The sequence below is a fragment of the Ziziphus jujuba genome, chromosome 8, assembly GCF_031755915.1.
Source record: "Ziziphus jujuba cultivar Dongzao chromosome 8, ASM3175591v1".
Taxonomy (NCBI): Eukaryota; Viridiplantae; Streptophyta; class Magnoliopsida; order Rosales; family Rhamnaceae; genus Ziziphus; species Ziziphus jujuba.
Genome location: NC_083386.1, coordinates 21,045,702 through 21,117,790, shown reverse-complemented (window position 1 = coordinate 21,117,790; position 72,089 = coordinate 21,045,702). Strand labels below are relative to the sequence as shown.

The following is a 72,089-nucleotide window of genomic DNA, read 5'->3' as shown; positions in this document are numbered from 1 at the left end:
CAGGCCCAATCAAGATATTGTCCGCTTTGGGGTTTTCCAGGCCGTAGCCCCCCTCACGGTTTTATTTTCCCTCCCAGGACTACGTCTTGAAGGGAGAGGTATCCACAGCCTTATAAAGACCGCTTCGTGTCCCTCTCCAACCGATGTGGGATGTTACAAAAATAATTAAGAATATGCTTGTAAACTTATCAGCAAGACTTTCCACCATAATTACCCAACCGGTTCACTCCGAAAGCTCATCAAGATCAAAGGGTGGAAGTTATTGGCGATTGAAAATTCACAAACACCATTGGATTGGAGCCTTAAGGTGCAATGAAGAAGAAGAAGAAGAAGATGGAGAAGAAGAAGGATAAAACAACTCGTTTTGACTTTTTAAGTTTTATAATTATTTTAACAATTAGAATAATTCCAAAAATTAGAAGAAAAAATAGAAAAATAAATTTATTGGTCACGTGATGAGTAGCACGTGCTCAATTTTTAATGATAAATGTTAAAATTTAACTTTTTTTAGTAATGGAAGGTATTATATATTAAAAAAAAAATTTACAACTTCTAAGTTAAAACTAATTAATAAATATAAAAAGTACCAAAGTGCACTTTGGTCTAATAAAAATGCTAGTAATTATCTTTTTATCTTCAAGAAAAGTATTTTTCTTTTTTATGGCATAAGCTATTTATGGTTTTACACATAATATGATCCTATTTACAATATGTCCCCTTAATTTGACCAATAGTTATTTTATGTTATTAGATATCTAAGCTTTTTTTTTTTTTTTTTTTTGTGCTTAAAATTAGATATCTAAGCTATTGATAACAGGTCCAGTAAGTATTATTTTTCAAATCGTATAAACTACCTATGGTTCAAAGGCATTACTTTTCAAAGTATGACTTTGACCTTAGTACAACATGCTCAGTAAATCTAACCAATAATTGTTCTGTGTTATTTAATATTTAAACATTAATAAATATGCTAGTGAGTATCATTTTTCAATGCATAGGCTATATATTGTTACAAGAAAAAGAAAATGCATGGGCTATATATCGTTGAAACCCTTCATCTCCAATAATAAAATGCCCTTCCAAAACCGCGGACTTACTTTCATAGCGTTGACATTGTATCATTACACATAGGGTTGAAAAGTAAAAACAAAACTAATAGTTAATGTAGGTATAAAAAACTTTAATAAATGTTTAATTCGGTTTTAAAATATATATTATATGAGTTAGTCTGCTGCCATCTGCTGTTGAAGTTTCCTCCAAGACTTATCGAGTTGGTGCTGGCGGATTTGTAATACGCTGTTGCTCATTCAATTATATACGACCCATTTTGAAATCTAGAGAAGAAAGCCTTACACCGCCGCAGGGATTCGTATGCCACTCCTCGAAACTACAACTTTGGCAGTGGAAGTGTACTTACTGGTACATACTCTGCCGCAATCTCTCCTCCAAGGCCTGTAGCCTGATGCTGAAGCCGATTGATACAATCACAAAGTCATGAGATTACGTGATTGTGTTATAATTATTTCAGGCTGGAAAACTGACCCTTCTAGCATCCTACTACTGATGTTGTTGTATATGTATCAAAGGAATTTAAATGTCGCTCCAAGAACTCCCATGTCACCTCCTTTAAACTCAAAACTTTGCTCCCAATCAATCGCCATCATCACCATATCACTTAGAGAAAAAAATAAATATGACAAAGTTTTATATATATATATATATATATAGAGAGAGAGAGAGAGAGAGAGAGACTGCCTATTCAAATTCCTAATTAGACTCAGATTATAACACAGTTAGTTTCAGTTGGATTATTTTGTAATGCTGTAAATAATATTACTAAAGTTTAATAATTTCACATGATTTTAATTCTTTTTCCTTTTTTTTTTAATGGCAAAAACATAATTCAATTAACAAACATACAAATCTACTCTTCAATTAACTAGTGACTTTTGTTAATATATTAATCAATATTTTTCTTAACAAAATTGTAGCATGAGTCAACCAATTTTATGGATTAAAAAAAGTTGTTAATTTGAAATTAATTAATTTTCTTAATTTTTAAAATTTTCTATTAATCAATTTGAAAATTAAAGTTACAATGTAAAATAAATTATAAATTAAGAATTTAATTTATAACATTTTAAACTAGAAAATTTAACGTGCGACCTTATCAAATTACATGATACTAAAACATAATTACCCCTTAGTAAAACAATCAAATCTTACTTATCACCCTTAGTGATCAAATGGACTCTATCTATGGTTGAATCAGGTTGATATGACAGATTATTAATTAGCTGTAAAACCATTGTAATTTTGTCAATTAAAAATGGGCATACGTGGATAAGCTGGTCTTCATCACAATAGCATTTTTTCATCGAATAAGAATAATTGAAGAAAATATAACATACATGTCAAATTGTTTATAAATCAAGTAACAGTACCAATTAAACCCCCCCAAAAAAAAAAAAACAACGATACTAATTTGTATTCACTATTTTGAATTAATTACAATTATTCACTCAATGACTAACCCTGATCGGATTCTTATTGCAATGCGCATACGTTCCTTATGCCGTCTAGCTAAAAAAATGTATAATCGTCAAAACTAAAAATTCACAAGTAGAGACTAGAGATATATATATATATATATATAATTACTTTGAGCATGAGTGGGATGGTTTATCGGTAGGAAGTAAATTAATTATACAATAGCGCTACAAGTAATAAATTATTTTCCAAAAGTATTTGTTAAACGAGATATATTAATGTTAAATAAAGTTAATTTAGTTGGTACGTTATTTATATTTATATTTGAGATATTATGATTTAGGATATTAAAAGTAGAAAATTATTGAAATGATAAAAAAAAATATGTTATTAACATTTTAAATGGATAAATAAATTTAAAAAATAAAATAATTAAATATTACTAATAAATAATTGGTGACTATTTTAATAAATCTAGCATCATTGAATTAGTTAACTCCTTCTTCTTAACTTTTTAAACATATTTATTGTTATAGTTTTGAAATTTACCAGAAAAATGTTATACTTTGAAATTTACCCCAAAAAAATGCTGTAGTTTAAAAGGGTGGTGATTCATCCTCTTTCACGGTAAATTTAACTTCTTGATTGTGAGACTTTTTTTTTTTTTTTTTTTTGGCGCCTCTTTATTAAAACCTATATGATATTGCATATTTATATAAATATATATATATATATATATTTTTTTTTGTATTTCTTTCCTCTTTTCTGTTGGTGGCCGAGCCCTTTGGAGATCATCTTTTCCAAGTCGCGGTTGCTATAGCCACCAAACTTGAACCACTAGAAATAGAAAATCACGATTTTTTTCCGCCAATTTATTTTAACTCTCCATAATCCCATTTTGTTTAAACTTCAAACCTGCAGACAAATTGTTATAAAGTTTGATTTTTCAGCCAAATGCAATACAGTATATGAATAAAAGATCACATCAGGGGTGGCCTTCAAGAAGCAGGGTATAAATCTGGAGTTGAACTCTTGGGAATTTTTCTGTCCCTGCAAATACCAATTAATGAAATATTGAATAAAAAATTTAGATATGTTTTAATAGAGGGCAAGAAAGGAAAGTACACGGGCCAAAAATTTAGATCAGCATGGAAGGGCCTATGACAAAAAACGTCATCCTAGTTTGAATAGTACTTTTTTTCCTTGTTTATTTTTAGCACAGTCTGAATATTATTACTTATAATCCAAGTAATAATATTACGACACTTGATCAACAAAATTTTCAACACAAAAATCTAATTTATAATAAATGACAAATGGAAAATTATATCAACTGTTAAAATGCAAATAAAAAAAAAAAAAAAGAAAAAACCCACGTAAATCAAATTGTTCAACGGTCAAAAAACATGTTAAAAATATAAATAATGCAGCTTGATCAAGAGTCAGCCAGTCAAGTCCCCAGAATTGATTCTTCGTCTGCCTTTTTACTATCAATTCCCATTTTCCTATCAGTATTAATTAGTCCTCTTTTAATATATATTTTTACCTTCTTTTTCCGTATAGATTACAGTTTTTATTTTTTCAAAAGGTAATTGGGCCTCACAGGTGGTTGGAATTTCAATTTTAATTTACCTTGTTGCCTGTTGGCCATGCCTGCTACAAATCTAATTGCGTTCGGTATATATGAGTCGTCATATGCAACTTGATTTTCCGTGCTTCTTCTATAGACATTATCGTCACTATATCCATACCCAGATTTTTTTCTATTTGCTTCATTTTTATGTTAAACATGATTTAGACCGTTCAAAAATAAAATCAATTACAGACCATTTTATCATATGCATGCTATCAAAGTAAAGTGAATTGTTAATTAACAAAAAAATATGTTTAATTTTTAAAATCCCTATTCTATATATATGCTGTGTGTCAACATATATAAGGTGCCTTTTTTTTTTTTTTTTTGTGGAAGCGAAATGATGCTTTATTTTGTTATAGCTGAAAAAATTGTGTACTCTATAAAACGTATAAATGCATGCACTAAATTGAAGTCAAAATCTTTATTAATTAATTGATTGATGAAATACATATACATATATATATATATAATTTTCCTTTGATGCTATGAATTAATTACTTTTCTTGTTTCAAGTATGAGTCAGTTGAATTACCAAAAAGAAAAACTATGACTCAGTTAGACATAAAAAAAAATTAAATAAATAAATAAAGCATGAGTCAGTTTGATGTTCTAATTACCAACAAAGAGGCAATTAAAGGATTTAAACATCAACCGACGAAAATATATGCGTTAGTGACAAAAGAAAAAGCGCACAGCTTATAATTAAGATGGGATTTAATATGAATTTTAATTTATATTTTGTTTTTGGTTGCCATTCGTATATATTATCTCAAACAAATCGATCGACTTCACATATAGTACAGCCAATTACAATTTTAATTAATCAGCATATAACAACTTTTTTTCAAACCAACATTTCACCATGTTTACCAAAACATCTAAAATTTAATAAATTTTCTTTTGATTTTGTTCAATTCCACCAAAAATATAATCATCATGGGTCCTTGAGAATATTGAAAAATTTGAAATATTTTTCTTATGGGTCACAAAGATCCCATGGCATGAGGCATATATTTATATATATATAGTACCGTCCATAACCAAATCACCATCATTCCCGTCATAGCCCACCATAATTTACTCTTCTAGAGAAAAGCTAATTCTTAATTAGATGTTCTTCATGATGTATTTGTTTTATTTTTTTATTAAGGTCGATAATCAATTAAAGTACTAGAGAGAAAAAACACACGCAGTTATGCGAAAAGGATAGGCAAACAAAATTAACGAGACACGAGACGATCAGGTCCTCTACCTAGCTATCTGCCTTTGACCAGCCAGTCAGCCTCTTGATCGGCTTATATGATAGAGGAATGAAATTAACACCAGGTTAAAGCTTCATTTATTTTAATGAAAGGTTAAAGCTTTGTCTTCCAAATTATTTACGCATAGGCATTGACAGTCTAATTATCTTTTCAGATTTGAAAAAATTCCTTTGAACATGCTACCAAGACTTTACTTGAAAATATATATGAGGTTTTGATAAAATATTATGTATTAGTAGACTAAGATGAACTCCTTTGAATGAATGCGATGACCGACTATATGCATATGTTGCGTGCATTGAAGAAGGATTTTCATGAAATAGTTCTTTGTCGGCTTCTTAATTACATTATATCATGTATAGAAAATAAACAAAGAAGAAAGATATGACAAAATTGAATAGGAACGCAATTTGCCCATATAATTCAACAATCGTAATGCATCCGAAAGGAGCGGTTTTTCCCCGACAAATTAGGGTTGCGGGGAGGGTTTAGGGTAAAATTTTATGCCTTGAATCAAAGCCGAGGTGGGGCTGGAGAATAAAAACTCCTTCCAAACCTGACTCAGTATATATTGTAACACCCCGTCTTGAAGTACACTAGAAATTTTCTCGCGTTGATCACGGTTGACAAAGTGGGTTCCATTTTGACTTTTTGATGCAGATGGAATTCTATGTTGATCAAGGCACCTTTAGGAAGTACGCATCGACCAGAGTTTGTAAACTAGTAGCACATCAAAAACGGAGCTACGGTTTGAACGTTATGAGCAAATTAAGATGTGGTCCGAACTGTCAAAGAGTGCCAAGGTTGACTTTTTATTTTTGTGAAATTTTTCTTTGACTCATGATGGTTGTAAAGTACTCTTTGATATGAGTTCATAGACTGGCGACACGTCTAATTTGAACATTTGGTTATAAAGTTATGGACCTGTAAAATTTTTTAAATACAGTATTATTTTATGTTTGATCACACCCATGTGTAAAATATGTGCACAGTTGTCAGGACCCGTCCAGAATTCCTCCTCCGGAACCCTAGACAGCCCTGATCCCAGGGAAATACCACCGAACCTTCCAACGGAAAATCCGGCAGCACCTCCCCTAAGGGATTTACTTACCACAAATTTACCTGCACTGAAAACACACTTCAAAAATATCCCTTTATTCCTCCCACAAACTACAAATTGGTTCCACAAATTGCAGTACTTAAAAAAAATAAATACAGTAATCCAGTGCAAAATAAATACAACAAGAGTGAAAGAAATATTACAACTGCAATAAAAGAATAACAGGGTACTGCCGAACTAAAACAGCGAGGAAGATCAAGTCCGCTCCGAGTGAACACCGACAACCTGGTACCTAGAGGAACGGAATTTAAGAGTGTGAGATGCTAATCATCTCAGTGAGCGACCCTACTACTATACCATATATTATCACAGTAATAAGTATAAATAATAATTATTTGGAAATAATATTTTCTCTCAAAACCCTTACAATTCTCTCAGTTGGAAAGGTTCCCCTTTTAAAACAATTTCACAAAACCCTTTATCCATATTCCCCGAAACCAAGACATCAATTAAATACCAGAAGCGGTAACAATTATATCTTTAATTCCAATTCAGTTTCCAAACATTTTATTTTTAAAACACAGTTCTGAAAATCATTTGATGCACCCACTATATACCAGTGGCGCCAACAGTACCCAGCGTCCCAAGGTACCGCCAGACAGGAGGTTATAGAAAGAAACCGGCCTACGGTCGCGTGGCGTCCCACTGCGCCGCTGCTAACCTAGTGTCCCGGCCATGGGGGGTGGCCGCCCTCTCCGATGGCATGCACAGGACACCCTCATAATATCAACCGCGCGCTACTCACACCCACCTGCGCGCTAATCACAACCGTGTGCACACTAACCATATCACATATACCATATCACATAATCAGAACACCAGTACGTGCACGGTGCATCTAAAATTCATAAAATCCACAATTTAAATTATAAAACAAATTTCACATTTTTCATAAACATAGCGGGCATAATCCATCCGCTTGAACCGGGAAATTCTCCACAATTTCCTTATAATTAATACCATAAATTCCATGATTTTCAAATCCACCAACTCCCAAATCCATCAATTCAAATATCCACATTTTTTCCAAGCATAAATAATTTCTCGAAATATCATAATCAAATCCCATAATATTTTATGGGCATATTTCATAAAAATTGAAATCACCAACATAACCAAATATTTTCCTTGAAATATTTGAAAATCAAATCGTGCCCAATTTACCATTAAAACCACACCAATTTCAAAATCCTCAAAACCATAAAATAATTCCACACGGCATAAATTTGTAGAATTCGCATTTTCTTAAATCCAATAAATTCATAAATAATTCTACAATAAATCCAATAAATATTTGGCACATAGAAATTAAATTCCAAATATTTAATTCACACATAATATATTCATCAATTAAATTCCCCAAAATTAATTTGAAGGTGGGTCACTCACCTGGAGCACGCAATTAACCCATGATCCACTACGGGATCAATTCTACGACTCACCGGTGCTCCTAGAACAAAATTCACAGACAGTCAAATAAATTAATATTTTATTCGGGTAAATAATACCCGGTACCCGGGGGGTCAAAACACAAACGATAACTAAAATTTACGAATCATATACCGAATCGAAGCTCGAGTGATGCTAATCACAGATCCGGTCTTAATTTTCGATGATCGTACCCGACGGGGTTTGAATTTTATCGGGAAGCTTTTCGGGTTTCGGCTCCGCAATTCTCCCAAACCGTCGCGAATTGGTGGAAACGGAAGTCGGATTTGGGTTCAGGAGGTCGAACACTGCAGACTGGAGCTGGCCGGAAATTTTCGGGTACTCGCCGGAACAGTAATTTCCGGCGGGCCGCCACGTCACCGGCAACCGTCGCCGGAACAGTAATTTCCGACGGTGGCCGTTTGCTGTGAAATTTTGCAGATTTGTAGATCGTGAGGAGAGCAATCCAACGGGACCGACGGTGAGCAAAACGGAGGTCGGACGGCGGAGAAATCACCGTTTGAAGATTTTCGACCCCTCGCCGGAAAACGCTCCGATCCCGGCGCGTCGGTGGTCCGATGGCCGTGATTTTTGGTGGGTAGGCCGGAATTGAGGAGAGGATCAAGGCTGTCAGGCGCGTGTGGCCGGAAAATGGCCGGAACAGTGCCGATTCGCGGTGGCCGGCGGTGGAGGGGAAAAATCGCCGCCAAACTTCGGACGTCCGATCCGGGCGCGTCCGGCGGCCGTTCGCCGTGAAATTTGGAGGTTTTGCCGGAAATGAGGTGGGCAATCTGGCTGGCCGGCGCGTGTACAGTAACTAGGCCGGAAAAACGTGAAAATGGCCGGCGGCCGGCGGGTCCTCTCTCTCTCTTTCTCTCTCCTCTCTCTCTTTCTCTCTCTTCTCTCTCTTTCTCTCTCTTCCCCGAGAGTTTTTCAAAATTAAAACCCTGTGTGACACTGTTCATGCCACGTGGACCACTCAGAAGCTGACACGTGGCATTTCACTGTTCACGACCCAAAAACATTAAAATAATACGGTATCCTGTAAACTTCAAACGTCCATAACTTTTTAACCGGATGTCCGTTTTGAGCGTGCCGCTAGTCTGTGAACTCGTATCGACGAGCACTTCACAACCATGCATGAGTCAAAGCTCAATTCCCCATAAACAAAAAGTCAACTCCGGCACCCCTTGGACAGTTTGGACCGCAACTTATTTCGTCCATAACTTTCAAACCGTAGCTCCGTTTTCGACGTGCTACCAGTCTACGAACTCGTGGCATCGTGCACTTCGCCACGGTGCCCTAGTCATCTCGAAATTCCCACCGAGTCAAAAAGTCAACTTTTGACCCCTTTGGTCAACGGTCAACAGTCAACCTCGGTCAACGTGCACGGATTCCGGTGCGATTTGGGACGGGGTGTTACAGCCTTCCCCCCTTACAAAAATTTCGTCCTCGAAATTTCCGCACTTCACTGGAACAAACAAGGGTTCTGATCACGCACCTGCGCTTCGGGCTCCCATGTCGCTTCCTCGACTAAGTAGTTCCTTGCCAACCAATCCACGCCCAACACTACTTCAAGTCCGGATAGATCCAACAGGATCAGGTCTGCTTCCATCACTTGATCTGTGAAATCGTCGGGCGTAGTCCTGGCTCCCTGCTGCGTCATAGCAAACACCCGGCCTTGACTTGTCTGCTGGGGTCTCCTTCCTCTACCTCGACTCGATCCTGCAGACGGCTGGACTGATCCCGAAGAAACTCCTACTGGCTGACTCCCCTGGGAACTCTGTCCTGGAAATATCCCCGTACGCTGTGTCCGTCGACCTGCTTCTAGCACACTGCTGCTACCATAAGGGCAATCCCTCCTTATGTGACCTGGCTGCCCACACCGAAAGCAGAACCCATCCATCTGACATTGCCCAGAATGATTCCCCCTACAAAGTGGACAAATCCGCGGAGAACTAATGCGTGACTGCTGATACAAGCTTGCATCCACACTGATCGAATGGCGAGCTGGCTGGGGCATGCGATAACTATCTCTCCTCTGGAATCTGCCTCGTGGGCTTAACCCATCACTGTCTGAGCCTGAGCTATGGCCTTTCTTAGCTGCCCCCTGTCGAGGTACTCCGCTATACGAACCTTCGAAAGATCTGCGCCTTGAGGGTCTGTGTATCTCCTCCTGTCTCTCTAGCTCGAGCGCTGCATCCCTGGCGGACTGATAGGTGGGATGTACTGATCCGGAAAGGGTGTAGCCGATGCTCTCTTTCAATCCGTCTATGAACCTCACCTTCTTCGTGTGATCGTCGGGAATTAGGTGCATGTAGAATTCTGATAGTTCTCGGAATCTCCTCTCGTACTCTGTCACTGTCATGTTCCCCTGTCGTAGTTCCTCGAACTCTCTCCTTCTTGCTTCACGGTAGGTAGGAGGACAAAACTCAGTAGAGAAGGCCATCTTGAACTGATCCCACGTATGCCTTGCACGAACAACTGGGCTAACTTCTCGGGTGAAAAACGTTCTCGTACCGGTAGGAAGTGTGCCGACTTGGTGAGACGATCAATGATTACCCAAATGCCGTCGTACCTTCTAGGTGTGGAAGGAAGCTTGAATACGAAGTCCATGTTGAGTTCTTCCCACTTCCACACGGGAATCGGTAAAGGTTGGAGTAATCCCGAAGGCTTCTGTCTTTCTGCTTTCACTTGTTGACAAATCAAACACTTTGATACAAAGTCTGCCACTTCTCTCTTCATACCAATCCACCAATAATACTTAACAAGCGTCCGATACATCTTGGTACTCCCAGGATGCATCGCATACATCGAGCTGTGCGCCTCCTCTAAAATCTCCTTCTTGAGTCCTGGAATATCCGGAACACAAAGTCGTCCTTTATACACGAGGGCTCCATCCCTCCTTATGGAAAATTCCGGATCAAGACCTTCTTGTACCTTGCCCTTAATTGTCCTCAACTTAGGATCTTCCATTTGGGTCTCTACTATACGATCCACCAACACCGGTCGTACCTGGAAGCTAGCCATGAGAACTCCTGAAGGATGCATATGCATTAACACCCCCATCTTCTTCAACTCCACCATGAGAGGTAGTTGGATGACTTGGATGTGAGCAAGGGATCCAGTAGCCTTCCTACTCAAAGCATCTGCCACTACATTCGCCTAATAGTGACTTTAACTTCCCTCTTGTGCAACTTTCCTTCTCATGCCCACTAATTAAGGATAGTCAAATTGGTCCACGAGAACACGATCTGCAAGTCTTGGTCATAGTCGAACGCTAACCATAAGGTGCTTCTAAAGCATGCATCCTTAAACCAACAACCAACTCTCGTAACTCGATCAGCAATTCAAAAGGTAAGATTAGAACTTAAGTCTAATTTCCTCAAATACTGGTATCACCAAGTTAAGGTTGAGATTAATTCACTTGTCTTCGATTACCCTCCTAGTACTTACAATTATAAAACCCTTGCTCCTCATTGATTAACCAATAGTCTTAACCTCGACAAACATCAATCTTTCTTTTAACTAAATTCATCAAGGTCATGAATAAAATTCTCAACATCCAAATACCATTCTTGAAAACCCTAAGTTTCCCCCATTTCAAATAAATTCCATGAATCCACACCTCAAGCAATAAGAAATTTAAATCTTAATTCTAGCATCACCACCAATACTATGAACAAATCACTAGATCCTTAACCCAATAAAGTATTCCACACTTCTTAAATTCTAACTACGTCCCAAAAATCATACTCCTTATCATTGTAAATTATCACCAACAATATCAACCACCTTGAATCGATAAAGCACCACCAATACGAACCTTAAATCTCCAAGGAAATAAGATATCAAGATCTTAGCTTCTAGAATGAAAATAACCATGCTTAAACATCCAACCATGCCTAAGGAATCATCCTCATCTCATTAACCTCATCAACCACCAAGTAGAACTTTAGTCGCTATCCGGAGCTTGCTTGATTCTCTAAACGCTGTCGTACCTTCTCTTTGTGAATGATAGTTTAAGCACGAAATCCATATTTACATCTCCCTACTTTTACTTATCGGTGACCTAAGTACCTTTATTCGGATCTTGCAACTTCCTTTATCGTGCCAAACCACCATGTCATCCAGTGACATTCCATACGTCTTGGTACCCTTGGGGTGTATCGCATACATTGAATCACGTGCTTCCTTTAGGATCTCCTTTTTGAACTCAACGATACCCTGCTTTGGATTCTTAATTGGCGATACTTAACCTTAAGTCGCTTTTGGAAAACAAATAATAAAATATATTTTTCAAATATACCTAACTTGCATAGGCAATTGTTAAAACTCCACATTGAAAATCATATCTTAAAATCCATAGCATAAAATAAAATATGCACGCTTGTAATGGAGGTACGTACGACACCTTCTACATGTTACGTAATCCATGATTCCAACTGTCGCCGACACTCTGCTACCAATACAAACCAGGGTGGTTGCCTATATTGGCCGTCCAATTTCCCGGGCTCGTAGGCAACATGATCATGGGGCTAGCTCTACATGGACCACATTGGTTCGCCGCCTCCATATGGTGCAGTATAATATCAAACAATATAACATACAGATACATGTATGAACACAAACCAAAAATACTTGAATAAAACACCTTGAAAAGCATTTAAATTTTGATAATCGATCGGGAAAATATTTTGACGCCTTGAAATCGATCGACACACATCCTTAGGCAATCATCATTCTTCTCCATGAACGAAACGGATACCATTCACGATGATAAGCTTGACCTTCAAAAAGAAAAGGCATCCTCGACCATCGACTAGGCCATAGGAATTCCCCGTTAGGCTAGATGATCCTAATTGACACCCTCGAGGATTAGAGTTATTCAAACTCGGGCAACGAATTTACTTCGAGACAAACGGAAAGAAAGCTTTCACACGGGTAAAACGAGAGATTAAACACGGATAGGATGCACAACAATGCACAGTCCCTTCGAAATACTAGAACCTAGAGCTCTGATACCAACTGTCAGGACCCGTCCAGAATTCCTCCTCCGGAACCCTAGACAGCCCTGATCCCAGGGAAATACCACCGAACCTTCCAACGGAAAATCCGGCAGCACCTCCCCTAAGGGATTTACTTACCACAAATTTACCTGCACTGAAAACACACTTCAAAAATATCCCTTTATTCCTCCCACAAACTACAAATTGGTTCCACAAATTGCAGTACTTAAAAAAAATAAATACAGTAATCCAGTGCAAAATAAATACAACAAGAGTGAAAGAAATATTACAACTGCAATAAAAGAATAACAGGGTACTGCCGAACTAAAACAGCGAGGAAGATCAAGTCCGCTCCGAGTGAACACCGACAACCTGGTACCTAGAGGAACGGAATTTAAGAGTGTGAGATGCTAATCATCTCAGTGAGCGACCCTACTACTATACCATATATTATCACAGTAATAAGTATAAATAATAATTATTTGGAAATAATATTTTCTCTCAAAACCCTTACAATTCTCTCAGTTGGAAAGGTTCCCCTTTTAAAACAATTTCACAAAACCCTTTATCCATATTCCCCGAAACCAAGACATCAATTAAATACCAGAAGCGGTAACAATTATATCTTTAATTCCAATTCAGTTTCCAAACATTTTATTTTTAAAACACAGTTCTGAAAATCATTTGATGCACCCACTATATACCAGTGGCGCCAACAGTACCCAGCGTCCCAAGGTACCGCCAGACAGGAGGTTATAGAAAGAAACCGGCCTACGGTCGCGTGGCATCCCACTGCGCCGCTGCTAACCTGGTGTCCCGGCCATGGGGGGTGGCCGCCCTCTCCGATGGCATGCACAGGACACCCTCATAATATCAACCGCGCGCTACTCACACCCACCTGCGCGCTAATCACAACCGTGTGCACACTAACCATATCACATATACCATATCACATAATCAGAACACCAGTACGTGCACGGTGCATCTAAAATTCATAAAATCCACAATTTAAATTATAAAACAAATTTCACATTTTTCATAAACATAGCGGGCATAATCCATCCGCTTGAACCGGAAAATTCTCCACAATTTCCTTATAATTAATACCATAAATTCCATGATTTTCAAATCCACCAACTCCCAAATCCATCAATTCAAATATCCACATTTTTTCCAAGCATAAATAATTTCTCGAAATATCATAATCAAATCCCATAATATTTTATGGGCATATTTCATAAAAATTGAAATCACCAACATAACCAAATATTTTCCTTGAAATATTTGAAAATCAAATCGTGCCCAATTTACCATTAAAACCACACCAATTTCAAAATCCTCAAAACCATAAAATAATTCCACACGGCATAAATTTGTAGAATTCGCATTTTCTTAAATCCAATAAATTCATAAATAATTCTACAATAAATCCAATAAATATTTGGCACATAGAAATTAAATTCCAAATATTTAATTCACACATAATATATTCATCAATTAAATTCCCCAAAATTAATTTGAAGGTGGGTCACTCACCTGGAGCACGCAATTAACCCATGATCCACTACGGGATCAATTCTACGACTCACCGGTGCTCCTAGAACAAAATTCACAGACAGTCAAATAAATTAATATTTTATTCGGGTAAATAATACCCGGTACCCGGGGGGTCAAAACACAAACGATAACTAAAATTTACGAATCATATACCGAATCGAAGCTCGAGTGATGCTAATCACAGATCCGGTCTTAATTTTCGATGATCGTACCCGACGGGGTTTGAATTTTATCGGGAAGCTTTTCGGGTTTCGGCTCCGCAATTCTCCCAAACCGTCGCGAATTGGTGGAAACGGAAGTCGGATTTGGGTTCAGGAGGTCGAACACTGCAGACTGGAGCTGGCCGGAAATTTTCGGGTACTCGCCGGAACAGTAATTTCCGGCGGGCCGCCACGTCACGGGCAACCGTCGCCGGAACAGTAATTTCCGACGGTGGCCGTTTGCTGTGAAATTTTGCAGATTTGTAGATCGTGAGGAGAGCAATCCAACGGGACCGACGGTGAGCAAAACGGAGGTCGGACGGCGGAGAAATCACCGTTTGAAGATTTTCGACCCCTCGCCGGAAAACGCTCCGATCCCGGCGCGTCGGTGGTCCGATGGCCGTGATTTTTGGTGGGTAGGCCGGAATTGAGGAGAGGATCAAGGCTGTCAGGCGCGTGTGGCCGGAAAATGGCCGGAACAGTGCCGATTCGCGGTGGCCGGCGGTGGAGGGGAAAAATCGCCGCCAAACTTCGGACGTCCGATCCGGGCGCGTCCGGCGGCCGTTCGCCGTGAAATTTGGAGGTTTTGCCGGAAATGAGGTGGGCAATCTGGCTGGCCGGCGCGTGTACAGTAACTAGGCCGGAAAAACGTGAAAATGGCCGGCGGCCGGCGGGTCCTCTCTCTCTCTTTCTCTCTCCTCTCTCTCTTTCTCTCTCTTCTCTCTCTTTCTCTCTCTTCCCCGAGAGTTTTTCAAAATTAAAACCCTGTGTGACACTGTTCATGCCACGTGGACCACTCAGAAGCTGACACGTGGCATTTCACTGTTCACGACCCAAAAACATTAAAATAATACGGTATCCTGTAAACTTCAAACGTCCATAACTTTTTAACCGGATGTCCGTTTTGAGCGTGCCGCTAGTCTGTGAACTCGTATCGACGAGCACTTCACAACCATGCATGAGTCAAAGCTCAATTCCCCATAAACAAAAAGTCAACTCCGGCACCCCTTGGACAGTTTGTACCGCAACTTATTTCGTCCATAACTTTCAAACCGTAGCTCCGTTTTCGACGTGCTACCAGTCTACGAACTCGTGGCATCGTGCACTTCGCCACGGTGCCCTAGTCATCTCGAAATTCCCACCGAGTCAAAAAGTCAACTTTTGACCCCTTTGGTCAACGGTCAACAGTCAACCTCGGTCAACGTGCACGGATTCCGGTGCGATTTGGGACGGGGTGTTACAACAGTACCCACCGACATTGTGCCATGTGTCATTTTTCTAGCCAACCCATGAGTGTCTAGTGGTACCCATGGGTGATATTTTAATTGGTTGAAATGAGAGGTAGGGGCGAAAGGGAAGAGAGAGAAAGAGGTGAGAGAGAGAGGAGAGAGAAAGAGTGAGAATTGGCCAGCCGCCGTTATCCATTTTTCGACCACCCCCTTGCTACACGCACCAGACCACCATCAGTCTCCCATCATTTCTAGCCAGCCACCCAAAAATCACAGCCAACTGCTTGCCAAAGAGCTCAGATCGAGGCATTTTTCATCCATGGAGTCGTTTCCTTTTCTAGCCAATTTCTCCTAAACCAACCACCCATTTTCGACACCGCCAATCCCATTGTCTTATCCGTCCTCCGATCTACCTTCCCACAAAAAATCATGGCCATTGGCCACCGGACGCACCTCCGGTGGTGATCTTTCCTGGTGGGTATGGCAGCTCATCGTGAAATTTGGTTTCGGCGAGTTTCCAGTGATCCCACCTATCTTTTTCCACTAATTTGACCTTCCTAAACTCAAATTCAAGGTCCTTTTTTCCTAATTCTTGACGGATTGAGAGATTCGAGAGCATTAAGTCCAACATTTTTGGTAAGATTCCGGCTATCACAAGTCCGATCTCTGGGAGGTAAGACTCAATCCGTAATCCTTGCTTCATAAGCTTCATTTTGGTACATTATTTTTAAATTTTGGACAACGTTTGTGTTAGCTCTCCCGAGTATCCTTGTGTGATATCCAATTAAAATATTAATTTAATTGGGTTTGTGTATCATTGATATTTTAGATACACGTGTGAGTCGTGGGATCGATCCCATGGAGGATCTTGATTGATTCACGTGCTTGAGGTGAATGACCCACTTTCAAAATTATTTTGGGATATTAAATTATATATATTTTGCATTAATTGATTATTTGAAAAATATGTTTTATATGTTGGATATTTAGTAAAATTGTTAAATAAATTTATTTTGCCAAATTGTGACAATTTCAATATATGTGTTGCTTTCCATATATTTTGGGATTTAAAACAATTATGAATTTAAAGTTTTAATAAATTATTGTTATGTTTGGTGTTGAATTTATGATGCATAATGAATGTATTTATATGAATTTATGCATTTATGGATTTTTATGTGATTTTTTTTATGCAAATTTATTTATGTTGAATTTTAAGGATTTGAGGAAATATTTGTTTAAAATTTTTATGCTCAAAGAATTTATTTATGCATTTAAATATTTATAGATTTGGTTTTATGGTATTGAAAAATTGATATATTTATACTGATGGATTTAAATTGATGGATTTACGTTGTAGAATTTAAGTGATGGATTTATAATGATGATTTAAAAGAAAGGTGGTATTTTATTGATTTAAATGGATGAAATAAACCCGGTGGTATTTATGTAAATATTGATTTTATGATTTTTAGATGCACTATAAAGTATTGGTATTCTGTATTGTATATGTGGATATGATTAGCACGCAAGTTTATAGTGTCGTCCTATGGAATGCTATAGACCTGAGGGCTGGCAGGATTTAATGCAGAGTAAGCATCAGTCGTCCCCCTCTATTGCCGAGATGACTGTTGAAAGCAGTGGAGCTGTTGGGAAGCCAAGCAACCATATGCCGGTTTTTCTCTTTAATCTCCTCGTCAGTCAGTGCTTGGGAAGTTTAATACCATCACGCACCACTGGTATATAGTTAGGTTCATCAAATAGTTTTCTTGATATGATTTCCAAAATAAAAATGTTTTAAAAGAATATTTAATTATGTTTTTATTATTTATTCAGATTAATGTTTTAAAAATGTATTTGACCATGATTATATTTTTTAAATTGATTTGATGATTTAAAATGGATTTTATTATATTTTTACCATTTATTTCAAATAGATGTTTTAAATTAATTTTAAATATTTCTTTTTATTAATTAATTGATATATTCTACTTATTTTAGATTGATCGTTTCACTGCATTTTATCATGTTTTTATTATTTATTTAAATTTGAGATTTTAATATAAATTTCATTGTATTTCATTATCTTTTTCAAAATGAGGTTTAAAAGTAATTAAAATATTTCTTTGATTATTTCATTTTAATTAATAAATTTTATAATTTATATATTAAGTTTATTTTTGTTTTTATGCCAAATTTCTCTAGTACAAGTTTATTTATGATTTTATTTTACCTTATAATATTTTATTCTAAATTTAATAAATTGTTCTTAAAGTATTTTCAACGTAAATTTTAAATTCCAAATTATTTGTGTTCTATTTGCATTTTGTTGACTTATGGATTTCCTTGATTTGTTGGAGTATACAAATATTGGATTTCGTGATGTTTTAAAAGGGGAACCTTTCCAATTGAGTGAATTGTGAGGGTTTTGAGGGAAAACATTATTTTCAACTAACTATTATTTATTTATTATTAATTAATCAAGCGTATTATATTATTATGATTATTATTACTATTATTATATAATAAACTGAATCACTAACTGAGACGATTAGTATCTCATATTTTTTAAATTCGTTCCCCTAGGTCCAAGTTAGTAGATGTTGATCGTCCAAGGATAAGCTCGACGTCTTTATTCATTGTTGAAGGTCCAAGAAGCCTTCCTTTCTTTATTTTCTATCTTGTAATATTTTATCTTATGTTGTAATAACTCTTATACTTAATAATTCTATAAATGCTCTATATATTATGTTGGATGTATTTAACTAATATTGTACTTAATCCCTGTATGTTGTTTTTGAAATGCTGAAATTCAAGGAAATAAATTGTAGCAAGGTGGGAGGAACAATGAGATATTGTTAGAAGTGTGTTTCTGTGCAGAAAATTTTGTGGTAAGTCCAACCCATAAGGAAGATACTGTCGGATTTTCCATTGGAGAGTCCAATAGGGTTTCCCTAGAATCAAAATTTGTTTAGGGTTTCGATGAGAGATTTTGGACGGGTTCTGACATATATTGTCAGGACCCGTCTAAAATTTCTCACCAGAACCCTAGACAAACCTTGATCCCAGGGAAACCTAGCAAACCCTCCAATGGAAAATCCGGTAGAACCTCCCTTAAGGGTTGGATTTACCAAAATTTTCCTGCACTGAAAATACACTTATAGAAACATCCCCTTATTCCTCCCACATTACTACAATATAATTCCACAAATTTGCAGCACTCCAAATAATGACAAGGAATTAATGCAGTATTTAATAAAATGTGTCCAATACAATATACAGAGCATTATACAAATAAAGATGGAATTGATACAATGACAGATAAAGAAGTAATACAAGATGAAGAGGAAAAAGGGAGAAAATGCTTCTTGGACTTTCGGCAATGAACTGAGACGTCGAGCTCGCCCCGGACGATCAACGTCTCCCAAATCTTGTACTTAGGGGAACGGAATTTAGAAATATGAGATGTTAATCATCTCAATGAGTGACCCTATCTACTGTACAATTATAACAGTAATAATAATTATAGTATACTTGATTAATTAAGAATAAATAAATAATAATTAATTAAAAATAATATTTTCTCTCAAAACCCTTACGGTTCACTGGGTTGGAAAAGTTCCCTTTTAAAACATTGTCGTAAAACCCAATATTTTATGCCCCGAAAGTCAAGTAATAATTAATCAACTAAATATCAAATAAAATATAATAAATCAAGCATCCAAAATTTATAATGAAAATAAAATAGGAATAGAAATAAAAATAATTCCGTAACAATTACTAAATGATTAATAATGTCATAAACAAATAATACGAAAATATTAATGAAACTTACATTAAGACAATTCAGGAAATAATAAAATAATTAGAATGAATCGATTAATTGAATAATTAAATCAAATTAAAACCTCCATTTAAAATAAATGGTAAAAACATAGTAAAATCTCTTTAAAATCATCAAATCAATGTAAATAGTAAAATCAAGGTAAGATGTATTATTAAAACATTAATATAAATAGGTAATTAAAAACATAATAAAATTCCATAAAATTTGTATTAAAATCTCCAATTGAAATAAATAATAGAAACAATATTAAATACATTTAATTCAATTACGACTTTAAAACTTTAGGATTTGAAATTTATATCAGAAAAAATAATCACTTGATGCACTACACTATATACCAGTGATATCTCACGATACCCAGCGTCCTGAGCACCGTGTAACGGGAGGTTAAAAAGAAAAACTTGCATATAGTTGCTTTGGCATCCCGACAGTGCCGCTGCTTAAACCGTCATCCCGGCCATAGAGGGGACGGCTTATGGCCAATATCAAACTTACCTACCCTCGGTCCAATAGCAACTCACGGGAGACATTATAACTTGTGCGCTCATCCACATATACAGTACAGAACACCAGTATTGTATGAGTGCGTCTAAAATAAATAACCAAATTTATTATTAAAATACCAAATTTTCCAAAATTTACCGTGGGAATTATACTATTTTTCAAATTCACCTTCCCACATTTTTCTTAAATAACATCAGCATAAATCCACCGATAATAATATACAATTAATTTTTTCCCAAATCATAAAATCAATCAAATAATATTCCAAGGCATAATTATACAATTTGAAACCACCAAACTTAAACCAATATTTCCTTGAAATATTTAAAATCAAATTATGCCTAAAAATAATATTAAAACCACAAGAATTTCATATATAATTTAATTCCACAAATCCTCAATACCATAAAATAATTTCCACAATGCATAAATTTATATAAATGCATTTTTAATAATCAAAATAAATTCACAAATAAATTCCGTAATAAATCAAATAATATTACTTTTACAATTCCTTTAAATATCAAATTGTCATAAAATATGGATTTTCATAATTTATCAAAAATCATATATTTCAATTTATTCAAATATGGGCATAAAAATTTCCACATATAAATCCACTAAATATTTGACACATAAAATATAAATTTCAAATATTCAATTCACACAAAATACTCACAAATTTAGTTCCCGAAATTAATTTGAAGGTGGGTCACTCACCTGGAGCACGCAATTAATCCAAGATTCTCCATGGGATCTATTCCACGACGTACACGTGCTCCTAGAACAACAATATTACACATCTCAAATAAATTAATATTTTATTCGGATAAATAATACCCGGTACCTAGGGGGACTAACACAAACGTTAACCAAAATTGATGAGTAATATACCAAAACGAAGCTTGTGGAACAAGGATCACATTACCGGCCTCCATTGACCCCAATTCCGCCAGTGGTGGTCGGAATTTACCCGGGAAGTATCGGCCGAATTTCACCTCCTCATAACTCATGAACCACTTTGAATTTAAACAATTGGCGACTATATTTGAACTCAGAGGACCCAAAATAGGGGGAAAGGGGTGGCAATTCGGACTGGACTGGCCGAAAACAGCGAGAATCGCCGGAAAAACTCAACCCGCCGCCGCCTACTTCATCGGCCCGATCTGGGAGTGTCTGGCAGCGTCTGGCCGGGAAATTTGGAGGGTGGCATCACCGGGGACTAGGCTTCACCGGTGGCCGGCACGTGTGGCCGTTCGGTGGCTGGAATCTGAGAAACGGCACGGACCCAAGAGGAGGAAAAGGAAAGGAAAGGAAGAAGAAAGAAGAAGAAGGAAGAAGAAGAAGAAAGCTTGGGGGGGGCTGAGGTGTTTTCCCACGTGGGGGAAGGAAAAAAAAAAGAAAAAAAAAAGAAAAAAGAAAAAAGAAAAAAGAAAAAGAAATAAAAAGAAAATAAAAGAAATAATTAAATAATAATAAAATAATATTATTGTATAAAATAATAATAAAATAATATGGTATTTAACCATAGTTGACATGTGGCATCTCACCATTGTGACACGTGGCACCTTTTATTAAGTCACACATGGCCCACTGTTCACATATTTAAAAATAATATTAAAATAATACTGCATTTGAAAAATTTTATAGGTCCATAACTTTTAAACCACGTGTCCAAATCGGACGTACCACTAGTCTATGAACTCATATCGATGAGTGCTTCACAACCATGCATGAGTCAAAGCTCAACTTTGCATGAACAAAAAGTCAATTCTAGCACCCTTTGGATAGTTTGGACCTCGACTTGTTTTGTTTATAACTTTCAAACCGTAGCTCCGTTTTCGACGTGCTACTAGTCTATGAACTCGTGACAATGTGTACTTTTTAAAGGTACCTCGGTCAATGTGAAATTCCAACAGGAACAAAAAGTCAACATTTGATCCCTTCTCGGTCAACGACGGTCAACCTTGGTCAAATTTGAGAAATTTCCAATGTACTTCGGGACGGGGTGTTACATATATACTTATTTATTTATTTATTTATATTTTTCATTTAAATGAATATTATGTATTTATTTATTTATATTTTTAATTTAAATGAATATTATGTATTATGAGATATCATATTTGGTCATATTTCAAACCCTAATAGCGCCGCCATGATCCACCTCACTCAACTCAACTTCACCGATCAGGAACTTTGCCAACCAAGATCTTCACTGAACCAAGATCGTCGCCCCCTCTCAATGTAGCCTTACCTCACTTAACTCAACCTCTTGCTGAAACCGACTAGAACATTTGTTGACCAGGATCTTCATTGAACCAGGAAATTCTCCTCCTCTCAATGCAGCCTCTGAGTCACAAGTGGACTACTAACGAAGAAGGATGAATGTCTCCCCTACCATCACCTTCACAGCAGCAACAAACAACTGCTAGTCCTCACTCAACTCTCTCAACCTCTCACTCCTTCGCTGAGGCTCTCGCCCACGCCAACCAAAACCTTTCCCCGCCAGAATTCGTCTAATCCGACCCATCAATTACCCAAAAAAAAAAAAAAAAGGTGGTGCTGGGGGATTGGGGTTGCCCCATCCCCAATGGAGAAATCCCCATCTCCACCTTGTCTCTAAAGAATCAGGGAAAACCATGGGGATCGGGTGAAGAATTTTCCACATGGATGGAGATGAGATTTAAAAAATCAATCTCGATCGCCCTATTGACATTGCTAGAATTGAAATGATTATGATTGTTATAATAACTATCACCTTAAACACATTATTTTAACATTTATGAATTGATTATGATTGTTATAATAATTATCACCTTAAACACATTATTTAACATTTATACATTTAATTTTCTATTTTGTTTTGTTTTTTTCTCTCAAACATACTCGAATAATAATAATAATTCATAGTGACAAACTAATTATTTAAACAAACCTTATTTTATTAACAACTCAAAATATGGTTTTTCAATTTGGTAGTTTCCTATTCTGAAGTTGCAATTAAATACTTGCAATTAAATGAAAAGTCTAATTATCATTCCCTCCCAAAAATAGAAAAGCAAAAATGCCACTAACATTTAAATTACATGTCAATTTCTTTTTTTCTTTTAATCAATTACAATAATTTTTATTCTAAAAGATAGATGTGCGTGTATCTTGAACCCACAAATACAGGTATAAATGTTTTATCACTAGATCAAGCATATTTGATATGTCGATTTAATTTATGTTATAATAAAATGTAAAAAAAAAAAAAAAAAAAAGGAAAGGAAACCGGTAAACGAAAGACATATAAACGTTGACAGACAAAGACTCTTTTTAGAAAGTTTATAAGGATTGATTATGGTCAATTTCGTTAAGACCATTCCCAAAAAAGTGCACCTAATTACTCCGCACATAATAAACCGAAAGAAGAGAAAATTTTCTATGCACATTGTGTAATAGAATCAGAAAAAACAAAGATGTACGTGTCAACCAAACAAGGCACTTCAATATCACTATCAAATTCATCAAAATACGTGTTATTCTATTTGTAACCCAACGAACATACGTGTCGAACGGGGTCGCTCCCATTTTGACTCGTCACTCATCCACTTGTCAACAAATGCTTATTGCTGTCCTCCAACACATTCCACTATAAAATCCCTAGTCCCCAGTACCACAAGAAAATCCCATGAAGTCGTTAGCACTGCAAAACACCATTCATAATCTACGTTGTTGCGTTCTAGAATCACTTTTGGTTGCAAAAGTTCAGAGAAGAGAAATGGCATCAGGACAAGACAGAGCCGAACTCGACGCCAGGGCTAGGCAGGGAGAGACTGTGGTTCCTGGTGGAACCGGAGGCAAAAGTCTCGAAGCCCAGGAACACCTCGCCGAAGGTTATATATATAAATAACTCCCATCTTTTTTTTTTTCTTTACATATATCATAAATAAAAATAATTTTATTTGTTCATCTAATAATAAAAACATAATTTTATTTTACCAGGCAATAACTACCAAATTATGCTGGAGCTGTAATAGGATACATATCTAGATTATGCTGAACATAGACAACTATTATTTGTAATAGGATGTTCATTTTGCATTTGCATTTTATTGTTTATAAGGAAAATTTTCATTTAAACACTTCATCTGTTACTTTTTTCCAATTGCAATTATGGTAAGTTTAATTATGGTGAAATTAAAGTATTTTAAATTAAATTTGATCTATTTATACCTTAATAGGAAGGGTTATATGTATGATTTCTTTTCTTAATTAGGAAAACCTTCATGAATGCAGGTAACCTTTTTTTATATGTAATTTGTGCTGGATTATTCCAGTATAAATTTTCCAAATAAAAGAATCACTGTATATATAAGTATATTTCTGTTGTATTGTTTTAATTTTGTTTCTTATATATATTATTTTAAAGGGAGGAGCCGAGGAGGAAATACAAGGAAGGAGCAACTGGGAAAAGAAGGGTACCAGGAAATGGGAAGGAAAGGTGGGCTGAGCACCATGGACGAGTCAGGCGGTGAGCGTGTGGCTCGGGAGGGTATTCCAATCGACGAGGACAAGTTCAAGACTAGAAACCATTAGTTTACATAGATTTGCTTGTATTACTGTCCATGTGGTGTTTGTTTTGTCAAGCAAAGCAGTGAGAGTTATGTTTAGTGCAACCACATATGTTGTTAGGTTTGGTTGCGTTCTTTTAGGGATGTTGGTTAAGACTATTGTTTGTTGATGTGTTTTCGGATATGAAAGCATTAGATCCATAGTTTGCTTCTGGATTTAAGAAGTGTAATCTTTTCCCTTCTAAAAGCTAATCTAATGCACTCATTATGATCAAGGATTAAAGTATTGAGAGAGAGAGAGAGAGAAAGTATCTACAGCCAAGATTAACCTTAAAAAGTTAATGAATTTCAAACTTAAAAATATATACAGAAATATATGATTTAGTTAATTATAAAATATGCTGCCGAACTACCACAGCATCTCATTTGCGTCCCGGATTATAGGAAGAAATTGAAAAATTTGTTAATTAATAAAATATAAAATATGCCGCTTCACTGCCATGGCATCACAATTCCGTCCTTCTGAAGAAAAACTTGCATATAAAGCAACTGGGATCTATAAAAACTATAATCATGTGTCCAACGTCCATAATAAATAGTCTGAAGCAGTTATATATAATTTTTGTATGGATATGTGAATGTCTTCACAAGGTTCCAAAAAACAGTTCATAATAATTGTTGTGTGAATATGTGAATGTCTTCACAAGGTTCTTTTCGGAACGCTATTTTTGTTTCATTATCGGAGTATCGCTTTGGTGGATGACAAAGTCAAAACCCATATATTATACAAAGGTATAGCCAATATACTTTTAGTTTTTATTTTAATAATAGACAATGTGTCAAATTTTCTTAATTAGTTTTAATTAAGATATTTCTAATATATGAAAGACAAAAAACTTAACATTTGTACATGTTATCTTAAAAAAGACACAAACATAAATTAAATAAAGAATTTTTTTCACGCTTAAATCTATTTAGACTCGAAATGGACAAAAAACAAACACCATGTATTGCATATTTGTACCTAATATTGGTTTTGATGATGGTATAATACTTTTTTTTTCTTTGTTTTTTGGTAAATTGGTAAGATACTTGTTGACATGTAGGATATTTATTGTAACACCCCGACCCAAACCACATTAGAATTCGTGCACGTTGATCGAGGTTGACCGTTGACCGAGTGGGTCAAAATTGATTTTTTGTTCCAGTTGAAATTTCTAGTTGACCATGGAACCGTGGCGAAGTGCATGATGCCCCGAGTTCGTAGACTAGTAGCATGTCGAAAACGGAGCTACGGTTTGAAAGTTATGGGCAAAACAAATCGAGATGCAAACTGTTCAAAAGGTGCCGGGAGTTGACTTTTTATCGTTGTATAATTTTGTTTTGACTTTTGTATGGTTGTAAAGTACTCGTCGATACGAGTTCATAGACTAGCAGCACGCTTAAATTGGACATCTGGTTAAAAAGTTATGGACGTGTGAAATTCGCCGAATACTATAATATTTTATTATATCTGGCTTAAGTGCACAGTAACGCCACATGTCGTCACCTGATTGGTCCATGTGGGTGAACAGTGTCACCCACGGTGGCTTTTATTTGGCAAAAACGATGGGGAGGAGAGAGAAAGAGAGAGGAGAGAGAGAGGGAGAGAGAGAAACGACTGGCCACTGAATTGTCAAATTTTCCGGCCGATTCTTGCTACACGCACCGGCTAGACGGGAGCGCCTCTCCATTCCCGACCGAACCCCGAAATTTCACGACCGCCGGTTGTCGGACGCGCCCAGATCGAGCCGGCGAAGCTCGGCGGCGATTTTTCCCCTCCACCGCCGTTTGACCCATTTCCGGCCATTTTCAGGCCACACGCGCCAGCCACCCCTCACCACCTCCTCATTTCCGGCCAGCCTACCAAATTTCACGGCCACGGGACCTCCGACACGCCGGGATCGGAGTATTTTCTGGCGAGACGCCGAAAACCTTCAAACCCCGATCTCTTCGCCATCCAACCTCCGTTTGCCTCACCGCCGATCCCGTTGGAACCCTCTCCCCTCGATTTACAAAACCCCCAAAAATCTCAGCTATCGGCCATCGGACGCGCTGCCGCCGGCGACGGTTGCCGGTGACCGCTGCAGCTCGCCAGAAGTCACTGTTCCGGCGAGTACCCAGTTGCACCGTCGGTCCCTCTCCACTAATTCCGACCTCCTAAATCCAAATCCGGTGTCCTTTTCCTCCAATTCGGGACGGTTTGGGAGAATCGAGGAGTTGAATCCCGAAAGCTTTCCGGCGAGATTCTGGCCACCTCGGGTCCAATCTCCGAGAAGTAAGACCGGATCCGTGATCCTCGTCACTCAAGCTTCGATTCGGTATATTACTCGTAATTTTTAGTTGTCGTTTGTGTTCGCTCCCCGGATACCCATTTGGGAGTTACCCGATTAAAATATTAATATATTTGGTTGGTGTACTGTGGAAGTTATAGGTGCACGTGTGGGTAATGGAGTTGATCCTGCGGAGGATCTTAGCTGATATACGGGCTCAAGGTGAGTGACCCACCTTTAAAAATATTTTGGGGTAATTAATTATATTTAATTGGTATTTAATTGATATTTGGAATTATGCTCATATGGTACAATTTAATTATTATTTTATTGTGACTTAATTTTATTTATTATGCATGAGCAAGATATTTTCAGTAATAAATTGTATGTGGTTTTAATATTATTTTGGGCATAATTGGTTTAAATATTTTAAGAAAATTATTTGTTTAATTGGTGGTTTAAAATTTTATAATTATGCCCATGGTATATTATTTGTTGAACCTCATGTTACGAGAAAAATTATTATTTTATCGTTATTGATGGTTTCGTACCGGGTATGTTAAAAGAAAATATGTGGGATGGTAAATTTGAAAATTTGTATATTTCCCACGGTGATTTTGGAAAATCGGTACGGTGATAATTAATTTAGTAATTATTTTAGATGCACTCATATAGTATTGGTGTTCCGGTGTGTAACACCCCGTCCCGAATCATGTCGGAATTTTTGCACGTTGACCGAGGTTGACTGTTGACCGTTGACCAAGGGGTCAAAAGTTGACTTTTTTGACCTGGTTGGAATTTTAGGTTGACTGAGGTACCGTTACAAATTACACGTTGGCACGAGTTCGTAGACTGGTAGCACGTCGAAATCGGAGCTACGGTTTGAAAGTTTTGAGTAAAACAAGTTGAGGTCCAAACTGTCCAAGGGGTGTCGGAGTTGACTTTTTATTCATGCAAGGTTGAGCGTTGACTCATGCATGGTTGTGAAGTGCTCGTCGATACGAGTCCGTAGACTAGCGGCACGTCCGATTTGGACATGTGGTTTGAAAGTTATGGACCTGTAAAGTTTTTCAAATACTATATTATTTTAATATTATTTTTACACACATAACGAGGTGTCACGTGTGACTCAATGAAGGTGGCCATGTGTCACCATGGTGAAATGGCACATGTCAACCATGTGAAAAAATCAAATTATTTTATTATTTTTGAATAATAATATTATTATTAATATTATTTAATTATTTCTTTTTTATTTCTTTTTCTTTTTCTTTTTCTTTTTCTTTTTCCCACGTGGGAAAACACCAATCCTTTCTTTTTCTTTTTCTTTTTCTTTTTTTTTTCTTTTTTCCTTCTTCTTCCCCGAAATACACACACACACGCAGCTTTTCTTTCTTCTCTCCCGACCGTCCCTCTCTCTCCTGTGTTTCAAATTCCGGCCACCCATAGCCCTCACGCGCCAGCCACCAAGGAAGCCCGCCACCTTGCGAGCTTGGCCGCCAAGTTTCACGGCCAGCAGCAGCTGGACGCGCGCCGATCGGGCCGGAGAAGCCGCCGGCCGGCCAAGTTTCTCTCTCCTCTTTTCTTGTGTTTTCCGGCCAGCCCACTCCCAATTGAGCCTCCTATCCCCCTATTTTGGGTCCTCTTAATCCAAAAATGGCCTCCAATCTCAAAAATTCGAAGCGGTTTGAAAGATTCCTCAAGATCAAAACCGGCCGAAGCTTTCCGATCAAATTCCGGCCACCTCCGGCGGAATTGGGGTCGATGGAGACCGAATTGGTGATCCTCGTCCCACAAGCTTCGATTCGGTATATCATTCGCCTATTTTGGTTAAAGTTTGCGTTTAAGCCCCCGGGTACCGGGTATTATTTACCCGAATAAAATATTAATTTATTTGACTGTCTGTGAATTTTGTTCTAGGAGCACCGGTGAGTCGTAGAATTGATCCCGTGGTGGATCATGGGTGAATTGCGTGCTCCAGGTGAGTGGCCCACCTTTAAAAATATTTTTGGGGTAATTAACTGTATTTATGTGGTGTTGATTTGATATCTGTAATTTGTACTTATGTGGTGTATTTTAAATACAATCGGAAAAAATATTATTTTATATATATATTTACCATTGGTAATAAATGGAAATTTTGGGGTCATTAGAAATTCCCGATTATTATTTTATTGTGATTAAATGATATTTATTACACATGAGTAAGTATTTTCAGTAAATTGTTGTGTTTGGATTTTATATAAATTTCGGGCATAATTGGGTTAAATATTTGTTTAAGTTGGTGGTTTAATTTTATAAATTATGCCCGCGGTATTTTTATGGTGCATCTCGTACTTCGAGAAAATTGTGGTTTGTTGGTTATCAATGTTTCGTACCGGGTTGTTTAAATAAAAATATGTGGGATGATGTTTTGTGAATATATGGTATACTTCCCACGGTGGTTTTTGGAAAAACGGTACGATTGGTTACTTATGTTTATTTTTAGACGCACTCATACAGTATTGGTGTTCTGGTGTATGGTGTATGGACACGTGGTTTAGCACGCGGTTATTATATGGTTTAGCGTGCGGTTTTTACTTCACCCGTGAGTTGCCATTGGACCGTGGGCAGGCAAGGTTATTGTTGCGCACAGCCGCCCCCCTCCTTGGCCGGGTGATGGTTTTTAGCAGTTGGTACTGTCGGGACGCCAAAGTGACCGCTGCAGGTTTCTCTCTTTAACCCCCCGCCAGTCGGTGCTCAGGACGCTGGGTATCGGAGGGCATCACCGGTATATGGTGTGGTGCGTCAGGTGTAATTGTCGGTGTAAATTGCAATTAAAGTTTAAAACCCCAAAGGTGTTAAAAAAAAATTATTTATTATAATTTATTACAGAATATTTATATTTGGGGTATTTATTTATTTGTTTATTTGTTGTTTATTAATTCGTTTGGTTCCTTGGTTTTTGGGAAGTACGTACAAGGGTTTTGTGAAAATGTTTTAAAAGGGGAACATTTCAAACAGAGTGAATAGTGAGGATTTTGAGAGAAATTATTACTTCAAATATTTATTTATTTATTTATTTAATTATTCGGTATTGCTTAATTAAATTCTTTTATTTTTATATTATTATTATTAAAGGTGTATAGTAGTTAGGGTCACTCACTGAGATGATTAGCATCTCACACTCTTAAATTCCGTTCCCCTAGGTCCAGGTTGGAGACGTTGATTGTCCGGGGCGAGCCCAACGTCTCAGTTCGTTGCCGAAGGTTCAAGCAGTTTTTCTTCCCTTTTTCCTCTCGATCTTGTATTGTTTTCGTATCTGTCATTTTATAAATTCCGCATGTATCTGTTTAATGCTCTGTATACTGTATTGGACGTGTAGTTTTTTTATGCACTGGGTTGCTGCTGTCGTTTTATTTTGAAGTGCTGCAATTTGTGGAACCAATTTGTAGTATTGTGGAAGGAATAAGGGGATGAATATAGAAGTGTGTTTTCAGTGCAGGTAATTGGTGGTAAGTAAATCCCTTAGGGGAGGCTCTGCCGGATTTTCCGTTGGAGGGTTTGGTAGGGTTTCCCTGGGATCAGGGCTGTCTAGGGTTCCGGGGAAGGAATTCTGGACGGGTCCTGACACGGTGTATATGTGGTTAGTGCGCAAGTTATTATGTCTCCCGTGAGTTGCTATTGGACCGAGGGCAGACAAGTTTGATATTGGCCACAGCCGCCCCCCTCCTTGGCCGGGATGACGGTTTCAGCAGCGGTACTGTCGGGACGCCGAAGTGCCGTTTGCAAGTTTCTCTCTTTAACCCTCACCAGTCGGTGCTCGGGACGCTGGGTATCGGAGGGCATCACTGGTATATGGTGTGGTGTGTCAAGTATAAATTTTCGGATAGAAATTTTCAAACCCCAAAGTGTTCAAAAATTATTTATCATATTTTATTACATTTTATTTATATTTGGGGTATTTATTTATGGTTTATCAAATTATTTGATCCCTTGGTTTTCGGGAAATACGAATATCGGGTTTTGTGAAAATGTTTTAAAAAGGGAACATTTCCAACGGAGTGAATAGTGAGAGTTTTGAGAGAAATTATTACTTTCAATTGTTATTATTTATTTTTCTATTTAATTGTCGGTATTAAATTAAATTCCCTTAATTGTTATATTATTTATATTGAAAGTGTTTAATAAATAGGGTCACTCACTGAGATGATTAGCATCTCACGTTTTTAAATTCCGTTCCCTTAGGTGCAAGGGGTGGTAGATGTTCTTCTGGGGCGAACCAAATCTCTGCCGCTATCGTAGTTCGAGAAGTACCTTTGTATTCGTTTATTTCAATTGTAATATTTCTTTCATCTTTGTTGTATTCTATGCTTAATAGTACTTCATGAAGCTCTGTATACTGTTCTAGACACTTATGTATTATTTATACACTGGATTACTGTTATTCCTGTGAAGTGTTGTAAAATTGTGGAAACAATTTGTAGTATTGTGGGAGGAATAAGGGGACGAATATAGAAGTGTATTTCCAGTGCAGGAAATTTGTGGTAAGTCCAACCCTTAGGGGAGGTTCTGCCGGATTTTCCGTTGGAGGGTTAGGTAGGGTTTCCCTAGGATCAGGGCTTGTCTAGGGTTCCGGTGAAAAATTTTGGACGGGTCCTGACATTTATCCTCGCTGTATATTTGGAACTGAAGGTCTAAGAGATTGACTATAGACATATATGTATATATTTGTTGATTTAGAATCTTGAATGTAATGACGATTTTTCCTTTACTTCATATATATATATATATATATATATGTATATATTTGTTGATTTAGAATCTTGAATGTAATGATGATTTTTCCTTTACTTCAGATATATTATTAGGAGATTAAGTCACTTTCTTTATATATATATTTAAATATACAGTCAGTTCCTCATTAAAGTATCATTTGGATTTTTATTAAGATCTTTCTTATCAACTATTAAATTTATTATATGGTTAAATGGTTAAAATTTAAAGATAAATTTTGGTGATTTAAATAAATTGGGTGATATACTAAATTCTAGGAAAATGTAGTAAACATTGTTTTTGGATTTATTTAAATTTCAAAAATAATTTTACATTTAAATTATTAAAGCAATCTAAAATTGAAAAGTGATGTCCTATACTTTGATAAAAAAAAATTTCTCCCTTATATATATAAACTATCCACAGTTGTCAGATTATGAAAATCATGCAAATATTTATACAGTGAATGTTGTATCTTATAATCTTTCTTTATAAATTTCTTACCATAACATTTTATATATATATATATATATATATATATATTAATTTACATTTATTATTATATTTTTATTAAAAGTAATGCTTTTCTTTTATTGTAAACATATTAAAATTAATACACTATTGCCATTAAGGATGAAATACTCATTATCAGTTTTACAATGGAACATGACATGGTTATACTGAACCAGTACAAAAGCTCTTTTGAAATATAGGGCTAGTTGGTACAAAATCTCTTTTGAGAATAAATGCTTTTTTTAAATATAGAGTTAGTTTGATACGCTGGATTATATTAGCCTGTATGTATTAATTTGTACTGTACTAATATTGTTCACATTATTTGCTGCAGCGTGATATTGTAATTGTTGCCAAAAAAAAAATGTATATTTTTATTTAAATAAAATTGATTAGTTATTATTCATATTATTTTTAAAAAATTACATTATAATTAACAATAAATAATTTATCATTATTTTTTAAATATTATAATTATTTTTTAAAATAATTACATCATCATTAATATATCATATTGGATTTTTATTATTATTCCTACTAATAATAATTACATTACCTAAAATTATATAATATTAAAAATTAAGAAAAAGATAATATCTTTACAAAAAGGGGAAAAAAAAGGAAAAAAAAAGGAAAAAAAAAGAAAATTTTGACATAAATAAGTGCAGTACATACTTCACTAAAAGAAATAGTGTGTTGACAAAGAAGAATGATTTTTCTTTTAATAACAATGTGCAGGCGTTATAGCCAAATAATAATAATAATAATAAAGAAATAAAACAAAAAAGGGAAAGAGCAGTTTTTGTCAAGCATTGTATCCCAAAAAAAAAAAAAAAAAAAATTGCGGGCATGAAAGTGAAAGAAAGAGGCAATTTTTGTGGAGTTTTTTTTTTTAAAAAAAAAATAAAAATAATAATGACTGAATTAAATAGTACAACCCACCAATAACCCAACACCCAATAGGTTAAAATTATCTAATGGAAGGTGTATTAGATGGTAGGTCCACGCTAGAGTGGCAATTTAGGTTATGATATGATGACACGGTTTAAAAACTATACGAAGTTAGCAGGTTTTAATTTATTATAAATGGATTCGGATTAAATTCGAATCAATCCATTTAATACGATTAATAAATATGTCAGTTTCGAATTGATCTGCTTAATTATAAATTAAACCATTTAATTTCAATTTTAGATTAAACGGATCAATCTGAAATTGATCTGTTTAACTAAATATATCAATTAACGTGTTAATTCAACTCGACACGATTATAATTTGTTTAAATTATAACTTTAATTTATTAAATTTACTATTAATAAAATTTTCACTTAGATTTTTTAATTATTAAATATCAAACATATTACATATTTAAGGTTGTGTTATTAATTTTTTTATTAATTAAAAAAATAAAAAATATTAAAAATAATATTCATTTACTTAAATATAATATGTTTAATACATGTATGACTTTATGGATATCGAAAAAAAAAAATTAATATGCCGAAGAATATTGGAGATGTGAAAAATTAAAAACATAATTATTAATAAAAAATTTTTATATTATTTTTCAGTGAAGTAGTATTAGATTTATTATGTATATATATATTTAACTATTATATGATATTGTTATATTATCATATCATATGTTATATTATTGTAACTTCATAACTATAATTATATAGTTTTACATATATTTTAATTTTTGATTAATTAATGACTAAATACTTTTTGTTTTATATGAAATAATTAATTTAAACAAGATAATTTATTTAATTAGATAAATTTCGTGTAAATGAGTCCATTTCATATAAATGGATCAATTATGTGTAAACGGGTCAATTTTGTATAAATAAGTCGTGTTGATCCAAATTGACTTATTTAATAAACATATTATATAGATCGTGTCAAGTTACTTATTTATTAAATAGGTTATGTTCAAATTGAAAATTTCTAACACGATTAATAAACGGATCATGTTCGAGTTGAGCAATTTCGACATGATCAATAAATAGATTAACACAGAACATAACACGGCAACAAGAATTGCCACATCTAATCCATAACATTTTATGTACCTTTATAAGTGCATTAGTTCCAGCTAAACATATTACCCTATCCCTTTTACTAGAAGTTACCAAATGTGCCCATAGTTTCCAAAACACTAACCTCAAGAAGCTATGACTTTTGCTTTCCATCTTCTGCTTAAAAGCAAAAGCAATCTTAAATATAGTCTTATTACTATATTCTTAGCTTTGTTGATTCATTAATAAAAGTTACTACTTTACCATTGGCTTATAATCACACATAGATTCTCTCATAATCTAACTTTCACTTACGCTTTTAAGAATCTAAGAACAAGCGACCATAAACATATTGGAAGGTTAAAATTATTTTTCTCTTTATTTAATTTTAAAATTTTCCTAATGTAGTTAATTTTTCTACAAATATTTATTAAATACACAAACAAATAATGGTCAAGTACATAATAATTACCCCCAAAAAAAAAAAAACTATGGAATAACAAAAAGTGCTTTTAAAATATGTATACATACGAATTTGGAAAGAAATATTTTTTTCATACTCCTTTTTTGGTATAAGTAGCCCCGTAAAGGTAAAAATAAAACTGAGCTCAAAAATCTCGAAGAATATATTTAACTGAATGAAAAAATTTCTTAAATCTATCTAAGTATTAAAAAAATCTCAAAAAAAAAATTATAATTTTTTTTCAAAAGGAATAAATATTTGAAATTTTGTACAATCACTAAAATAATGTTTCCAACATAAATTAAAAATAATTACTTATAACTAATGTTATTAGCATTGTTTTATACTTAAATATAAATCTATATAATTTTTCTAAATAAAAAATTTGCATAACTTCTATTGTACTCCATGTTAAAGTGTCCTTTCACTATCAAAGACTCTTTTTTTTTTTTGGTTAAATATAAATGCTAAGTATTCAAAATTTTTTATATTTATGAATATTAGTATTACATTTTTGAAAAGGAGATTCATGATTATTTTTGTTTTTATTTTTATTTTTATCCATGAATCTCTAAAAGAAGTAAAGACAAAAAAAATTGCACTGAAGACAAAATTTATGCATTTATTATAAAATGTCCTTGTTTAGAAGTTTTAGAAACTAAAATGAAAGAGGAATGATCATTACTATTTAATAAAGTAATGGCCACATATTTTAGACGAATTTTTTATTGAAAAAGAATTCATATATTTTATTTATTACATTACTGTTTTTGTTATTTTTATTTTTATTAAATAGATTATGACTCTGTTTGACAGAATTTTTTTTTACTTAAAAGCTCTATTTAAAGACCAAAAGCTTTTTTATAAAAAAAAATAAAAATATTTGGTAAAAGTTAATAAGTACTTATTGACCAAAAAATGAGTTTTTTTAAACCGTTTTAGAGAAATCCAAATTTTGAGCTTTTATATAAAAAATTCTTTTTTTTTTTATCTTATATGAAAATTTAACAAGCATTTAATATAGCTTAATAAATATTTAATGTAACTTTTTTTATTTACAACCAAATATTTATTAGTTTTTTAATAATTTTTTTTTTCAAAAAGATCTATTATACAAAATTCTAAAGACTAAAATTCTACTTTTATCAACTATATCAAATAAATCCTATGTTACCTGAACTTTTCAATTGACTTTATGTTGAAGAAAGAAGAAAATGTAACATACGAAGGAATTGATGAAATAACAGTATGGAGAAGTGGTAAAATCCCTCCGGTGGCATCACATAACAAAGGTTTTTAATCCTAAGTGCTTTTCTCTCTTATTATTCTCCTATGAACGCCAATCTGTTGATGTTTATATGTTATACGCAATGAAAGATACAACACTACGTATGCGGGTTGTAGAACTCATGAATAACCCTGAAGTGTCATATGGTAATTTGCTAGATGTAGCTTCAATTTAAAACTCAATATAGGCCAGGTCAATTAAATATACATTACCAATCGTTACGTTTTTGAGATTTATTTTTTGTCAAAAAAATATTAACAAATCATATTTTTTTTTTATCGGATAAACAAATCATTTGGTAAATAAGAATTAGTTACTTTTATATTTATATTTTTTGGGACAACATTATCCATTTTGATATGACAAAAAGGAAAAATAATAAGAAAAAGCAAGAGCCAGCAGAAATAATAGGTTAAGAATAAGATTATCCTCGCAGCCAAACGCAACAAAAAGTCTAGGGTTTGAAATTGACACTGATCGCGCGTTACACAAAAACGGGGAATAAAAAAAAAAAAAAAAAAAAGAAAAGAAAATAGGAAAATGTAAAAAAGAGCGGGAGAGAGTAATTCAGACCACTCACAGCTACCAGCTTCACCGTCCCCAAAACCCAAAAAATGTCAGTTGGCGTTCGCCGGCTCGCTGTGCTTGGCGAGTTCAAGCCGTTTGGCTTAATCGCCGAAGCTCTCGACGGCAAGCCCGCCGATAACTTCACCGACAAGTACGATTACTTCCTTTTTGACCCCGAACTCACTCGCGACAGAGACGAAGCCGATGACTTCGATGCATCCAGCGACGCACTCAGCGATCGATCTGATCACGAGCTTTTCATTAGAGGAAACCGGTGATCTTTCTTGAATTTCTGTTTGATTGTTAAGAAATTGAATATATATATGTATATATGTACACATTATGTTTCAAATGCGGTGCTTTACTTCGTCCCTGATTTGAGCTTAGACATAATCGCATAATTTGCATGTATGAATTGCAATTTTGAGTGGATTGGTACCATTTCTTAACATTTTTAGCTAATTGAACGGTCATTCTCGTTTTCCCGCTGAATGTGAATCTTTTTTTCGGTAATTAGGATAATATGGAGTACCGGTTCACGAGTATTTAAGAGGTTCACATTGCCCTCTCCAGTCATCAAGGTATGTAATTAATTGTAGATATTGTTGATATTTCAAAGGTATTTCCTACTTTGCTTTAATTGTCACTAATGTTCATATACTTGCTTGATTCTTAAATATTATAAGGAATTTTAACCTTTGTTTTTTTATAATATATAGTTTGACATGTAATCATTGTTCTCATCTTTTGGTACCTTACTATTGCGCAAATCTGCTAATGGTTTGAAATGTTTCTTTATGTAGTTGTACTTTAAGTATTTGTCATATCATTCTGCATGGTGGTTGGAATATACTTGTATGCTTGATCTAGCACAGCAGTTTCTGTTCTTTTCTATGTACCGATGCACTTTCCTTCTTCCTTTACAGCAGACTCGATGTCTGTTACTAAAAGGACTAAACAAAGTTTCATTTGTACAGTGTACTTTCTCTTTCTCTTTCCCTTTTTTTTATTTTTATTATTATTATTATTTTTGTGTGTGTGTGTGTGTGTTGGGGAGGGGGGGGGGGGTGGTTGGGGGGTTAAATATACCTAGTTGGGATATGAGATTATATGATACGAAGACAGTGACTAATGATGTATCATGGTTGACCTTGTATGTCAAATGTGGTTTTTTAACTTTGTTCGACTTGGGATTGTTAATTATGGTAAAGTGAATAATTTATATGCTTTATGCTGGTCAAGTATGTATCTTACGTCAAAATCATAGGGTTCTAAATTTTATATGTTATCTTTTTGGTTGTTTGCTAGTAATATTTTATGTTTCCTATCTAATTTTCAAAAGTTTATTAACTCTATTGCATATATTCCTTGATGAAAGTGTTGATTAGAGCTTCTCTTAATATTAAAACTTGACTTGGTTTGGTCATGTCTGACTGATTTTTAGATTTATCAATTTCCACTGATGTTTTTCCTTTTTCCTGGAAAATCTTCCTATGCATAGGCATGCTGGTGTCATCTGGGTGATATGACTGAAGCGCTTCTTTGTATTTTACAAGTTGCTTCTTTAACACTTTACAGTACATCAGGTGAGCAGACCAATATGTATTTAATAATAAGTTTTTAAAGTAATTTTAGCTGTTTCTTATACCATGGGATGTGCTCCTCTGTAGTGAGAATCCATCCTCTCATGTTTATATCACTATATCGTCATCATAATGAGTTCAAATAAAAGTTAGGGGTAGTGATGGGGACACCGATTCTTTAGCAGATGGGTAGCAATAATAGGGATGCAAAGATTCAACTTAGAAGTACAAAAGTGCCAAAAGTATCTAACTATTTCAGAAACCCTATTGAAATGTCAAATGGAAGTTTGGGACGATTTACAATTTAACAAGCAGGAACAAAGATACAACTTATCTACTAATGATTGTTGTTAAATGTGTGCGATGATAGGTTCTTTGTTGCATAATGGCAGTGATAGTATCAGAAAGTCCTAACTTAGTTTTATTCATTTTATGGGATTACAGGGAATATCCTTCTACCATGCTTTTTGTTCAATTTATACATTTAATATAGTTTTGAGATAACATAAATCTTTTATATTTTTGGGATAACTAGCTATAACACTTGATGTTTTGCAAGCTTTTATTTTGAAGTTAAAGGCTAATTTGTTGTCAATGAGCTCTAAGAATTTAATTTTCTTTATTAGGTGAAGTAACCTCAGTTCCTCTCTCTCCTAACATCACATCAATATGGCCTCTTCCTTTTGGGATATTATTTCAGCAACAAGCTGATACAACTTTGACAACTCATTTTCCTTTTTCATCTTCAAGTCCTTTATTTGGTACATTGGACATATCCCGTCCTAGACGAGAGACAGGACACAGCCCACAGCATAATGTTGATTTTCCAAGTGCATTTGATCATATTGTCAAGGGAGGCACGACTTCAATGTCGTCGCATCTGATTTTGAAGGATCCACTAGAAGAACCACAAGTACATTAAAAGTTCCCCTCCTCTCTTCATTTGTTTCCACTCTGATATTTTTGCTTCCCATTTTCATTGCTGTATTCTTAGTTTATTGCTTCATTAGTAAAAATTACTCCTTTACAATTAGTTTATTATTATATTATTTTTTTTATTTTTATTAAATAGATTATTTTACCTGTACTTTTCAGCTGACTTACATTGAAGAAAGAGGAAAATATAACATAATGAAGGAGTTTGATGAAACAACAATATGGACAAGTGATAAAATCCCTCTGATGGCATCATATAACAAAGGTTTTTAATCCCAAGTGCTTTTCTCTCTTGTTATTTTCCTTTGGATGCCATCTATTGATGTTTATATGTTGTATGCCAGGAAAGATGCAACACTCTGTGTGGGTTGCAGAACTCATGAATTCTAACCTTGAAGTGGCAAGTGCTAATTTGCTAGATGTTGTTCCGGCTGGTGTAATACCAAAACAATTCTCTTTCCGTAGAATTTGGCAGGGGAAGGGTGCCCAAGCAGCAGCTTGTAAGGTGCAGGATTACTTACTAAGTTTAATTGTCTTTTGGATAATTATTATGACAGTTGATGTTGCTTTGAGTTTCTTTCTCCCATTTGTTCTTAAGTCTAGTTTATTTTTGGTAGACATCCATTATAGTCATTAAAGAAGGCCATTGAAAGATTCATCTCACTAATGGATTTAAACTTTAAAGGTATATAAGTTGAATAAGCATGTTAAGTATGCAGGAGATAAAAATTCACCCAAGCAACTAGAAAAAATGGTTTGATTTGAATTTTTTTAATTTTTTTTTTTTTTTTTTTTAACAACTGCTTGTATTGGGTTGAAGTAGGGCTTTTGTTTGGGGTTTCTCATTGAGAACGTGGATTAAATGTGCTTATTGCCTGTTTGTTCAAAGGGACAGGACTGGATTGGATGGGACTATTTCATGAATAGTTTAATTGACCGGATGAGAATTGAAATAGTCCCATCCAATCCAATCCAGTCGCATTCAACAAACTGGCCTTTAGTTTGCTACTAAATCTTTCTGCCAGGGTTGCTTATTCTTAAAAGTCTTTTGCATGGCGTTGGTACCTATTATGCAGTAATATAATTTATACTAGCGTTGCTGATGTTTAGCTGAGCCTCTTGCATTTTATATTTGATTTATTTCTTTTGTTTTTGGAGCATTTACCTTAAATGTTGAGTTAGTAATTTATTTAGTAACTTCTGTTTATGAATTGCGATAGCATTCTTAGAAGTATGTCCTGGAAGAACAGTAGCACATTTAATAACTCTTTTACTGAAACTACTGGAAGGATCTCCATATTATTATATCATCACTAGTAATCAGGCAGTACAGAAACATTTTTAGGATTCATAAACTATGTAGATTAAGCTTAGTTTGTTTATAAAAATCATAATTACTACTTTACTCTCATTTCTTCTCTTCTTGGCCTTCACTTTATTCTTGTATATGCCAGCTCTTACGGTGCTTTTGGAGTATCACCTCACTTCTATCATGGTTTCATCATTTAGCACACTGCATGCATTTTCCTCTCATCAGAGATTGTTTTTTACGGTCTGCATCAGTTGATCTTGATATTAATGATGCCATTTTCTTCTACAGATGATTTTTTGTGCATATTGATAAGTTCCTTTTATTCTTTTCTTTTGATTTTAACTACCTAAAATTGTTTGTTAGGTTTTTCTTGCCACGGATGATGATGCAGCTCCTATTATTTGTTTTCTTCACCAAGAACAAAAGAATCTATTGTCTGTAAGGCTTCAAAGTGTTGAAATAAATAATGATATTCTCTTTGACATTAAACCGGATATGAGCTGGAGCATACCTGCAGTTGCAGCTGCTCCTGTTATTGTAACACGTCCTAGGTAAAATTGGTTTTCTCCTCACCTTTTATACCTTTTTTATCACTCAACTTATAATCTTGATGATGCCTTCCGATCTTGTATTTCACTTCTTTTTTTTTTTTTTTTTATGCTTTTTACAAGAAAGTAACTTGTTGGCATGACACAACTTTCTCCATTACCATTTTGCCAGAGTGAAAGTTGGACTGCTGCCATATTCAGACATAATAGTTTTGGCACCAGAAAATTCCCTCCTTCTTTATGTAAGCCATATACATTAAGGGCCTATATTACATGTTTTGATAACATTGTTGATCTCTTTGAATTCTGAGGGTCCCACAGGGATTTGGAATTGTAAATCTAGCAAATCAATTCATTCTGATCATACTGGATATAGAGACATTAGAGAAAAAAAACTTGTGATACTTTCATTTGGTTTCTTATATTGGAGCATGTACCTGATTGTTTAATGTCTACTGAAAACCTAATATATTTGTTAGAATTTGCTTAAGCAAGCAAGAACTGTTAAATTGCTGACCCATTTGGTTAGATGTATTTTCCTTAATTGAAACCCAATAACTTGAGATCCAATGAAGAAAATCTTAATAGCCAGTGAAAATAAATATTGGCCTGTTCTTTTTTCTCAGAAACAACTTAATGAGAAATATTTTGCAGAAATAAAGGTCGATATCAATTCATGCTGTTTAAATAGTTCATTGTGTTATTGTTCTTTGGACTAGGAACAGAAATTAGAAACTAAAATATAATTTTATAATTCAAGATTGTTTGCTGATCAATGTTAGATAATAGTTTCTGGATATGCATTTGGGGGTGTAATTTTACACTTTTTACATTTTTTCTTATCTCAAAAATTAAAATTGCTGTTAAAACAGAAAACACACTGGCTCAAACTTTTCTAAAATTTGGGTTGTGAATTATATGCGGGTCCGGGATCTTTTCAGTAATTCAAGCCTCTAATCACAGATTTTTCCTCCATCCATCATAAAATTTGAAAAACATGCTTATATAGTTGTTTCAGTCATGATGACTACTTTGTTTCCTATTCAGCAGAGTTTTATGTGGAATTAGAAGTTGTTCTTATTTTGCATCCCTAAAATCTAGAAACAGATTTAGGTGTCTTAATCCAATTTGGCCCCTATAATCTAATTATGACCATCTTTCAAAGGGGGGACCTAGTGATGTTTAATTGTTGCATGTGTTTTCATTTAATTTTTCTCCTCCTTCCTTCCGAAGCAGGAATTACCTCACTTTCTTGAGAATATGACTTCTGAACTGTTCTTTTAAGGGAGTTCTGATTTTTCATAAGAGAATCGCATCACAAATGGATGGGTTTCCCCACTTAAAGTTGAGTAGGCTTGGTTTGTTTGCATTGTGTCCAGCTTGTCCATGCATAAACCTTATTAATTATTCTAAGAAATAAAAAGATGCTTTCTTTTTGACAAATTTCCACATCTTAGATTGTACAACTCCTAAACTCTTTTCTGGTGTACCATACTTATCTTTTTATCATTTTGTTTTGCGTTTCCTCTCCACTTTCATTCTTTTTCCACGTGATATCAAGAGTTAATTACTTAGTTTATTTTATTTTTTCTGCATCATTGGTTACATGTTTGTAACTGGCATATTTTATAATTGCAGTCAGGGAAACAATGCCTATGTAGGTATTTGTTGCCTTCTGGTCTGAGTAAAGCCAGGGTTGCACATAATTTGGAGTTTCAGGAAACAGCATCAGTGTCCCATCACCCGAAGATAATAGGACTGGCTGATGCAATTGAGGGGCGGGTAAATGTTATCGTAAATAAAGGGCAGGTATGCTAATTTGTATGTTTGTTATAGCAGCTATTCTTTAATTTTTGAAGTCGAACTGGTTTGCAAGCCTGTTAGGACTTGAGTCTATTCTTTGAATTTATGTTGGCCTTTTCATGCTTCTTTTCTTCTTTTAAGTTATCTATGTTGCCTTGATGACTTTATTATTGTTCATATTAATACCTAGATCTTTCGTTGTGCATTGCGGAGAAGTCCTTCATCCTTGTTGGCAAATGATTGTATCACAGCAATGGCTGAGGGGCTCAGTTCCAGCTTCTATAGCCATTTTCTTGGTCTTCTTTGGAAAGATGGTAACTCAGCCTATATGGCAGAGGCTGATCCTGGTGCTAATTCTGAATGGGACTCTTTTTGTGGTATTATTTTGCAAATGTGTAGATCTTCTGTCAAGTCGTCAAAGCATTTCAAATCAAAGCCTCAATCAGCTTGGGAATTCCTTATCAGTAGCCAATTCCATAAAAACTTCTGCAAACACAACTTTGTTAATGGAGTTTCTTCTGTGACATCATTCGATATGCAAGAAATTGATTCCTCTGGGTTAAACCTAGATGGTAAACAGAAATTAGAAACATCATTTTACTCTGAGCTAATGGTGGAGAGTTTGGCTTGTTTGCATGCAGTATATGAGAATCTGAAGCTGGATACTCTTCGTAAGAGGTAAACATTATTTTGTTTGTCCTTTTTGCTTTACACTTTTCTCTCATTAAAACAGTTTTGACTCTTCTTTTTATTTGTTCTGTTGTGTCTTCACTTTGTCATGTAATTAGCATTCTTTCATAGATCCCATGACAAATTAATAAATAAACAATAATGTATTTATCAGAATTGTGATGTGAAGGATACTTGGTGGTATACTGCTTACCAACTTATTAACTCACAAGATCCAAAGAAAACTAAGATAATTGAAAATTGATAGCTTAGGTAGGGTTACACCTTATAAGCCACTCCAGATGTTCAAGATTTTTTGCATTTAATGGACATTAGGGTTAGGATGCTTTGCTTATGCCTATAATTTACTGCTCTATTGTGTTAGCTGAGGAAACCACTCTGATGGATCTGCTTGCTATATGTGATTTAGGGTTGAGCTTTCTCAACTTCAATAAATTGCATTTACATTTTGCGGTGAAACTGAGCACACTCATAAGTAAGTATATTTTTTATTTTGCTTTATCCATTACTCGCATTATAGGGTACTTTATTTGTAATTATAGGGATTTGGAACTTCTGGCGGTTCTATTATGCGATGTTGCTAAGTTTTTGGGTGAGGAAAGCTATCTGGATCATTATATCCGTGACTTTCCTTGTTTTTCCGTAAAAGTTGGAATGTGCACAGCCCCCTTTTCAAGGAAGACTCCTCCAAGTTTATTCAGATGGCTTGAAGACTGCTTGCTACATGGATGTGCGTATGCTAATATTAATGATCTTCCATCTTTAATTCGCAAAGATGGAAGTTCAGTCGTGAGCTGGGCCCGGAAGATAATCTCCTTCTATAGTTTGCTATCTGGTGCTAAACAGACAGGAAAGAAGCTTTCATCTGGTGTTTATTGTAACATTGTTGCGGGATCACATTGCACAATCGAGGAACTCACAGTCTTGGCAATGGTTGGGGAAAGATTTGGATTGCAGCAACTTGACTTGCTTCCTTCCGGTGTATCTCTTCCTCTTCGACATGTGAGTTAAGCTTCAATCATGTATATAGGCTTGCATGTGAAATATTTAAACAATGTTCGTACTAAATTGGTCTTTGAATTTGATACTTACCATACTGTTCAAGGTGTGCCTGTAAGTTTACCTAATGGTTTGGAGGCCTACTGCTTAAGATAATGTTGATGCAGGAAGATAATTTTCTATTGAGCCCCCTAGGATATTAAATATCTGAAAAATTGAGCGAATGTACTGCTATATGCATATATAGGTTTATTTATATTCCTGCACTCTGTGGAAGAACTACTTTTTGCTTTCTTGATTGCGATACTAATATTTTATGGCTGCATAAATGTCACTAGAATATATAGGCATTAAATATTCCGTTATTGTCATTTTTAAATCATTAGTTTTCTCCTTACGGGTAGTTATTTGTTTATGCATTCAGGCATTGGATAAGTGCCGGGAATCTCCTCCAATTGACTGGCCTGCAGCTGCGTATATCCTGCTTGGCAGAGAGGATTTGGCTTTGTCATCTTTGGCCCGTTCAAACAAGTCTAAAGAATTTAAAACTCAAACTAACGTGAATTTAATCTCTATGTCTACACCTTACATGCTGCATTTGCATCCAGTGACCATTCCTTCCACTGTTTCTGATACAATTGGATTGGATGGTACCAAGTTTGAGGATACAGATTCTGTTGATGGGTCAATGATAGATGGTATGGAGCATATTTTCAGCTCTAGCACACAGTTCCGCTATGGCCGCGATTTGCGACTGAATGAGGTCATTTTTAGTTCTTTATGCTGAATGCGATATATAAATCTGCTGAAAACAAATCCTGTTAGGATATATATATATATATATATATATATTTTTTTTTTTTCATTTTGTTTCATATACTTCTTACACTTTGTAATTGCCTCTAACATGTTCCCCTTATTCTTCCCTTAACAGTTCATCACTCAGTGCACATTATTACGTTGAAGTGATTATTCTTGAATTATAGTAAATATTGTATGGTTGTTTGTTGTAGCCTAATAGTTTTATTTCTATGTTTATGCGTATCTACGGCACAAACAGACGGTCATATACAGTTCAAACTACATGCATATGTACAGTGTATATCCATGTAGAGTATGTCTGTACTCTGGCTGAGTGTATATGTAAATGTGTTTTGAGGGGTTACCTTCCAGCTCCAGGATTATCTATAAGCTAGATATATATATATATATATATATAATAATTTAATTGTGTTATGGTGATTGGACTTATGATTCTAATCCCTACAGTAAATGGGGCATTTTTCTTTTCTAATGTAGTGTTGATCATCAAATGCCTTTTCTTGAAAAATAAACATTATGAATTTTGTTGTTGTTATTGTTATTTGATTTGTGTTTCACCTATTCTTTTGTGGGTCGTGTGATTTGAACGTCATCCATATTGCATTTCAATGGTTGAGATGTTGGCATGAGACACTTCTAATTACAAATACCACTATTTTAGCATTATGGAAGGTCACTTTGGCTGACACATCTATGGTTCAATCTTAATGATGATTATTTTGCTTTCTTGTTAACCATCTATATTTGTTGGCTGGTTTGGTTTACTTATATCAGGTTAGACGCCTTTTGTGCTCAGCAAGACCTGTGGCAATTCAAACATCTGTTAATCCTAGTGCCTCTGATCAGGACATTCAACAGGTGCACCTTATTTGATCCTATATTTTACGTTGAATTTTTAGTTCTTTTTCATATTATGTTTCAGTTATTTGGTTAATCTGAAAGGGCAAGTTGTAGTTATTAAAAAAATATGCTTGATATACATTGTTGGGCTTGCTTTGGGATTAGTAGTAGTTTAACATGGTATCATAGCCTTGGTGACTGAGACATCTTGTGTTCAATCCTTGTTATCCCCATTTGAATTTGTATTTTTGTTGAATAGCTGTTTGAGTTGTTTGGCATGTGTAAGGCCTGGTTTCTTTTCTCCCTGTTAATGTGCTTACATTTTGAGTGGCCAATTTGAAACTTTTGGGATTAGTGGTGATTTAGTAGTAATATATTTCAAAAGCATTTCAAAATTTTCTTTATTTTGCACTTTCTTATCACAACTTCTTATTAAAATCCCTGCTGTTTTTTGCGTAGTTTACAGATTTATTCTAATGCATGATTTCATTCTTTTGCTGTTCTTGTGTTTGTTGATAAAGGCCCAGTTATGGCAACTTGCACAAAGAACCACTGCACTTCCTCTTGGCCGAGGGGCATTTACCCTTGCAACCATATACACACTTTTGACAGAGGTAGCGCTTCTCTGTGTGTTTGTCTGTGTGTCTGTATTGTAACTTTCAGGAAAGCTTTGAAGATTTAGTGCTGGATTGATTTTATTTGCAGGCTTTTGTTGTCCCAAAGCTTGTTTTAGCAGGCCGGTTGCCTGCCCAGCAAAATGCAACTGTACGTTTTGAGAACTTATTTTTAGTTATTTACTGGTGGTCCTTTTATGTTTATCCTTATGCAAACTTTGCCCTTTTTTCCCCTTGTATTGGACAAAAAACTGTCATCCGATATGTGCAATGTTGTTGGATTCTCAACTTTGCTGACTGATTTGTTGTTGTATAGCAAGTCTGGAAAGCTTTTGGTGAAATATTATGTTGATCTATCAATTTCAAATTGAAAAGGATGGAGAACTTTTTGGCCTTGAGATGACCAAAGTTGCCCTATTATGTCTATGCAATTACTAAATAACCATTGAAATGTATGAAGTGTATGAAGATCTAAAGAACATATTTTTTAGTAAGTAATGAAATTGACTTGTCAAGATAAATATGGTAAAATGCTAAAGTTTCATTTAGAACAATGTTAAGTGTTGGTGTATTATATGTAAATTCCATCTGCATTTGCTTGTCAAACTTAAAGGCTTATTATTAGGACCCGATCAAAACTTTATCCAATTGGATAAAGCTTTCAATTAATTATTTCATTCTAGTTCTTCATGTTTTACTACCAATGCAACATTCTATTGGTGACTTTGAATTAGATTTTTATTTGGAAGCTAAAATATATAGTTTTTCCTATGTGCAGATGCTCATTGGCATGTTATTGTTGGTTTTTACTTTCTTCATTTGATATTCTCGACATTTTACCATATCATGATCTGTTGAAGATCTTGCATGTCTATCTTACATTTGTACATATATTATTTTTTCCATGGAAAGGTAAACCTGGACCCAAATGTAAGGAACGTACAAGAGATTAAATCTTGGCCTGAGTTTCACAATGCTGTGGCTGCTGGTCTGAGGCTGGCTCCCCTTCAGGTTTATCATTATTTTCTCTATATACTTATCTGATGCTAGACATATGCGCTGGAAAGTATGAATTATGATTTTTTTTTTTTTTTTCAAGTAAATGTCTGTTTTTTATTTTTAAGTTTCAATGATTAATTTAGCTGTGGAAAATTATTTCAATTTTTTGAGATCTTTTTCCTTACAATGATTAAAGACAGATGAGCAATATGTTTTAAAAACTCAACCTCACATGTTTTATTTCTCCCTTTTTGATTATTTGTATCATTTAACATGTAAGTTTTATATCTTGAATTGTATAATTGATGTGTAAACTTCCCATTTGCAGGGTAAAATGTCAAGAACCTGGATTATATATAACAGACCTGAGGTGCCCAATGCTATTCATGCTGGACTTCTTCTTGCACTAGGGCTACATGGATATCTGCGTGTTTTAAATATAACTGACATATACCAGTATTTAGCACAGGTTGAGTACTTGTTTAATTGCTATCGACATATTTAGCATGTAATATATATATATATATATATTTTCAATCTTATATTCTTAATTTAAAAAAATTTAGGCTATGTTTGGTTTGTGGATTAGAATATGTATTCCTAAAATTTTGATATTCCTTTATTTGATTGAATTTTTAAAATTGGGCTTATCTATTTTGATGAAATCCCAATTCCTCAAAATAAGGAATTCCTATTCCTTTTAAAAAGTTTAGAATATCTGAATTCCCTAAAATAAAGGAATAGAAAAACATGCTACTTTATATTGTTTTTTATTTTTATGCTTCGTTCTTTTTTTTTTTATATATATATAAATTTTTGCGCTGGTGTTTTTGCCATTTTTTTTTTCCTATCCAATGTTATACTTTGTTATTGCTAGCAAACTAAAGAATAAGAATTCTACTCCACATTTTCTTATTCCTAGGAATTTCTAATACTATTTTTTTAAGAATAACCATTCTGTCAACCAAATGTAACCTTAGTGTTTTCTCTTCCATTCAAGAATTTAATGTTTTCGCTTATATTCTAGGAAACCATTATGCTTTCTCTGACACTTGCATTTTCTTAGGAACATGAAAGCACAACGGTTGGATTGATGCTTGGCCTAGCTGCATCTTATAGAGGGACTATGCAACCGGCAATATCAAAAGTAAGTTACAATGTATAAGAATACTTGAATTTCATATGTTAATTTCAACAGATCATCTGAAGTCATGGATGGAGCTTGTAATCTTTGTGCAAGTTTATTTATGAAATACATGATGCCTGTGCTGCCTGCTTTTTTAGTTGCCTTTCAGTTTAAGCATTGGATTTTTTCATGATGAGAAAATGTAACCATTTGGTTGCTTGTTGTCAAATATTGTCACATCAGCTGGCAAATCATGGAATGACTATTTCATTTTGCTTTTCATGGTTAATGCTGTTGCCTATCCTTTTATCAATGTCTATAAGTTATTTTCTTTTAGTTCACTATATTTGTCGTGTTTGGGTAAGTCACTGTTTGCCCAGTTACCCTGATAATTAGACAGTCTGAACATGTTATCACTTTTCCCACTTTATTCTTCGGCAATTTTATTGAGCCAGTTGAACATTAATTTAAACACAACTCAAATAATGGATTTACTCATTTCAGTTAAAATTTGAGATATCCTAATCATTTTTGTATTATTGTTGTTCTTTATTTTATTTTATTTTATTTTTTATATGTACTTATCACTTGACGGTGAAAGCTGACTAACTTATTACATTATTTTGGTAGTCTCTTTATGTCCATATACCTTCTCGACATCCATCTGCCTTTCCAGAGCTGGAGTTGCCAACCCTTCTGCAGGTACTTATCATGATTTTTTCTTACTCACTCCAAAGTTTCTTTTTATCCTCAATATTTGTAAACCAAGAACAAATATTGTGAAACCTAACCTTCATAACACATGCTTGCATTATTCTTCTTACTACAGCTGGCTGTCTGGTCATCCTTCATACGTTGATTTTGATATTGTACTTCATACATTGATTTTAATATTGTACTTTTTTGTGTTGTTTCAGTCAGCAGCTCTAATGTCAGTTGGACTTTTATATGAGGGGTCAGCACACCCACAAACAATGCAGATTCTTTTGGTATCTTGATTTCTTTTGGTGCTTCTGTAGCTGACAAAAATTGTTGAATGTTAATAATTTTTGGCTATGTGCATCGTCAAAAAGTGCTGTCCAGATTATTATGCTCAGATGTTAATAAAGGATGATGAATTATTTCTTGATGCTTATGTTTAGACGTTAACAAAGTATAATCACTTATTTCTATCTGGAATATTCCGGTAGACTATTTTGAGTTGACTTATTCTTTTCTTCATATCTGTGCCTGATTAAGTGATAATTCTATATCACTCACCACATTTAGGCAGAACATGTTTATTAGTGGATGGCCATGTTGAAGATAATATTGATAACTTTCTGTTGGATGGAAACTGGGTTTCTTAAAAGCATTATGATGTTAATATATCTTACCTAATAATCATGCTTGTTTTTTATGCTCTAATCATGTACGGATACGTGTCATTTAGTATTTGTTTTAAACTTTCCTCAGGAACATGTTTATTTCATCTGTGTTTTATAAGAGTTTCATATGATTAATTTTACAGAGTGAAATAGGACGTAGAAGTGCAGGAGATAATGTACTGGAAAGGGAAGGTTATGCTGTTTCTGCTGGATTCTCACTGGGCCTTGTTGCCTTGGGTATGGACTCTAAGAAACCTATATCAATTAAAAAATGTGCAATGTTGGCCATGACTAACCATGTAACTGTAAATGAAGGTCGAGGATATGATGCACTTGGTATAATGCACTCGCTGGTTGATCGATTATTCCACTATATCGGTGGCAAAGAAGTGCATAATGTATGCTGCTAATCCCATTTTTTTGTTTTGTTTATTTGTTTGCTGCTCTTTCATTTCTGACGTCCAAACACACTAAATCGATAATTGTATCATGTTAGTTTATTTCTTTATGATTCTACATGGTCGAATTCAATGTCTTAACTAACAGCTCTTTGTTTTATTGTCAGGAAAGATCCCTTTCCTCGACACTGTCAACAGATGAGCATAATCGTGCTACTGCACAGGTTTAGTTTAATTCTAGCTCTGTCTTAATCAATCTATCCACTACAGCAATTATTTCTGCAAACACACTTATGGGTTAACATTTGCTGACTAGCAGCTGATACTGACATTGTTTGTCCAATGGCTAATATTGTGTTGTAGATGCTGGATGGAAATGCAGTCAATATTGATGTCACTGCACCTGGAGCTATAATTGCTCTTGCTTTAATGTTTTTGAAGGTAAACTTTCATGAATATGTTACTTATAGTCATATTTGCAAAATGCATCATGTTTCTTTAGAAAAAAAATCATGTTTTTCTCACTTTGGCCTGTGGTTTTGACAGACAGAATCACAAGCAATAGTGTCTAAACTCTCTATTCCTCATTCTCATTTTGACCTGCAATATGTAAGGCCTGACTTCATTATGCTTCGTGTCATTGCTCGGAATTTGATAATGTGGAGCAGGTAATGCTGGTCTTCTAGCAAATCCATCAGTTGAACTTGCATTTTTATAGCTTTTTGGTCACTTACTCAGTTGATAAATTGCTTCCTTGTAGGGTTTATCCCTCCAAAGACTGGGTTCAGTCTCAGATACCTGATATTGTCAAAAATGGTGTGGAAGGCCTTGGGGATGATACTATTGATATTGATGAATTAGATGCTGAAGCCTTTGTGCAAGCATACATTCATATAGTGGCTGGATCATGTATCTCCCTTGGTACGATTTTCATTTTCATTTGTTAGAAATTTTTATTTTATGCGAAACACATAGTAGTTTTGTAGATTTCTTCTACTGGAAATATTTTTAATTATTAAATCTCACTTGGAGGCATATAAATGTAATCTTGTACATTGGGAATTTGGGAGTTCTTGGTGCATTCTTTAAGAGGAATTAACATAAAAATATGAGAAATAGTACAAAATGATAAGACCTAAATTTTTTTAGAAAATTTCTTTGATATGGTCTTAGTTTTACAAGCATTAAAAAATTGTATTTACTAAAAAGAAAATAAATAAATAAAAAATTGATGAGCTTTCATGATTCTCTTGCTGCATTCAGATGAAGAAATTACTAAAATTCTCTTAATTTTTTCTTTATCTTGAAGATGATCATCTTTATCATTGCAGGACTGAGATTTGCTGGTACAAAGGATGGGAACGCTCAGGAGTTACTGTACAACTATGCACTCTACTTTTTAAATGAGGTCGGTCTGAGTCTTTCGGTCAGCATTGTGATGCTCAACTAAAATGATCGCATCTTTGAAGTAAATATGATTATTATATTGGTTTCAGATCAAGCCAATTTCTGTGACAAGTGGAACCTTCCCAAAGGGATTGTCTCACTATGTTGATCGGGGGACATTGGAAATGTGCCTTCATCTTATTGTTCTTTCCCTGTCAGTGGTATGTCAATTTGTTTTTTCTCCATTTTCTATGTTTTCTATCATTGGAAAAGAGGAAGTGTGGATAACATTCTTAAAGAGCAGGTGATGGCTGGTTCTGGACATTTACAAACTTTCAGGCTTTTAAGATTTCTCCGCAGCAGGAATTCTGCAGATGGTCATGCTAATTATGGTATTCAGATGGCTGTAAGTTTTTGACAAGTTTGTTAAATATCATAGTTCCTCTATGAATTTTCATTTTCTATATCTATAGTCTGTGATGTCAAACCCATAATTAGGCTTGTTTAGTGGTTTTATGTGAATCTCCTTTAGCATGGAAGTAGAGCTGTTAGATGCTAAAATAATATGTCATGCATGGGAAGACAAGCATATTATCGTACATTATATATTAGATAAATTGACTAGGTTGTCTGTTATAGTGTACAACAGAAATATGTTCAAATTAACTTCTTCTTTGAGAGTATATAAATTCTTCATCATTCATGATTGTTCTGGCTTATGTAAGCAATCTCAATCCTCACAGCCATTAGAATCTCAGCCTTTGGCCTCTGCAGCGTCGCTGTAGATACTGAGTGTCTGACAATGGTAATCTTCAGATGAATTACATTGCATCTGGGCCAATGCACTACGACTGCCTATATTAAATTAAATGCCTGTTTTGGAGTGGTTTTAAAATGCACAAAATCACTTTTAAAAAGATAAAAGCACTTCCTATTGTTTGGCAAAAAATTATGAAGGTGCTTTTTGGTCATGTCGTTTATAGAAATTCATTGTTTGGAGATTTTGAAAGAAACACCAATTAGATGATTCTTTATAAATCACTTCCTCTAGGATAAGTGATTCCTATGGAGTCATTCCCAAATGGAATGGGTCATTTTAAATGGTTTTTCTCTTTTAGAGTGTTAATTGTTTTTACTTTTGTAACCCTGATGAATGTAGGTAAGCTTGGCAATTGGTTTTTTGTTTCTTGGAGGAGGAATGCAAACATTTTCAACAGGCAACAGTTCGATTGCTGCATTGCTGATTTCTCTTTACCCACGTTTGCCTAGTGGACCAAATGATAATCGATGTCATCTCCAGGTACTTGAAATGTTTAAAATGCTAAACTCAGGTCATATTTCAGTTTGTTTGTGCATCTTGGATTCTTCCCGAAAATGTAAATGATATTCCTGGGGATATCTTAAATGCTCTGGCTACTAATTTAATGAAAATAATCCATCAGATTTATTAGATGGAAAGCTTAATCTATTTTAATAATAATTTTGTTATGCAAATTGAAAGATTTGTATTTCATCTCCTCTCATGAGTCCAATTGTTTGTTTCTTCTTTTATCATATTGTGTTTCTGAAGGAAGTGTACCATATTTAGGCATTCCGGCATCTATATGTGCTTGCAACAGAGGCTCGCTGGATTCAGACAGTTGATGTTGACACTGGTCTACCTGTATATGCCCCACTTGAAGTAACTATTGCAGAGACTGACCATTATGCTGAAACAAGTTTCTGTGAGGTTACCCCCTGCATTCTGCCAGAACGCGCTGTGGTACGTTTCAAGTCGATGAATAAACACTGGGAAAAAAATCTTAATTCCTCCACTATGGTTTTGTAGCATTTGTTTCCCCATTTTTGTCTCGCTCGATTGAGATGGCTGCATAGAGTTCTCTATGGAAAATTTATTGTACTGCTTGAAAGGATCACTTATGGAGTTCAGAAAGATATCTCAAGAGAATATGTAAATGACAGAGTGGAGAACAAATATGCAACTCCTGTTGACGACCTTGATTGTTTCTCTCTGCCTCATATTCATTTTTAGTTTTTATTATTAATGTTTTGCACTGAGCCTTTTATTTTTGTTTGTATTAGTAAAATTTGAGTTCTGACGTTGAAGAATTGCTTGATATCTTTCTGGTTGTAGTTGAAGACGATACGTGTTTGTGGCCCTCGATACTGGTCTCAAGTAATGGATTTTTCCCCGGAAGGTTAACATATGCAGCTGCTCTAATCTGTTATTTTATGCAAATTTATAATGTTTCTGATTGCGCAATATTTTTTTGTTGACAGATAAACATGCTCTGTTTCTGTTATTTCATTTTGCTTTAAGATATTTCTTCTAATACTGTGAACAGATAAACCTTGGTGGAGTTTTGGCGACAAGAATAATCCATTTGACTCTGGTGTTCTCTACATTAAGCGAAAGGTGGGAGCTTGTTCATATGTGGATGATCCCATAGGTTGCCAGTCACTACTGTCACGAGCAATGCACAAGGTTACAATACTTTACCACCACTTAACAGTGACTAGGATTTGTTCAAGAAAAATTTCTATTTCTTTCCATAAAAAAGGAAAAAATTCTTTGATCCAGGTCTTTGGTTTGACAAATTTAAGAGGACGTGATCAATGCACTAATGGTGGCAGCAGACCTGGTTCGGTTACTGTTGACCAGTTGGTCAGTACCTTCTCATCTGATCCTAGCTTAATTGCTTTTGCACAACTCTGCTGTGATCCTTCTTTGAAAAGCAGGCAAGTGTCCAAGTTTCTGTTATTATTTTATACATTCAAGTTTAGCACCATGTTCCTTGAACATGACTTGGATTAGAAATGGTTGGTGAAGCATTGGGGGTGCTCTTGTAGGGCCTTGTCTGAGCATGCAATTCAAATCTAATTATATCTTTTAATTTGTCATTTTAGAGCATCTCCAATGGTTTCTAAAACTTGGTATTGGCATGAGCTCTACAATGGTAAATGTCATGCCAATACTGAATTTTAGCATTTGTACTCCGAAACCTTATTAAATGGTGATGGGCCTACTTTTTATAAATAAAAAACAAACAATAATATTTATTTCAATAAAAGGTTATGGGTCCCACATACTTTATTGTTATTGGACCCAATGCCAAAAAAATTGGAATTGCCGAAATATAGCATACCACATTTGGAGACACCAAATGGGGGTATTGTGCTATATTTTATCAATGGCATGCCGTTGGAGATGCTCATTGCAATGTATTTGGGGTTTTGATAACTTCTTCTTTTCAATTTTTTTCTGGACTTAGCTCTTTTTATCATTTCTGGATAAATGCAAAATCTCTATTATTCCTTTAATCTGTTTTAAATCCCAAGACATGCATATTGAAAATAATCATTTGATTTACGCAGTTCTAAATCTTATGTTCCTTGGTTGTTAAATATAGATCTAATTTTAATACAGATTTCTGTTTTCATATAAGAAGTGTTAAAATCAGTCCAAAAATCATCCACCTGAAAAATTGGGCTCCGAAAATTTAAAATTTTAACATGATGATCTGCTTGGGGGAAAAAAAAAAAAAAAAAAAAAAAATAGAGCCCTGCCAACTTAAAATTCAATGTAGAAACAGGAGTTCCATAAAAATAAGTTTTACCCCTATTACCTCTCATTCTAGGACAATGATCGCCAACCAACAGAATGACAATGCTACAGCAACATCTCCGTGTTGATGCATCATTAGCACTGCTTCCATTTCTCTCTATATCTATCTACTTGTTCTACTTTAGCTATACTAACTATGATAGAACAAGTAAAGGGGATGCTGCTACTACTTTTTCCTCTTTGCTACTTGTTAAGTGAGATTATCTATAATAACCAGTAATATAAAACATGTGCAGAAGCGATGTTGGTTTCCAGGAATTTTGCTTGCAAGTTTTATTTGAGTGTGTGAGCAAGGACAGACCAGCCCTGTTACAGGTAACTTTGCAAGAATAAACTGATTTTATCATGCTTTCGAGTAGAACATTACCTCTATGCGTCAAGGTTGTCTAATAATGGTTATGAAAGTGCTATTGTTTAATGGTTAGTATGTAAAAGATGATCTGTTTATAAGTTATTCTAATAGAGCACATTCATTATATAAATGTTTCAAAGCAGCTTGATGATGCTTTGGATATTGAATGTGCTAATTTGGTAACTCATAATATAAACTTTGTATATTCTCATGACTACTATGCAGGTATATTTGTCGTTGTACACAACAATTGGGTCAATGGCAGACCAATTTACCACTGGTACGATTGTCTTAAGTGACTCGCTCTTTATCTCTAATTTAAAGGTATTTTCTTAATCTAAGCACTTTGTTGATTGTTCATTTAAGCGATCTGCTTAGTTCCATTTAGTTTCCGCATCTACATTTGGAGTGTTCTATCAAATTTTAGTTCTAGTTGATCAACTACAGAATGTAGTTTTCTTTTTTTCTTTTTTCTTTTTTTTTTCGGATGGCATATTGCTATACAATTCATTTGCTGTATCTTTTTATTAAGTTGGTTGATAATCATGGATTGCCTTGTTTCTAGTTTCACATTTTCCAAATACATTTCTGCTTCCAGATTGCAGTTGCATACAATGAGGCTCTGTTGAATGGGAGATTAACCACTTCAAGAGGTGGCATTGTTCAATCTTACTTCATAGGATCTATTAGGAAGAGAGTGGAAGATCTCCTAAACCCTTCAGAGGGATTGAAGGATTGTCTTTGTAATTATTTGAACTCCGGAAGGTGGCCAAATGGAGAATTTGAGGGAGACAAAGGTCCAATTCTTCTTTCTTGGTACCTCCAGTGGTTTGGTGTACCAGCTCCATCTGTAATTAAAGCAGCGTTTGATAAAATCAAGCCTGAGCTTAAATCCTCATCTATCATTCCCTTGTTGCGTTTGTTATTTCCAAGAACCGATATTGGTGCTATTACCAATATATATAAGTTACTGGCTTCTAACAACAGTTGAACTTTGCGGCCTATAGAGGCATTTTACAGTCCAGGTAATGTATGTTCTATGGTACTTTTCAAATATTTGTCGCCTTTTGTTGTAAAGCGGAAGAATAGTCATCAATTTATTTTAAGGCTTAGGTTTTGAGCTTTTAATTATTTCTGTTGGCAATAGCATGGCTCCCAAATTATATTGTTGTATAGTATATGTATATATGTACAACCCCAGTGTGGAGGCTTTCCATCTTTACATCTTTTTTGGTCAGTCCATGTTTGCAACACTTGCTTAATTAGAAGTTAACATTTATTTTGTTTTATCTTTTATTTTATTGAGGGTTGGAGGGATTGGAACTTGGGCTATGTGGTTGAGAAAGTAGACTTTATACTTGGGGATTATAGAGGTTCACATTACAAAATACACTTCTTCATTTTCTCCACACACATTTTTTATTGTAATTAAGACAAAATTGGATGTCTGAATAAAATTTATCCTTTTTCAAATAAAATGCTATCAAATTCTCACTTTATTTTTATTTTGTTTCTTTCTGTTTTTATTTAATTTTAAGAGCAGAATTATTTTAGCCATATTTGGTTTAATAACATTCCGTCAATTTTCTTTTTAATTTATCATTATGTCATATATTTGCTTTTTATAGTTACCTTATGGCATATTAGCGTCTGGGATATTACTATTCTACGACATAAATCAGCATCATAACCATCTTCTATCATTGTTTTGGTAAACTGAGTTTATAGACCTACGAAAACATTTCCAAAAACAGAAGAAACAAGTTGAAGTTATCTGAAGACACAGACAAGCCAAAGCTTATGCGAGCCTCTATAGGCAAGGCTCTCTCACCCGGACTTAACGCTATGGTAATAATCATCTGGCGAATCATTTTTGTCGAGGTCGTCAAATTGCATTTTATTTACACTAAAAATTCATAGGAAGCGTAGTTAATTGATAAAGATGTCTTACTCAATGGTTTTCAGCCATTCAAAATTTTTCAGTTTCTGGAAACCATGAAAACGGCGATTAACATTCTAAACCCATTTCCGTATGCTTCCTTTTTTTATTATTATTTATAATTAAAAAAATAGTGGTTTTGTCGTTAGGTGTTACTGTTTCTACTTGTTCATATGCATTTTTAGCGTGATTATATTTCTACCCAAAAACAAAAAATAAAAATAAAAATAAAAAATAAAAAAATTGCAACCTTGAAAAATAGATTTTTACCAACAAAAAAGAAAAACGAGGGGAAAATAAAAGATACGAAAGGCTGTGTTGCTGATTATTTACTTATGCTCGCTTGCCTACTTTTATAGAAGTTGACAATTAACAGAGTGCCAGGGGGCCATAGAGAGAGCTTGCTTAAATAAAATCCAAGGAGAGAGACAAGCTGGTCAAAGCATTATAAATATACAGACTAACCAGATGACTTCAATGCTTTTTGCTTGCACGCTGAGAAATCAAAACCGTCAACCAGCCTAGTTCATTAGATGTACAAGTAGTACCATACTGACGTATTAAAGTCAACAAATTAGATTTAAAGATGCCACTTTAGTGTTTTACTCTTTTCGAAATAAAGGACCACTATAAATTATCTTCCAAGCAACTAGCATACGTTTTGTCCCAAAAAAGAAAAAAGAAAAAAAAAGAAAAAAAAGGCAACCAATATATAATTTACACTTATCCCTTTTGAGTTTTAATGGATTTTAGTATATAAGTAATACTAAAATAATACTAAATTATTGATCAAATTTGTATATCAAATAATATAGTAGCTAATCATATAATAATATTTAATTAATTTATTATTTATTTATTTATTTAAATATTTATTTATTTATATCTGTGTAGTATGTCAACTAATAATTTATTGATATAAAATTGTATCATGTTATTTAATAAATATTTTTAATAACTAATTTGTTATCTATAGTATAACTGTTAATATATTATATTTAAATAATATTTTAGTTATAATTTTTCTTTTTAAATTAATTAATATATGAGAGAGCTTTTTATTTTTATTTTTTTGGGGAGATTAATGGCAGGAGGATTCAAATTTTGAACTTTTGCAAAAGGCTTTACCGGTATTTCTGTGGGAACAATATGCTAGAATTTATGATAATAAAATATTCTCTACTAAGAATATTACATTAATTTATATATTTATATATATATATATATAAAGATTAATGTATATATATATATATATATATTTTTGGTCAAGTTCTAAGATTAATATATTTGGTACCTTTATAATTGATCGACAAATTAATACTTGTAGTCTGATCTAAAAGCAAAAACATATTGACACTTGAAGTCCGATCTAAAATCAAAAAGGGAAAAAAGAGAAAGAGAAAGAAAAATGAATAGATATTTGTAGCATTACCCATATATTTGATCAAATTTTTTTAACCTTTTATGTTCGACAAAAAATTTTAAAAAAAGAAAAGAAAAGAATAAAGAACTTATTTATCCTCTCATGATTTAGAAGGACAAAACTAGTGTTGCAAAGTGAAAAAAAAAAAAAAAAAACAAATTAATCTTGATAACAAAGAAAGAGATCATTAACATTTAAAAGACAATTGTGTTACATACAATTTTGCTTTACTCCTTATTTTGTTGGAAGTACAATCCTTTTCATGTGGTTTTTCGATCAAAGTTTTGCCACACTTGGCAAAAAGAATTTGGCATTCTTAGCTTTTCCTCCACCTCGGTTAATTTGGCCGACCAAAAAAGACAAAAAGGAAAAAAAAAGCTATATTCCAAGCTACTAGAAAACTAAAAAAGGGGAAATTGAGGGAGAAAATTACATCGACAGTGGTGGTAATTAAAATGATCGAGGTAAAACCCAAAAAATTCAAAAATAAAAATGAACAGAGGAATAAACATGAGGGGGCACGTGCAAAGTACTAGGTGTCAAGAGCGAGAGATAATACGTGTATAAAGGAACTCATTCCACGTGTCGGGTAACCCGGGAAGACACCAATGGATACAGTCCGCATAGGTAGCCGGGTCGGACTGTTGCTCCGGAGTGAGCATTTTGCCTTGTCGAATGGTAAAGACCGAAGTATGAGCGTCTTTCCGGTACTCAGAGAGGGTGGTGATGTTGAGGAAGTGCACCGGAACTCTCAGAGAATGCGTTACGTTGTCGGCGATCCGGAAAAGCCGGCGATCCGTACCCACTTCCAGTTGGGTCGTCATATTCAGAACCGGCATTGTCTCTTTCGCGCATTTTATCCCATCCGGGTTGTTCCAGTCCAAACTCCTATTTATTTATTTGTTTATTTATTTTATGGGGTCAATTTGAGTTAGTTTGGAAGTAAACTAGAAAAAACAAAAAAAAAAAAAAAAAGAAAAGAAAAGGACTAATAATAATAATAATGTTATGGCATAAAATTAACATTTATAATGATTGTGATTTGAGAAAACAATTTGTAGGTGGTTTACCAACCCAATATTGAGGTCTAAATCATGATTTCAGAGGATTAATTACTCACCCACTATCAACCGCTTATTCTCACTATCATCTACCAAAAACAAAAAAGAAAAGAATAAAGGAAATAAAAATTCCCATTTGGTGCTCACCTAATGGGATTAGTTGGATTAATTATTAATTGGGTTTCCTTTCCTAAGAGCAGTTTAATGGTTGTCAAATCAAATTTCCTAGAGAAAAAGAAAAAGAAAAAAAAAAAATCTTTTTGGGTCAAACCTCTTGCCACCAAATGTTTGTGTGTGTGCATATATATATTTCAAAAAGATTTATAAATTCAAAATCTAGTATTTTTCCTCATTTTTAATATTATTATGTCTTTTATATAAATATACATTTATATATTTTCTATCAACTAGATAATTTAAAAAAGAAATGCTTTATATTATTAGGATTTGTTTAATTTAAATGAAAATAAAACCTAAAATTTTGTTTAATTTGACTAAAACAAAAAATTGCTCCTAAGGATTTTAGTAATTACTTGATATGAAGAGGAGACGTGCTGCTGAAGAACACCATGGTTCGATTAGGATCAATATTTTCATTTACCCAATTAGCCCAAGTATTCAAAACTCTGGCATATGCTACCGGCCGATCGATCTCATCATATTCCGTGGCCCCTTCATCGAATGATCCTCGTCTTTTCGAATTATTATCCAAACAAAAAAATAAGATAAAATCAATAAATCATACTAATCATTTTTGGTCATAAAATTATAGAGAAACTATAGCACATTATTAATTTGACAAAAAAGTTTGTTTTTACTTACAAAACTTTCATGGAGAAAGTGTTCATCCACCAAATGTATGTATTGAAGATGAGGTAGTCCACACCCTTCCAGTTTACCCCATGCTTGTTGATTGATTCGGGCATTATTATACGGTTCAATATGCTGTGCATGTTTGGGTCGTCTGAGTTTGACTCCACAAGAAATGGGGCCCAATAGAACTCCACAGTAGCATTATAATCCTACAAAACCCAAAATTAAACACAAAAAAAAAAAAAAGAACAAAATTTGGGCAAATCTCAAAGCAAGCAAAAGGGTTTTCACTTTTTTGTTCCCCAAGTTGCAAATTCTTACACACCATATTTTAGCATGTCATACATGAATAATGAAACTCCATCCCCACCATATATTTTCCCTTTTTATTATTTGGTTGTGAACATTAAATATAATTAAATTGCTGACATGTCTATCCAGCTGGGAAAATTTGATAATGATATTTTCCTAGATGATAACCACCAAAAAAAAAAGTCTATGAAATGCCCATGAATATACTGAGAATCCAAAGAGGAAAACTGCACAAATAACTCTGGGAAAACAAATAAATAAAAAGAAATCCTCATTGGTGATATCACCCAATCATATGATTAATCCACTAAATAGTTGTTACTTACAATATCACCAAGGAGTAATGATGTTAGTTGGACAATTTAACAAAATGTTTATTAATTAATTGAAGTTTGGTGTTTTAGATTGAAGAAAGAAACTTTTGAGCAACTTTAGTCACAATAAGCATTGACCCTTTCTTTATCATCACTCAAATAAGGTCTATAATGATTAATCATCATGACAAAAAATAAACCCACAAGAAAAGAAAAGAAGAAAAAGAAATTTCAAACTTTGTTTTATTTTGAAGATGATGATATGAGGAAGAAAAATACATACCTCAATTCTGAAAATAGAGAGAGAGCCAGTTTTGGTCAAGCTTTTCCTCCTTGGTGGAATCACAGATTGAGCAAAACAAACCATGGATTCCCACTGGTTCCTATTCAATGAATCTCCAACAAACATAAGCCTCTTGTTCCTCAGCTTCTCAAGCAGCAATCTGGGTTTGAACCTTTTTTGAAAACATATAAGTTTATGTTACAAAACAAACAAAACAAAACAAAACAAAAACAAAAACTAAAAACAGAAAAAATACTTACTTCGGCAAAGAACAGTCTCTGGGTTGCCATTTCCAGTTCTGGTATAGAGAATCTTTCCTACCATTTCTCATGCAAGTAACCTGTTCAGTAAGAAACTCACATTCATCTTCTTTATACAAAGGATGAGTAACATTATCGAAAACCCATTCCCCTGTGTACAAATCACAATCTTCTGGAGGCAATTCAACCTCTTCATCATCATCATCATCTCCTTGACCATTGACCGGCAATTCGATTTTCTGCTCCTCTTCTTTTTCCATATTAGATTCCAAATTCACAACCTGTTCTTGGGTTTGGGTTTCTTCTGGATCCTCAATCCGGGTATCTTCCAGCTGGGTTCTAGAATTCACTGTGGTGACAGCAATTTCATTCTCTTTGATCGTCGGTTTGGCCAAGATTTCTTCTTCGATGGATTTGCTCTGTTTCGTCGTCGTTGTTGTTTGTTGCTCTTGGATTTCCTGAACCTTAGGCCTTGAAAATGGAAACTCAGCTATGGATTTCACATCCTCGTTGTACATGAAAACCCCGAAAAGAAAAACAGAGAAAACAACGACGAAAATGGAAAGATTGTTGTTCTTTCTGGCTTTCATTGCCCCTGTTTCAGGAAATAGAGGAGTTTTTCGGCGAGCTGGCTGCATGAGGATCGAAATGAAGATTGGAATTTTTTTTTTTTTTTTTTCTTAGTGTGCTTTGAAATGAGACGGGAAAGAGATGGAAAATATAGAGAAAATATAAATGAATAAGAATATGGAGAAATATTATAATAAATTCTAAGTATTTTGGTTTTCTGTTTGTTTAATTTGGTGTTTGGTGAAATGGGTTTGTCTCTAATAGTTGGTTTTGGCTTTTGGTGGACGGATAGTTGTCCTTCTCAGCTGGTTTTTTTTTTTCTTCTTCTTAATATTTAATCTGTTTTTATTTATTGATATTTATAATCCATGGCTAACTAATCTTCTTCCACCTTCTTCAGAACAAAAGGAGAGAGTGAGAGAAGAGAGAGGAGTGAACTCAAAGCTTTGGTAAGCTTGTCATAGTCTCTTTCTCTCTCAGTTAGATGAGGATGATTCGCCGGGCCTCTTTCATGGAGTTAAATGGGCCTTTCAATGACAAACGGGAATGCTCAATGTCCATTGGATTTGACAGAGAGAAGCTTTTGATTTGAGCGGTTAAAAAAAAAAAAAAAAAAAATCAAAATCCAACAAAAAAATTAAAAATTATAAAGAAATAAAAAAAATAAAATAATTATTAAAAGAAAGGAAAAAAAAAAAAAAAAAAAAAAGGCCGAAACTTCTTCAAGCCAAAAGCCCAACGGTTGGCCGACGGTCTTTGGAGGATAGACTGTTTCAATCATAGACAATCGGCTACTTTTATAAGAGGTTGGTTCTATCACTTTTCATCAGAAACGACATGTCGTATAATATAGTCTATTGGAAAATTTTCAATGTCTCCTGTGGTTGATTCACAATTATGAATATAGCTGAACTTTTTTTTTTCTTTTTTTAAATTTTTTAGATTTGGATAGGGGTTGAGAATTAACATTGTTTAATCCTTTCTTTAATCATAATTTATATGATTGATCATGTACAAGAATAGAATATATTATCTATTCGTGGTATAATAAACAGCATTATTAGCTTATAGTTATAGAGTTTTTGGGACCTCGTAGGCGACCCTTGAAAGCAGAAGCCACATCCAAATTTAAACAAGTAACATGTGATAGAGATGAACCAAAAGTAAAGATTAAACTAAAAGACTTATTAATAGTGAGTTAATAATAACAAAATAATAGTGATTTAATAATTTCTTTATTGGAGAAATACATGGCATTTGGGAATTAAATTTGTGCAGCTGCAAGCATGAACAACTTTGCTCATGGTTAATTCTATATTAAGCATTTCTTGAATCTGAAAAGGCAAATGATTGTAATTTGGTCAAATAACAATGGAAACAACTGATAGAAAAATTGGAATTTTTTTGTTGACCAAAAAGTTTAATAATTCCCTACAGAACAGATTGACACCTTATAAACGTTATAATAAGAACAAAATCCACTTTTTTAGATTGGAAATCAGAGATAGCAATAACCTTTTTATTCCCCTATTATATTTCAATGCTTTTGATATGATTACTCTTTTTTTTTTCAAAATTTAATAATCAATTCTAGCCTTTTATTAGATTTGCCTTATAAAAGATATATTAGTGTTTCATTTGAATCAATATCAATTTACTTTATCCTTTTAGAATTTCTAACATTTAATTGATTCATATAGTCTACCATTATAATTTTAAATTATCAATTTTTGAGATGGGTTTACCATCAAGGTATTCTAATAGAAGAACGGCTGCTTACTATTATATCCTAGATATTTTTGTTTTGGGTTATATTCACCTGGATTTGTGTCTTAATGAAGAAAAAATTATCCAAAAAAAAAAAAAAAAAAAGCCTTCTAACGTTATAGCGATTTGAGCTATGTAGAAGGTAGAAGGTAGAAGGTAGAAGGTGAAGGACACCAGGAGCTTTTGCTTCTTTCTACAAAGCCTTATAGGGCACTAAAAGAAAGTGAAAGATGGTGAGGGATTTATACAAAAAAATAACAAATATTTTATCTAGGGACCTCAACTAATAGCCCCCAATCAAAAGCTTTACTCAATAAAAATTATGCATGGTTATGAACATAAAAAGTTTGAACCTCATCACCATAAAGATCATACATGCAGCATAATCATCTAATCATATAGAAAAGTTAATATTTTAGGTTAATTAGTCTAAAAGTATATTAATTATTTGGAATTGAAAAACTTTTCATTTTGTGGATGACATGCGTGTGATATATCTTTGTCTCCAACAACTACCCAAAAGCGTAGTTGATGCATCATTAAGGCTCTTAATAATAATTTTGTTTTTGGAAGCACAACAAATCAGAATTAGTAATAACTTTTATGATTGAGAAAAGTAAAGGCTAAGTTAACCCTTTTCTTTTTCTTTTTTTTTTTTTTTTTTTTTTTTTTTCTTTTTTTTCCTTTTTCTTTTTCTTTTTTACCTTGTGTAGTGAGTACACCAACATCATCATTCCTTGCGTACTTGCTCTTACTTCACTTCTTTATGGGTGGTAGTTTGATTGGTTAGAATATTGCTTTTTTTCCAAGTTAAGGAAACTGCAGAAAAAAGCCTTGCACAAATCGGATTTACAGCTCATGTCAATTCCATTCCCCTAATTGCCAACACATCATAACCAATTTCAGAAAATATATACTTGTGTGCAGATGTGATAAATGTTGTAAAATTTTTTGTCCGTTTATTTCAATTTCATCTTTTATCCATAGATTAGTGTTTTCTCTTAAAAAGAAGAAAAGAAAATCGCTATTTTACTTGATTACACAATCTCACAAAGCCTGAAATTAAGTATTCGTTGTAAATGTTCCTGCAAAGATAGTTGAATAGTTGAAAGGCAAAACCATATTTTTTTTTTATAATAACTCTTGAAACCTCGCATCCAGTTATATATATATATATATACACATATATAACAACAAATACTTAAATGTAAATGTACACAACTCTAATTTGAGGTAAAAAATGGCACTAGAACGTGGTTGAACATATGGCAGTTTTTTTTCTTTTCTTTTTTTATTATTATTTTTTTTATCTTCTATATCCGTAAAGCTATTATCATATTTATACAAGAAATGTTGCTATAAAACATGTACATGCTCTCTGTATCAAAAGCATGTATGGGGGATTCAATGTAATTTATCGAAAATATATTCATGAATTATATGTAATTCAATCATGTATTTAATAAATTACATGGCACACTCTCGATACCAAGAATATACACAGAATTTATAGCAAAACTGTCCATGCTAGTATATGAAAACCCAAATTGCAAAACTCAACCCAACTTTCAGGCCCCCCAATAAATCATATATAACCCCAGTTGGAAAGTTGACATGTGAAGATTTCTCTGTGCATGAAAATGCAATACTTAAGTACACCATAATTATGCCTTCTTTAGCAAGATTTGGGTCAAATCAACTAATTACAAAATTAGAATTTTCAACAAAAACGGTACAGTTTGGCAAAAATAGGGTTCTATCTGGGTATACATTTTGATCAACGTTTGGAAACAATTGAGGGGAAACAGATTTCAACATTAACTTAATACTTGGTATGAGTTAAATCTAGAACCTCCAAATATAAAGGCCTAACGGAAATCACATTGCATAACCACCTTTTGAAAAAAAAAAAAAAAAGAGTAAATAGTTTCAAGGAATCCAGGTTCAATCTTTACAGAGGAAGCAAACAAATGTTTGTTTCGGGAACAACTTGATAAGTGGACAACTCTTTCCAAGAGATCGTACTTGGAACTTATTCTTCTTTATTAATAGGTGAGGTAGCTGCCTTTGAACGCCCCCACAGTTCCAATGAAGTTTATATGTTGGAACCATCAGTGGTTAGGGAATCCTTAGACAATTCATGCTTTACTGGACCGTGGTACCCTTGAAACAAAGAAACAAAGACATAAGCATCATAGTTTGAAACGAAGTTTACATTTTCATATAATTATGTCGGGATGAATGGTATTGGTCCTTCAGAAGGAATTCTTATCATGTGGAATGATGATTTTACCATTAATAGTCCAAATCAATCAAGGAATTTTATGGATGTGGTGGGTCGGTTTCAAATGTGTCATATAGAGTTACCTTTGCCTATGGTAATAGATATCTTCATGAAAGAAGACGTTTGTGGAATACCTTGATTAGTATTGGTTCGACCAACTCACTCCCATAGGTGATGATGGAGGACTTCAATGAAATTTTCTTTTACAGTGAGAAATCAGGTTTGAGACCGGGTATATGTTCAAAACGTCCGCTTTTTGAATTTTCATGACAACGCTAATCCTTTTATAGTTGGGAAAATTGCAAGATGGATCCTAATCTTATTCTTGAACATCTGGACCAATGTTAGTGAACAGTACCTTCATGGGATCTTTTTCTAATTCTTACTCCTAGCTTGTTTTCGTCGTTGGCTTGGACCATTGTTTGTCAGTTTTCTTCTTCAACCCTCCTTTTGCAAGAAGACGAAAACCATTCATGTTTAAGCGAAAGTGGTTACTGGAAGAAGACTATTGACAAATGGTTAATAATGATTGGAAGTCAGAGGACCATGACTTTTAGGCTTGGAAATTCATGTTGAAACAAAAAAAAAAAAAAAAAAAAAATTAATATTAGCAAATTGTACTGATCCTGATTACCTTTCCAAGGAGTCTATCATCACTGAATTGGATAATATTATTATTATTATTATTATTATTTTTTGGGGTGGGGGGAAGAAAAGTTTATTAAGGGTAAAGATCTAAAATTAATTGGTTGGCCTACGGTGATCGAAACTCTTATTTTTTTCACACAACTATTCAGCATAGAAACTTTAATCGTATCTTTTAACTTAATGATCACCGCAATTTGTAGACAGAAGAAATTAGTATTTCATATACTTGATATTTTCAAGTCTTTATTCACCTTCGTGGATCAAAGGGATTTAGATCATGTATCTGTTGATATGGATTGTTGTGTTACTACCGAGATGATCATGAACTTTTAAAGGCTGTTACTCAAGAAGAGGTGAAAGATGCGACTTTTCCTATAGGTGGTTAGAAGGCTCTAAGCTCGGATAGTTTTGTAAGTAAATATTATGGGAATATAATATATGTTTATATGTATGTGGATCTATATATGTAAATAAAAATTTACAAAATTTAATAAAATAAAATTGAGAACCTGAATGTTATTAGCTTTAATCTGTTAGTTGAAAAATGATCCGAGGCCTGTATGGTACCATAGTTTTCTTAAGACAATTTCCGTGCTACCGGTGCGGGTGTTTTCCGACAACAGTCTTCCAGGATACAACGGATTTGAAATCTCAGACAAAGAATCACCTGGATTTCCCTCGAACTTTCAGAGTACCTGATCTTTACCACACTCACTAATCAAAATATGTAGAAAACTAATTTTTCTCTATTTTCCACAAATGAGTTACCGTGGGAGAGAAAAAATTCAATAAAAGATCCAAAAACATCATTCCCTCTTTTTCCTTATTTTTCCCTTTTTCCGTATTCCAAAACCCAAAAACGGAAATCAATAAACCAAGCATTAATGGCCCAATTAAAGCCCACTAATTCAAAATCATTCAAAATCAAAAAACCATTGCAAACATTACAATTCCCCACATGAATGATTTGACTACTATGCAAGACTCTGGTGGTAAAGCTTTGCAGTTGGAACCTGCATAGGATAAGTGGATGTTACTTTTTGAACCTTCCCTTGTTAGACTACATCTTCTTTACTGACTAATGGTAAATGCAATATCTTTGAACCATTTAGTCGTTTATGTAAATGACAACATAGTTCATACATATTCCTTCCTAGTATACTTTAGTTCTCACTGTTGTGTTCATTTTGGCCTTGAACACCTTCCTAGTTTTGCGAGCGTTTCTAAAGAATTGTGCCCTCAATAATTCTCCTTTGAAGTGGCCACTATTCTCTCTCACATAGGTGATTCATTTTTCTAATGTAATCAGTATCACTATGCACATATTACAAAACATACACTTATAGGAATCATTAAAAGCATACTTTATGCGTAACCTCTCTCTATTACTGTTTCATCATATGAATGGGCAGAGGATTAACCCTCACAGTGATCTATACCAGTCTTTACAATTGTGTTGTCCCATTGAACCTAGATCTTGGGATCTCCAATCAACTAGGTTGGGTTTCCATCGTATCGACTTTACTCACGGGCTTTAATCCCATTCCTCTCGATGATTTCTCAACTAATTCTCTACATAACCCTTTGGTTAGCGGATCTGCAACGTTATCTTTCGACTTTACATAGTTTATCGAGATAACTCCAGTTGAGATTAGTTGTCTAATAGAATTGTGTCTATGACGAATATGTCTAGACTTTCCATTATACATCACATTTTGTGCCCTGCCAATCGTAGATTGACTATCATAATATATACTTATTGCTGGCACAGGTTTAGTTCATCTCAGAATGTCCTCCAAAAATTGGCGTAGCCATTCGGCCTCTTCACCACATTTATCTAATGCGATGAACTCAGATTTCATCATGGATCGAACTATTATTGTTTGTTTTGAGGACTACCATGTCACAACTGCACCCGCTAATGTAAATACATAGCCACTAGTGGATTTTGAATCCTTGATATCTAATATCCAATTAGCATCACTGTATCCTTCTAATACAGCTGGATATCTAGTATAATGTAATCCGTATTCATGAGTATATCGTAAGTATCTTAATACTATTATGATTCCTTTCCAATGATCCTCATTCGGATTACTCGTGTATCTACTTAGTCTAGGCTAAGTCTGGTCTTGTACAATTCATTAAGTACATCAAACATCCAATCACCTTTGCATATTCTACTTGAGATACACTCTCTTATTTATTCTTAGATAAGTGTAAACTCACATCTATAGGTGTTCAGGCTATATTAGTATCATCTTTACTAAACTTATCCAATATTTTATCCACATAATGCATTTGACTAAGAATGATTCCATTCGAAGTCCCGGTGATTTTCATTCCTAAAATTACATTAGCAAGTCCCATATCTTTCATGTCAAATTTGGAATTTAACATGGCTTTTGTAGTTCGGATCATATTATCGTCACTACGTACTATTAGTATGTCATCTACATATAAACAAAGAATGACATATCCATTCTCTGTATCATTTACATAGATACATTTGTCACACTCATTTATCTTAAATCTATCACTTAGCATGGCATTATCAAATTTTTGATGCCATTACTTCGAAGCTTGTTTAAGTCCATACAAGGACTTCACCAATCTACAGACTTTCTTTTCTTGTCCTGGAATGGAGAAACCCTCGGGTTGCTTTATGTAGATCTCTTCATCTAGATCTCCATTCAGAAAGGTTGTTTTCACATCCATTTGATGTACTTTTAGATCCTGCAAAGTAACGATCGCTAGTACCATCCTTATGGAATTTATTCTCGTCACTGGAGAATAAGTATCAAAATAATCAAGGCCTTCTTATTGCTTGTATCCTTTAATTACAAGCCTTGCCTTGTATTTATCTATAGTTCCATCTGCTTTCATCTTCCTTTTAAAAATCCATTTGTAACCTAAAGGTTTACAACCTAGAGGAAGATCTAGTAACTCCCAAGTGTGATTTTGTAAGATAGAATCTATCTCACTTTTCACAGTTTCTTTTTATAAATTCCCTTCAGGAGAATTTATGGCCTTTTGGAAGCTTTGAGGTTCACTTTCTAGCATATACATAAGAAAATCCGGACCGTAGGATTTTTCCATTCTTACTCTCTTGCTACATCTAAGCTCAACCTCAGTCTCAGCATTAGTTTCTTGTTCTTAATCACTACCATGATTATCTTCATCGATAGTATCATAAGTTCGTTTCGATGAACTCAGTCCTTCTTCCACTTTATACGGAAAAATATGTTCGAAAAATGATACATTTCTTGATTTCATTATCGTATTCTTGTGTATATCAAGAATTTCTGATCTATACACGAGAAACTGATATGCACTACTATTTTGTACATATCCTATGAAAATGCAATCAACTGTTTTAGGACCTATCTTCACTCTCTTCGGAGTGGGTACAACAACTTTAGTTAGACACCTTCACACTCGTAAGTAATTATAGGAAGATTGTTTTCTTTTACATAATTCATAGGGTGTCTTTATTTGGTCCTTTTAGGGCATCTTATTTAAAAGATCGTTTGCCTACAAAACGGTTTCCCCCCACAAGTTCTGAGGTACTCCAGAACTTATCAGCATTGCATTCATCATTTCCTTCAAAGTTCTATTTTTCCGTTTAGCCACACCATTTGATTGTGGCGAATATGGTGGAGTTACTTCATGTATTATGCCATGTTGTGCACACTACTCTCCAAATGGAGTCACATATTCCCCACCACGATCACTTATGATCATTTTAATTTTTCGGGTGAGTTGATTTTCAACTTTCATTTTATAGAGAATAAATTTCTCTATAGTGCTCTTAAACAAGTACACATAACAATATTTCGTGCTATCATCAATAAAGGTGATAAAGTACTTATTACTACCTCTAGTCGGTGCAAAATTTAAATCACATATTTCACTATGTATTAAATCCAAAGGTTCATTATTTCTTTCAATGGTTTGATATGATAATCTCGTTAATTTTGCCTCTACACAAGTTTCACCCTTATGTTTGGTATCAATATCAAACGTGGGAATATGATTCAAGTTAATTAACCTCTGCAGAGAATTATAATTAACATGACTTAGTCTACCATGCCACAAAATGGAAGACTCAAGCAAGTAAATGGAAAAAGTACTAGCTTTATTATTAATATTCTTTGGTATTATAGTCATTACATTCAATTTGAACATACCATTGACTACATAACCTTTCCCGACAAACATCCCATACTTGGACAAGATAACCTTGTCTGACTCA

At 34.2% G+C, this 72,089-nt stretch overlaps 3 protein-coding genes across 4 annotated transcripts; 2 read left to right on the top strand and 1 right to left on the bottom strand.

The window, feature by feature from the left end:
- Positions 1–23,953: 23,953 nt before the first annotated feature.
- LOC107413871 (em protein H5) lies at positions 23,954–25,057 on the top strand. Its single transcript, XM_016021925.3, has 2 exons — positions 23,954–24,163; positions 24,700–25,057. The coding sequence occupies exons 1-2, from the start codon at positions 23,959–23,961 to the stop codon at positions 24,864–24,866; spliced, it is 372 nt and encodes a 123-aa protein (XP_015877411.2). The 5' UTR covers positions 23,954–23,958; the 3' UTR covers positions 24,867–25,057.
- An 11,600-nt stretch (positions 25,058–36,657) lies between these two features.
- Positions 36,658–57,449, top strand: LOC107413881 (anaphase-promoting complex subunit 1). 2 transcript variants are annotated; one of them, XM_048469837.2, is made up of 37 exons: positions 36,662–37,034; positions 37,278–37,341; positions 38,262–38,346; positions 38,970–39,256; positions 39,439–39,544; positions 39,624–39,784; positions 40,955–41,142; positions 41,312–41,381; positions 42,778–42,948; positions 43,133–43,620; positions 44,175–44,634; positions 45,056–45,394; positions 46,228–46,311; positions 46,815–46,907; positions 46,999–47,058; positions 47,820–47,918; positions 48,235–48,375; positions 48,973–49,053; positions 49,663–49,734; positions 49,950–50,021; positions 50,543–50,636; positions 50,715–50,797; positions 50,965–51,021; positions 51,161–51,238; positions 51,344–51,465; positions 51,558–51,718; positions 52,129–52,205; positions 52,294–52,404; positions 52,488–52,589; positions 53,343–53,483; positions 53,772–53,945; positions 54,318–54,381; positions 54,529–54,668; positions 54,765–54,922; positions 56,045–56,123; positions 56,386–56,484; positions 56,759–57,449. In XM_048469837.2, exons 1-37 carry the CDS (start codon positions 36,808–36,810, stop codon positions 57,149–57,151), a joined length of 5,481 nt encoding a protein of 1,826 aa, XP_048325794.2. In that variant the 5' UTR covers positions 36,662–36,807; the 3' UTR covers positions 57,152–57,449. The 2 variants fall into 2 exon arrangements, with proteins under 2 accessions (XP_024927501.3, XP_048325794.2); XM_025071733.3 differs by lacking the exons at positions 54,318–54,381; positions 54,529–54,668; positions 54,765–54,922; ... (1 more) ...; positions 56,386–56,484; positions 56,759–57,449 and having other exon boundaries at positions 36,658–37,034; positions 53,754–53,892.
- A 2,238-nt stretch (positions 57,450–59,687) lies between these two features.
- On the bottom strand, positions 59,688–63,577 carry LOC107413878 (xylan O-acetyltransferase 1). The gene is made up of 5 exons (XM_016021933.4): positions 62,566–63,577; positions 62,306–62,477; positions 61,406–61,605; positions 61,117–61,275; positions 59,688–60,410 (listed from the first exon to the last, which is right to left on the bottom strand). Exons 1-5 carry the CDS (start codon positions 63,201–63,203, stop codon positions 60,062–60,064), a joined length of 1,518 nt encoding a protein of 505 aa, XP_015877419.1. The 5' UTR covers positions 63,204–63,577; the 3' UTR covers positions 59,688–60,061.
- Between the last annotated feature and the right edge of the window lie 8,512 nt (positions 63,578–72,089).

What these genes read in the sequence shown, in the direction of transcription:
- LOC107413871 (XM_016021925.3), top strand. Translation starts at nt 23,959, where the DNA reads ATGAAGTCGTTAGCACTGCAAAACACCATTCATAATCTACGTTGTTGC. An exon ending in CCAGGAACACCTCGCCGAAG is followed by an intron (nt 24,164 to 24,699) that starts GTTATATATATA and finishes ATTATTTTAAAG; the next exon opens with GGAGGAGCCGAGGAGGAAAT.
- LOC107413881 (XM_048469837.2), top strand. Translation starts at nt 36,808, where the DNA reads ATGTCAGTTGGCGTTCGCCGGCTCGCTGTGCTTGGCGAGTTCAAGCCG. An exon ending in AACACTTTACAGTACATCAG is followed by an intron (nt 38,347 to 38,969) that starts GTGAGCAGACCA and finishes TTTCTTTATTAG; the next exon opens with GTGAAGTAACCTCAGTTCCT. An exon ending in TGCAACCGGCAATATCAAAA is followed by an intron (nt 49,054 to 49,662) that starts GTAAGTTACAAT and finishes TTATTTTGGTAG; the next exon opens with TCTCTTTATGTCCATATACC.
- LOC107413878 (XM_016021933.4), bottom strand. Translation starts at nt 63,203, where the DNA reads ATGCAGCCAGCTCGCCGAAAAACTCCTCTATTTCCTGAAACAGGGGCA. An exon ending in TCTCTATTTTCAGAATTGAG is followed by an intron (nt 61,606 to 62,305) that starts GTATGTATTTTT and finishes TGGGTTTTGTAG; the next exon opens with GATTATAATGCTACTGTGGA. An exon ending in ACTTTCTCCATGAAAGTTTT is followed by an intron (nt 61,276 to 61,405) that starts GTAAGTAAAAAC and finishes TAATTCGAAAAG; the next exon opens with ACGAGGATCATTCGATGAAG.